At 48.8% G+C, this 72,089-nt stretch overlaps 1 protein-coding gene across 1 annotated transcript; it reads right to left on the reverse strand.

The window, feature by feature from the left end:
• Window positions 1-28,599: 28,599 nt before the first annotated feature.
• On the reverse strand, window positions 28,600-50,192 carry CRLF2 (cytokine receptor like factor 2). The gene is made up of 8 exons (XM_059158412.1): window positions 50,034-50,192; window positions 40,817-40,919; window positions 39,073-39,236; window positions 37,478-37,611; window positions 34,924-35,086; window positions 33,815-33,920; window positions 31,389-31,473; window positions 28,600-29,544 (listed from the first exon to the last, which is right to left on the reverse strand). Exons 1-8 carry the CDS (start codon window positions 50,113-50,115, stop codon window positions 29,269-29,271), a joined length of 1,113 nt encoding a protein of 370 aa, XP_059014395.1. The 5' UTR covers window positions 50,116-50,192; the 3' UTR covers window positions 28,600-29,268.
• Between the last annotated feature and the right edge of the window lie 21,897 nt (window positions 50,193-72,089).

The following is a 72,089-nucleotide window of genomic DNA, read 5'->3' on the forward strand; positions in this document are numbered from 1 at the left end:
CGTGTCCCCTCACACACAAATTCTCATTGCTGAGATGTGCTCAAACCAAACTAGACCATCGCCCCATCGGCGTGTTGGCATTTGAGACTCAACACTTGGGGGGGGGGGGGATGTTGTGTGTTGTAGGATGTTGAGTGGGATCCCTAGGCCCCACCTGTCACATGCCAGAAGGATGTTCCTACCTCCACGGGAGACAACAAAAGCTGTCTGCAGACACGTGTGCAGTGTTCCCTGAAGGTAGAGTCATCCCAAGGGTCGAACCACGGTCTATGCAGGTAGGTAGGTAGATAGATAATAGGGGCCTAGATAGATAGATAGATAGATAGATAGATAGATGATAGATAGATATAGATAGATATGACAGATGATGATGATGATAGAGAGATACGATGGATGGATGGATGTGTGGATGGATGGATGGATGGACGGACAGGCGGGTGGATGGATGGATGGATGGATGGATGTGTGCATGGATGTGTGGATGGATGGATGGATGGATGGATGAATGAATGGACGGACGGATGGATGGATGGATGGATGGACAGACAAACAGTTTCTCACACTAGACCACGTTGTCTCAGCCTCAGTAGTACTGACATCTGGGACTGGACCCCCCTCTGATGTGCGGAGTCCTGGGCACTGCAGGGTACTGGGCAGCATCTCTGGGGCTCCACCCACCACACTCAGGTAGGTTCATCTCCTCACCAGTCACAAGAGCCAAGAACATGCCCAGATTTTGCCAAGTGTCCCCTGGAAGCTTGATCGCCCCCAGCTGAGAACCCCGATTTCAGAGGCTTCTCTGGTGTGGGAGCAGAAGGCTAGACCCACGCTGATTTCTCCCGGGTCCTGCAAACACGTTGAGCCAGGAGGCCATACTTTGCCACCATGAATGCCCTACAGCCTGCACTGCCCTGGAGCGGGGTCCAGCAGCTCTGTCTCCCGCTCCTGGGTCCAAGATGAGGTTTCAGCACGGAGAGAACACCACCACGTGGCTGGCCTCTCACCACAGTGGGACAGACTCCACTTCTGCTTCCCGACCACCACCATAATCCTTGTCTCCCCAGCCCGGTCCCTACACCCGGGGCAGAGGGGTTGAATTCCCCACTTAACAGACGGCCCATCTAGGGTGATTTGTGAGCACGTCCAGTCTGACCGAAGCCTCGGGAAAGAAAGCTTCCTTTTTACTCAGATTCTCCAACCTTTGCTTTTTTTTTTCCTTTTTCTTTTTCTTTCTTTTTTTTTTTTTTTTTTTTTTAAGCTCACCACAGAACACTTCCTTTATTTTATCTCCCCAACAATCATCTATTTAGCACACGCTGACCCTGGCTTCCCACCTCGGTGGTCAAGTCATGAATTATGACGCTTGGCCCGCGGCTGCAGGCCGGTCCTGGCTGGTCATGTTCTGGGCGCAGAGACTGGCAACAGTGCGGACTTGTCCTGGAGGCCTGGGGCAGGGCGGGGGGGCCCCCTCCAAGGGTTTTTGTGGCTTCGAGGAAGCGGGAGAGAGGACAGGCAGCCTCCCCAGTTGCCGTGCATGACTAGGTTCTCTTTCTATCCCCCCCCCCCCCCCCGGGAGGGCGACGCCACGCTCTGCATGGACACGAATTGACCCCGGCCCCCTCCCTACCCTGTGCCTTGTCCTTTCCTGGGTACAGGGCTTGGAGCTCCAGGGGCCGGGACAGGAGCGTCCTGACTTCTTGACATGCTTTCTGTCTGCAGATCTTCCCCAATCACAACGGCCAAACGCTTGCACACCAAGGATCCATTCATGGGACGTCGGCCTGAGCCCTGCCAGCATCCATCACCCCACTCCACAGTCCAGGTGAGCCTTTGCTGGCCTGACAGCACCTTGGATGTGCTCTGTGTCCCCCCCCCCCATCTCTGTTCCCTCCTGCTGTTCCCGGCGCAGGAGGACTGTCCATCCTGCAAACTGAGGGCGAGCTCTGCAGGCGGTGCCCGCGAGACAGGACCTGAGCGGGCACACCGTGCGAGTCCTTGGGGACAGAGTGCACTGCATTTGGCGGTGGGAAGGGGATCGGCGTGCGCCCTGGACACCGGACGTCTTTCGTCCAAAGGCATAAGGGACGGGGCCGGAAGGACAGGAACGGAGCGGCCGGTGAGTTCAGATCGCCGGTGCGCGGGGCTCGTGAACCCACGAGGCGGGAGGCGCTGGTCCAGGGCAGAGCTGGCGCTGCAAGGGCGCACGGCGGGCAGCCGGCGGCCACGGGCAGAGCCCCTCCGGCTCGTGCGCCCCTCCCGCAGTCGTGCGTCCGCGTGCGCGTGCACACAGTGACACGGGACCCGTCGCGCTCGCACTCTCCCGCGCCTGCCCGCGCACGGGCTTCCTCCGTGTTCCCAGCGCGCGGGAAGGGTCCCGTGCACGCAGCACCGCCGGGCCTCTGCCCCTGGAGCCGCGTCGGACGGTTTCAGGCGGACTGACCCGGAGACCCCGCGCGAGGCCATGGAAGGGGAGACCGACGTGGTCACAGCGAAGAGATTCATCCGCGGGAAACTCGCGTCTACACCGACCCGCATGCCTCCTGCGCAGGAAACCTGCACCCCTGCCCACGACTTTCTCCGCATATTTTGGACACATTTTAGTTTTTTAAAAGATTTTATTTATTTGGGAAAGCGCGCGCGCGCACGAGCGCAAGCAGGGGGAGCAGTAGAGGGAGAAGCAGATTCCCTGGGGGAGCCAGATACGGGACTCGAACCCAAGACTCTGGCATCATGACCTGAGCCGAGGGCAGCCGCCCCGGACGTGGTTAAATTACATTTTCAAACTTAGCATATTTAAACTGAATCAACCACCGACCTTCCCCTGCACATTCTCCTTCCTGGATCTATTTCTTCGTCATAAAATAATAATAATAATAATAACAACATTTTTTAAAGAGTTTTAAAATAGTTTAATGGAAAGACTTTTATAAAAAGTTTTTAAAGGACGCCTGAGGGGCTCAGTGGGTGACGCATCTGCCTGCCTTCAGCTCGGGTCATGATCCCGGGGTCCTGGGATCGAGCCCCGCCTCGCGCTCCCTGCTCCGCGGGGAACCCGCTTCTCCCTCTGCCTGCTGTTCCCCCTGCCTGTGCTCACTCGCTCTCTCTCTATCTCAAAGAAAGAAACAAAATCTTTATTTAAAAAAAAAAAGTTTTAAAGTAAAGAAAAGTGGAAAAATTAAAAAAAAAAAAAAAAGTGTTGAACGGGCGCAGAGCTTCCGTGGAAGGCGATGGAGAGAGAGGTCCGCGCTCAGGCTGGGTAGATGCTGGTTGCAGAGCGATGTGGGGCCAGCTGATGCCACAGGGCCCTGCGCTTTCCAGGCGCTAAATTTTACGCTATAAATATTTTACCAGAGTTTTTTTTTTTTTTTTTTAAGAAAAAAGTAAAGAGAGAAAATTGAGAGCGGAATGCACTCCCCGCGTTCTTTTCTTTCTCGAGGACTTCCCGGGTCATAGCGCTCACCGTACAAAGAACAACCCCTACATTAATGTTGCCCTCGGGACGCAATAAAATCCTACTTACGAATAATACAAACCATCCCTCTTCCCGTGCGAACTTGGGCCCTTTGAAGAAAGCCGGCGGCCGCGCTCAGGCCGGGCATTGTCTGAGTGGGAAAGCCGGACGCGCGTCGGCGGGCTGGAGGCGTCCGGCTTCCCCTGGTTCCGCTTTGCACAAAGCCCTATTATCTAAAGGAAAGTGGTCCCCACGCAGGCAGTGGGATGGCCGTGACCCGAGCACCTGCCCGCCCCCGGCTCCTCCCGCGGCCCCGCACACCTGCTGCCCACATGGTCTCACGCCCACCCAGACGGAGCGTCTGCACGTGCTCAGGACACGGGCGAGTGACGCCCACCACTGAAGAGAGAGAAGAACACGGACCAAACAATGTCCGCACATCAGCGTCCCCAAAATGCATCCATGGGGACCTGGAAACCATCACCAGCTGCGTCCTGCAAAGACACGGTTTGGGCGTTCCGGAAATCACAGACCTGCAAAGTCCGCCTCTGGAGTGTGACCCCTGATGGGTGTCGCTGGCATTGGCTAAATTACGCACAGGCCGTAGTTTCAGAATGGGAACCACGGCGGGTGCCACTGCGCCCTGACTGCGCAGGTCAAGGGCCTGCCCTCGAGCACTAGGGGGGTGTCCAGCCAACAACGAGGAGGTTTGGGGTGACAACAGCGCGCACACAGACACGGGGTGCCTTAGGGTTTTACATGATATTTGAGGATGGGTTTGGGGAGACTTGACCCCATAGGCGAATTTCCTGTGTCCTGGAAAGTTCTGCTGGGTCACGATGTCGTGGTTTCCGATGGGGGCGTCTTTGCAGTATCTGATCTTGCATTGGATTCAGTGCATGGAGGAAGATGCCACTGATGGCCCCGCAGCAGCAGGAGCGGGGACGCACGCTCTGGGGAAAGCCTCTTGGCTGTTCCTCTCGTCTCCGAGCCCATGGTCGTCCCCATAAAAGGGGCCTGTTTCCATCACGCTTGCAAAATGATGCATGCAACATGCGTCCCCCAGGGCCAGGGGGACCCTCGGCTGGGGGAGGTCTTCCAGGCCCGCACACGTGGGGGTCTGCCCACCCCCCTGCTGCTGGGCCCGAGGGGTGCTTCTGCCTCCGACTTGTCCCTGCAGAAAGGCTTGGGGGACAGAGGGAGAGTTCCAGGAGCGCACAGGCATAGGTCCATCTGCATAGAAGCAGGTGACGGCCGTGCTCTGGGCCATCAGCAGGGTTGGGGTGCGGGAATGGGGCGCTGTCACCCCCAACTGCATCCTCTTCTGTCAAGAGGGGTGCAAAGCCTGGTTAACCCACCAGCTAGAGCCAACCCCGGCGAGGGACCTTAAAACCTTCGGGGCATCTCCCAGCTCCCTCCTGTCACTTTCTCTCCAGGTACAGACCCCTCCCTCCCAACCACCACCCACCTATGCCCATATTGGGACGTGGCTCGTCCAACCTGGGACCCACATGCCATCAGCTACCAGGAAAGGGACGCCCCGAAGGGGGCTCTGCCACAAGGAAGAGACGTGTGTCCATGTGGGATGGATGGGCTACCACGTGGCACTCTCTCTGTGGTTCCTGTTCACGGTCTGAGCTGTGTTTCCTGCTGGTGTCCCCGGAATCCGGCGGTGCTCTGAGAAGCCGCGGACACCTGCTGCCACCCAGTGGCGTGCGGGGAGCATGGCCCTGGTGGCCGGCGTTCAAGGAGCCTGCTGTGCTCCGTGTCCCGCGGCTGGAATCAACCGTGAAGCTCACAGGAGAACCAAAGGCGTCGCCCCCGGGTTCCAAGTGCACCCCAAGCCCCCGCTCAGGTTATGTGTTCCTTGAGGCTCCCTTGGCGTCTGCACCTTCTGCAAAGCACCGGGGACTGCTTCCCGTGTCTTGTAGGCATTCACAGTGCAGCGTTGCTGCCCAGATAACAGCGAAGGGCTCCTGCCTCTCCTTCCAGGCAGCCTTCCGGGACCAACAGGCCTGGGGACCGTGAGTGGAAGTTCCCTAAGCATGCATGTTGAAGACGGGCTCCTCGTCTGTGCAGAGACAAGCTGTGTCCCCAGTCCTGGCCCCCGTTTCGGGCGTCACCGATCTGGCCAGCCTTACCTGCAGACTTAACACCTTGCAGGGAGCAGGGAGCCAGCCCAGCCGTTCCGACGGCCATGGGGGAACGCATGCCCCGGGTGGGATGCATCCGTGTGTGTGTGAGTGCGTGATGTCTGTCCCAGGACCGACGGGATCGCGGCACCAAACAACCCCCTGTTAGCATCCCGCCCCATTTCAGGGAGGAAGCCAGGAGATGCTTCTACCTGCAAAGCTACGCTGGTGTCTGGCTCAGGGACATTTTGGGTTTTCTCCTCTGCCCAGGGGTGTTTTCCAAGACCTGTGTTTGCCCGGTAGGGAAGCCTGCATCCAGGCACTTCTGAGGGCGTCTCTGGGATCCTGCAGGAAGGAGGTAAATTGTAAGTACATTGTATTCTGTGTGCACGCCGTGTCGCATAAATGCTCACGGGAAACATGAGGCTCGCTTTGCTTCTGTGACCGGACACAGAGTGATCTCGGGCTGGATGCAGCTGCCTGCCCCCCGGGACTGCCCCTCCAAGGGCAGAGAGGTGGCCGTGCAGGTGCGATGCACCTTGTTTCCAGATTTCGGCCCCGAAGGAAACGCTTTGCTCCTTTGGGGTTCGCCATGAAGGGACGCCTTCCGTCTCTCCTTCCTGTTTTCACGGGATCCAGACAGAGGTTCCCCGTTCCTCAAGGCCCGTGAGGCCATCTTGTGGAAGGCTGAGAGACCTTCGAATTCCCCTGCTTGCAGAATTACTGGTTAGGGTTAGGGCTGTTGCATGAAACTGTCTTTGCAGGCCGTTGTCCAGAAAAGTGCACTTTTTTTTTTTTTTTCAGAAAAAGCCAGATTTTAAAGGGAGAGAGGCAAGCTGGATGGGTACTCAGGAGCTCGAGCAAAAAATAAAGATATAAAAATCAGTCTCGGCCATTAATAGTTGTTTTTTTTTTTTTTTTTTTTCCTGGTCAGGGGACCAGCTTTGTCTGCTGGAGCCTTCTTTAGGGGACGCAAATGCAGACCTACGTGTATGCAAAGTATGTACTTTGCTGAAATGAAGCAGGCTAGAAGAAAAGGGGGAATCGGTGCTCAGAGAGTGGACACAGTCCCCAAGCCATGACTCTGTATGCACAGGGGAACGGAGACGCAGCTCTAGCTCCTGCTGTGCACTCCAAACGCAGCCACCAAAACTCTGAGCACCTTCCTCTGAACCTGCTGCCCACACCGAGGCCACAACCGACACCCACCCTCCCCCAGTATGAGCAAGCAAAACCCTCTCCATCTACCATGCTTACGGCCCCATGCCATGCCCATTGTGCAGAAATTACCCACCCCTGACTTTGCGAAAGACATTGTTCGAATCTGCAGACAAGGAAACAGGACTGTGGAAATAGTAGCATAAAATGTATCTAACCTTAGGTATCCAGGGACAAAGGAATAGCAGGATACAATGTATCCATCCTTAGAACCCTCCTGGAAACAAATAGTGGGATACAAATGTATCAAATCCTATGCAGAGAAACAGGAATGGATGCTAAAATTAAATATATCTCATTCTATGCAGTTAAGTAGAAACTGAAGACCGGAAGACGATGCGCCTTAATCTTACGCATAGAGGTAGAAATAAATAGTAGGACTAAAAGTATTTCATCCTAGGCACGTAAGTAGAAACACCCGTCTATCTAATGTTTTATATTTATTTGCCTAATAAATACTGCAAGTGAGCCAGCTCAGACTTCCCTTTCTTGCACGAAGGGGTCTTGTGTATAAATGATCGAGCTTTGACGTTGACGCTTACACCTTCATTATCCCCAGAATCCGTCTTACTAACAAAATAGGCTTCGTGACTCTTTATCATTTCCGATCTCGGCAGCCCGATTTGGGAGACCCACACACCTATCCCACCTCCAGGAGGTTGGGGACACCGTGTCTGAGAGGCCGTGAAGGCGACCAGGGTCTGCGTGGGGAAGGCGTGTGTCCGGAGGGAAAGATTTTGGTTCACACGTTTCCTCCTCAAGCTTGGGGGTGAGGGGGTCCTGCCTGCTGCTATCCACAGCACCTGTTTCCACGGGCTTGTTGCACAAGCTCAGAGGAGGCCATAGGCTGGGGTGGGACCACGGGGAGCTGCTCCTCTTCTGGGAAGGTGAGGGGGTTGTGAATGCACGGGGGTGCCTGGGCGGAGAGATACAGGTGCATAGCACAGATGTCTGTCCTTTCACGGACAGACTTAAGTCACAAGGGTCACTGTGCCCCCAGGCACAAAATAGGAGCACAGGACTCGGGAAAATGCACCCCCTTCCCCTAGAAGGAACTTACATCTGAAAGCAAAGACAGCTCCAGGCTTTGCAAGGAGGGAGACACGGTGTACAGACTGCTCGACTCCCGGGAACATCCAAACAAGCTTCCAACCATCTGGAGCGTGCACCCAGGGGACCGCAAGCCGCCCTGACATGCTCAGAATCTGGCAATGCACAAAGCAAACGTGGCCAACTGTTGGGGACAGAGAAGACTCGCCCCTGCCCATGTGGCAACCCGCCCCAGGGCCAGAGGGCTAAGAAAACAAAGACCGTTCATGCAGGCGCCTTCAGGGTCAGGGGTCTAGGAGGAGGGTTGGTGCAGAGCCCCACATCTGAGCCCAGGACAGAGAGACGGCCCCTCCCCTCTGAGGGGTGAGGGCTGGGGGCGGGGAGCGGGGTCAGGAAATGGGAGAATAAATTAGAAAAGGGCCCGGCTCAGGAAGGCCCAGCACAGCTGCACCTGATGGAGACTCACGTGCCCAGCTGCTGTCCCCAGAACTTGGCCAGTGGGGGCGAGACCTGGGGGTCTGACACAGGTGTGGTGTCACATGGACTGTGTTGAAATTCCACCAGGCACCCACGAGCATGGGCTGTGCTATCGGATGCTCTCTGCACCCCTCCCCCTGCGCCATGCACCGGGAGAGAGGACGTCCCCCAGGTGTGGAGCGTGCCGGTGCTGGGACGCACTGCCTCACTTCCACGGGGACACATCTGTCCCTGGGGAGGGCCAGCACGTCCGTGAGGGTGACAGTGTCCAGAATGAGCTGCCGCTGCCGTCTTTATTAATTAGTATGTATATATTGTTATTAATATGTATACAACGGTAATATAGCTACTAATCAGTGCCTAAAACGGACTATTGTACTGATAGGGAAGGGGTCCAGAGTGAGCCATGGTGATGGCGTACAAATTATTCTGAGCTGAAGCATCGAAGTTTCTCAACGTCCTCACCTGTCTGGGAGCAGGCCTCCCCCCAGCAACACAAGTGCCCTAAACCCAGTCCTGGGAGAAGCCCTAAGCTCCTCTGGGAGATCAGGGGTCAGCACCACATCCAGACATTGTTATACAAATATCATATCTCCTATTTATCGTCCAAAGGACCCAGTCATCTTTCAGCAAAGATTGGTCCTTTCTCTCCCCCTTCTAAAGAGTCATTTGTTCTGGTAGATGCCCCCTGTCCCTCCTCATTCCATATTAACATGGTATATAACCCCCAAATTCTGTATCTATTCTAAATCTGACTCCTTGAGAGTCAGATTTCTCTGGAAACTCCTGTGCATATGTGTGTAAGTAAATCGGTTTTATTTTCTTAATGATCTGGTTTTATCAGTTTAATTTACATGCCCCAAGGACAGAACCTAAAAAGTTAATGGAGAACTTTTAGTATCTGGCAATAGTACCAGAGGGAAATTTGATCAGGCTTTTGTCCGTTTAATTTTCATGTCCAAAGGACAGAGCCTAAGAGGGTAGAGGAAAACTTCTTCCTACCTGCACTATTAATAGAGGGGAAAATAATCTGGCTTTTGTCCATTTAATTTGCATGCCCCAAGGACAGAGCCTAAGAGGGTAGAAGAAAAGTTTTTCCTACCTGGCAATACTCATAGGGGGGGAAATAATCTGGCTTTTATCAGTTTAATTTGCACGCCCCAAGGACAGAACCTAATATTAATGGAAGGAAAGATAATACAGAGCAGCGGCATCCAACCTCGCCACCCCCTGTTCATCTTTGCTCTTATCTTTTCCCTCTTCCTCCCTGAATGTCTGCCTCCCCAGGCACAAAGGAAGGCCAAGGTTGGAGCTTTCTTGAAGTCGCTCTCCTAGTGACCCTGGCATTAGGTCCAAGGCGACTGGGTCTCCCACCCCCTGCATGCATGGAGGAAGGGGTCCTGGGTTCCTGGTGCCCAGCCGCCATGTGGGAGGGGCATCCCAGAAGTGAGAATCCGAGTGGTCCCACTGGGTTCATTGGAACTCCATGCCCACCCCCTCCTGGGTCCTTGGCATTTCTCTCCTAAGAGACGTGTGAGTGAGTGTGTGGATGCCTGAGAGTTTGTGATGGTGGCGTATAGGTAAGCGGGTGAAATCTGATGGCCTGCCTGGAGGAAAGTGGTGTGGACACTGGAGGGCACAGGGAACAAACCCTGGCACTCGTGGCCACTCCTAGGCAGGTAAAGACCTTATGCCCATAGGAGGCCATCCCTGTGATGGGAGCATTGAGCCCACACTGACCTCCGTGGGCTGCAGCATTGACAGGAAGGCTCCGTGGCAGGAGACATGAACACAAGCCATCACTCAGTCCACGAACTCAGCACTCCCTTCCCATCACCCGAGAGAGCACCCAAATCCATCCCTAAATCTTCAGGCCGTACCTGCCACAGGACTTTGGCCACTGTCGCATGGCATCAGGGCAGAGAAGTTCCCTAGTTTGACTTCCATGCCATGCTATTCCGCCTACATGATTGCTTCCCATGAGGCTGTGTACTTCAGGTCTGTGTGAGTCGGGCTAACGTGAGTTGAGCCTTCAGGAATTGGCCTTGGGAATTGGGATGAAATCAGATTGCTGTGTCCGTAGGGTTTGAGGGAGCAGCCCCCCTATGGGGGTGGATCCTGATTCAGAAACCCACCCTTCAGGCCCCACACAGCCATCTGGTATTACAACCGGTAACAAGTGTCACAAGAGTGAAAAGGGGTAATAGACAAAAATAACAGAATAACTGGTCTGAATTGTTCTTAAGGAAAATGTCGGTATGAGGACATGGCCTCCCGAACCTGGCTCGGATCCCTTCCCCTTGTGGGGTCCAGAGACAGACACACACGGTCGACGATCACAAGGTCTCCTTGGAGAAAGCTGGAGAGTCTTCTCTCTCTCTTTCTCCTTTCTCTGTCTCTCTAAAAAATAACTAAAAGAAAAAAAAAAAAAAAGGAGTCATATTTGTAGAATCACCATGGAGTGGTGACTGCCATGGGTGTGGAGGAGACATTCATCCATGAAATAAAGTTTCAGTTCCACGAGGTGGGTAATTTCCAAACATCTGCAGAGCAACCAGGCACCTTCACAGTTTCTGAAGAGGGTAGGTCTCCTGTTGGGTGTTATCCCCACCCAACCCCCATCCCACACCAAATAAGTTTTGAAATGAACAGAAGAAAATGAGGAAAATGTCAGGGTCTCAAAAAGCAAACAGAAAAGCAGGATTCTGGTAGAACAAAGGAGAAGAAAGGGCTCAGCCGATGCGACATGTAGCCCTGGAGGGGTTCCTACCCATGGAGGCAAAAATGTCAGAAACCACGTAATTGGGACAATTGGTAACATTTCAAGAAGGCCTGTGGTGTTCCATCAACGTTGAATTTCCCCATTTGGAAATTTTGATTGATCGTGTTTTTGGAAAACCTTGATCTTAGCACAAGCAGCCATGGATGTGTTCGCTGAAAAGGCTTGTGATGGGTACCATTTACCTTGAAAGATTTGGTGACTTTTCACAAATTTTCTTTTTTTTTCTTTTTTTTTTTTTTTTTTTTTTTTTTTTGCCTTTTCCTTCCTGCTTAACTGTGATACAATCGACAGGGTACTCTGTGTGAGTTTAAGATGTAGGACCTGAAAAGCTGGTGTGTTTGTATGGTGCACAACGGGGACCACAGTGAGGTTGCCCAACACATTCATCACTTCCCATAATTACCTGCCTTTTTTTTTTTTTTAATTTGGTGCTGAGAATGTTTCAGATCTAGTGTCTTGACAGCTTTGAGGCCCACAGCCCAGCTTTTCTGACCATGATCCCCATGCCCAGACTTGTTCATCCTACTCCAGGAAGCGTGTGGCTCTGACCCACGTCTCTGCATTTCTATATCTCCAGTGCCTAGAGACCACATGTCTGCTCTCTGCTTCTGTGAGTTTGATGATTTTAGATGCCACCTAAAAGTGAGCTCATGCAGAGTTGGACTTACCTTGCAGAGTGTAATACCCTCTAGTTCCATCCACAGCCTTGCAGAAGGCAAGGTTTTGGTTCTTTTGATGGCTGCATAGTATTCCATTGTGTATATGGACCACCTCTTCTTTATCCATTCATCTGTTGATGGACATCTAGGTTCTTTCCATAGTTTGGCACTGTGACCATTGCTGCTAGAAACATTGGGGTACACATGGCCCTTCTTCTCACTACATCTGTATCTTTGGGGTAAATACCCAGGAGTGCAATAGCAGGGTAATAGGGAAGCTCTATTTTTAATTTCTTGAGGAATCTCCACACTGTTCTCCAAAGAGGCTGCACCAACTTGCATTCCCACCAACAATGGAAGAGGGTTCCCCTTTCTCCACATCTCCTCCAACACACGTTGTTTCCTGTCTTGTTAATTTTGTCCATTCTAACTGGTGTAAGGTGGTATCTCAATGTGCTTTTCATTTGAATCTCCCTGATGGCTAGTGACGATGAACATTTTTTCATGTGTCTGATAGCCATTTGTATGTCTTCATTGGAGAAGTGTCTGTTCATGTCTTCTGCCCATTTTTCAACTGGGTTATTTGTATTTTTGGTATTCAGTTGTATAAGTTCTTTATATATTTTGGCTACTAACCCCAGATCAGATATATGATTTGCAAATATTTCTCCCTTTCTGTAAATAAAACTTTTTATTAAATTATCCCTCTTTTTTTGACACTTCCTAACCCCCCACCCACCATGTGTAGAACATGTTTATGTAATATATATAAAGCTGTGGCATATAGTTAAAAAGGGTAAACTGTTTTTGCTTCTCGGTGATTTCCCCTTTTGAGCGCTGAAAGGTATTATACACACAGAGACACACTAATATGGCAAAATACACACTGTTTGGTAAATCTGAGTAACGTCTGTGAGTTCTTATTATTCTTGCAACTTTTCTGAAAGTAAATTATCTCAAATCACCTCAAAATAAAAGGTATTTCTTAAGCACACCGCCTGCTTTATTTTTCAGATTTTGTCTCTAACAGTGGACTCAGGATTCCTGCAAATTTGACTTTTGAACAATCCCAAATCACCTCCAATGATATGGGGCAAAGGGTGGGGAGGGGCCCACAATGATCTTTTCATTTTTTAAAAATTTTATTTATTTAAGTAATGTGTACGCCCAAGTGGGGCTCGCCCTCATGACCCCAAGATGAAGAGTGGGATGCTGTCCAGACTGAGCCAACGAGGCACCCCTCACAGCGATATTTTTAAATGACAAGGGTGCCCTGCCGAGGAATGTCACCCTTGATCTGCGCCCGAGGGTCTCTGCATGGGGACCTTCCACTCTTGCTTGTTCCCCCAGGGAAATCAGAAATCAGAAGCACCCTCCACCTCCACATCCATGAGGGACCCCGGGGCCATGCCCTGACCTGTCCTAAAACCGGGTCTCCCCAGGGCTGCATTCATGCCTTCAACCTTTGAAGCAGAGGCTGAGCATGCTGTGTTTACCCCAGTGGAGATTTTTCCTGTGGTTGTTTGTGCATGTCTTCACATCAGAAGGTATGATCTGAACCCACCTCCACCTGCCCACTCACAGCTGTGACCCCTGGGCTAACACGGCTCCATCCAGGGGAAGACCTCCGGGACTGAAAACAGGGGCCTTTTGCCTTGGTGATTGTCTTCAGTACCGGTAAGGATTCGAGGGTTCACGTTCTCATTCTGGCATAAAAGAATTTACCACGCTGGACCATGAGGGAGTTTGGAGACGAGCCCCTGGCCCCAGAAGGTGGGTGTTGGTCATACTGATAATTTTGAGCAGCAGGTTCCTGAAGCTAGCAGGTGCAGGAGAGACTTTGTCTCTGAACGTACCTGCCTCCCGTTCCCCAAAAAAGGGAACCGATTGTCAGCAACGCCCTGGTGGGGCATCGTCCGCTGGGAGGGTCTCAGCAGAGGACACGGACATGGATCCCACAGCCAGACAGACTCCGTCACATACCATCACACCCCCTGTCTGTTCTTCCAAGCACACTAGTCCTTGTCTGTAAAATGCCCTGTTCTTCCCCAAAACACCCACATGCCCTCCACTTCCCCTATTAAAAGGCTGCTAAATCCTCAAATTTCTCTGCTTTTTTTAGGGAAGTTGTAATAGTAACCTCACATAAATGTGTTCACCCTTTGTCCTATAAACATGCCCCTTTTTCTGTTTATGGCCAGGACCAATTGTGGAATCCAGTAGGATGGAAGAAAAGTCTGTCTTCCCCTATAACCATACTCAGGTCCATCCAGTAAATCTCAATACATCCAAAAAGTCTACAATCCAATAATGTGTCTTTTCCGAATGCAATCAAGTTACCCCAGAAACCACTAAGAAACAGAAAACCAGGAATCCCCCACATGTGTGGACATTTGAAAGCACACATTTAAATTCGGAGGATAAAGAAATCACAATGGAGGGGAAAAAAAAGTGTTTTAACTGCCTCTGAATTCGAGGACAAGGGCGGTTCTCTTTCGGACGCTGTGGGTTGCAGGAAGTAAAGAAGACAAAAAAAAAAAAAAAGGCCAATAAAGTTTGTTTTTCCAGAAAAGTGGCAAAATTGGCAACCTTCCTGCTGAGCTGACTGGAGACCAAAAAAGAAGAAGAAAAGAGAGAGATGTAAGGAACAAGTGGGTGATATAAGAAACATAAAAGGAACAAGAACTAGAAAGTTGGGAGCAGTAGACGAAAAGCGGAATGATAATTAATGAGCTGATCGATCCTTGTCTATCTAGACGATTCCAAAATAATATTAAAGAAACCCGGGGCACCTGGGTGGCTCAGTGTTAAGCCTCTGCCTTCGTCTCAGGTCATGATCTCAGGGTCCTGGGATCGAGTCCCCCCATCGGGCTCTCTGCTTGGCGGGGAGCCTGCTTCCTCCTCTCTCTCTCGCTGCCTGACTCTCTGCACAGTTGTGATCTCTGTCAAATAAATAAATAAAATCTTAAAAAAAAAAGAAAGAAAGAAAGAAAGAATAAATAAAAGGAAATCTGGAGGACTGAGGGAGCATATCCCACAAGAACCAAATACAGAATCAATATACAAAGTATCCATTATCCTACCCACTGGCCAGAAAGGAACAGAAAAGAAACAAGGAGAGGTAAAATGTAACAGAAAAGATCGCACTTAGGAGAGCATCAAATGAAGGACCTGGGAAAACACTCCCGAGGGCAGACGGGAAGGACCTTCCACCGGGGACACTTCAAAACCCAGAGGGAGCGTCCCAGATGCAGGGGAATGAAGACGGTCAGCGTTTTAAAGACCCATCGGACGCTGCTGAGAATTCCAGCGGCATCTGACCAGCCGGGAATGCAAACCTCTGATGTCGGGAAATGCAGGGGGACACACTCTGGACTGGGGCCCCAGAGGCTGATGAGAGCCAGGGACAGTTGCCTGCGTTGGGCACATTTTGACAGGAGGGGGCGCAGGGGTGACCAGGAGACACGTGGCCTTTGGAGAAAGCATCCTGCACCCCTGCCTCCCACCCCACCTGGATTGGGGGAGGGTCTCCCTGGGAGGGATTTTAAGCTTCAGGGTGGAGGAGAAAAAAACTGCAGTTCCTGCAGGAATTTGCCCCAAATCTCTCATGATGTTTTTGTTACCTTCCTCAAGTAGTTCTTGGTCCCACGGTGAACAGAGGCACCAGAGCATCCCGCTGCTCTTATATTAATAAAATAATTTTATGTAGTTTTTAATGTTAACCCATCATTTTGTCCCTGGCAGAAATATGGTTCCTTATGTGGACGATGATCCACATAGTTTTAACACATCGGTCATAAATAGATCGATTTTTCATGCTATGCGAGCATTTCGTTACTGGCGGAACTATCTCTTTATGTGGGGAATGATTTGCACTGTTTTAGCACCTCTCCCATATATATATATATATGTACTTTTTTTCATGTGTACGGTCCCATATATATTTCCAATGTGATGCAATCATTTTGTTATTAGCAAAATTATCTTTTTTTTTAATTTGGGGGACAATTTAATATTTTAGTCCAACTGTCCCATATATATGGAATATATATATAATATATTATAATATATAATAATAAAATAATATAATATATATTATATAATATATAATATATATAATATATGTAACTTTATATATATAAATATATTTATATAAAACATAAATATATATTATATATTTAATATTTATTTAATATTATATATTTAATATATTTATTATTTATTTGTTTGTTATATATTTATTTATCATTTATTATATATTTATTAATTATATATATTTATTTATTACAAATAAATATATAATAAATACATTTATTATATTTATTTATATTTATTAATATAATTTAAATATATATTTTATATATAATGTTTATATATAAAATTTTATTTTTTATATTTTATATATAAAATACATATATATATCCTATATATATACAGGACAGTTGGACTACTAAACTTAAATTTTAACTATTTAAACTATTAAATTTTATATATATATATATTTTTTTAATACTATCTGATTATTTTGTTACAGGGAGATTATCTTTTTTTTTTTTTAATTTGGGGGAGACAGCTTGGCATAATTTTAGCGCAACTGTCCCATATATCTTCTCTATGTTATCTTTTGGTGATGGGCAGAATTATCTTTTTTGTGTTTGGGGACGATTTGGCCTAGTTTTAGCGTAACTGAGCCATACATATGTCTTAATGCTATTGGATCACCTTGCTGTGGGTGTTTCTTTATTTGGGGGCTGGTTTCACATAGTTTTGGCACAGCTGTCCCATGGGCCTTGGAGAGGAAGGAGCTTATGTGGTGTGGCATCCTAAGTCCCCTCTGTCCCCTCCGGATGGGAAGTCAGGCCGCCCTGCCCCCTCCTGGGACACCAAGGGTCATGTGGCCCCACTTCCTGCAGAGGAGAGAAAACAACATTCCCCAGAAAGGTTTCTGTCTGTGGCTTTTCAAAGAAACCCCAAATACATTTCCCCCACCCCTCCAGAATTCATGGCTTCACTTTTGTCCCCCTTCCTCTGCCCTTTGTGCCCCGGAGCTGGTGTCAAGATTATTTTGAGCTGAAGGCAGAGGCACAAAGAAGCCTTCTTGGGGGAGCTTGCCTCCGTCAGCTCCTGGGAAGCCGAATTCCATAAATTCCTCTTCTGTCTGGCTCTCCGCCCAGGCCTGCAGAAATCAGTAAGACCCACCCAAATCCCTTGTCCAGGCCACTTTACGGCCTAACAGGAGATGCGGAGACGACTCATGGGTGTCTAGACCAACATCACTGCAATGTCTCTTACCTGATCTTTAATCTCAGAAAACCCACTGAGGGGTCCCAAAAGTCATTTGTGTTCCTATAAGGGCTTTTTCTCTCCAGTCCCACTCTGCCACCTATTAGGAGGGTAGAGACACCCCTGATTCTAGCCACCCAGTCAGCCACCCGTGATGGGGACCCCAACACACCGCCCCCAAAATGTGGAATTATTTTGAGCTTAAAGGATGTTGAGAACCAGGAGAAGCAGGAGATGCTCTAGGAATGGGGCACCCCTTTCCAAAGAAAATTCACATTTATAAACAAAATGTCCCCTTGTAGAGCTCTCCCTGCCCCCCACCTAGAAGAGGAGCCCCTCTTTACAACCCTTATCGATAGAGGAGGTGAGGACTTGAATCTGCGCAACAAAGACTACGAAACACCCTTGGTCACTGTCCTGTCCTGGTCACTTTCCCATAACTGGCTTTCCTAGCATAGGAGTCCAAAATCCCTCTGCCTCCGATTACCCTGAAAAGGTATATAAGCCCCTTCTAACCACCCCTTGGAGTTACTCATCCCTGGAGACTCTCGTGGGCAAGTGTGATGTAACGTTAATAAACGTCTACTTGGGTTTCCTCTTATTGATACACCTGTAGCCAGTGTCATTGAAAGGACCCCACCCAGAGAGGCCAAGGTGGGAAGAGAATGCTTTTGCCCTCCGTATACTCATCACTGAACTCTTGTGTGTGTGCACACTGAATGCCTAAATCAACTCTTTTTTTTTCTTTCCTCTTGGAAATGTATACTCTCGGTTTAATTGACAGCCCCCCAGGACAGAATCTAAAAGTGTGTGGGACATGTTTTTCCTCTGCTGCAATTCAAACCTCAGTGCTATCGTTGCATAGAGATTCCTCTTGAGAACTTCTGGAAACATGGGCTGCTCCTGGAGACTCGGTTTTGGAGCAGTGTCCCAAACACTCCTTCGGGTCCATGAGCCGAACTGTCTTGGGGTATGAAGAATGTGACTCAGGCAGAAGGATGCTCTGTGATGGGGTTTTGTGGAAACCAGAGCTGCTCGTGACAGCATTACCAGTGGGGAGACTGGATTTGGGGAGGGGGGAGTGAGGTTAACGTAGCCCATCTTCCTCTCTTCTTTCCTCACCAGGATCCAGTGGCTGTGAAGCCTGGGGACGGCTCTGCATGTGGACCTGAAAGCTTTCTCCATATGGCTTGGGTTGGTGCTGGCCTCACACAGTCATTAGTTACCAGGGCTCTTCTGTCTCCCTTTGAAGATCAGGGTCCCACATCGAAGGGGCAGGCTGGGTCCAGGCTCAGACCAGGGCTCTTGTGTTCTTGCATCAGAGAGCTAGGATGCAAGAGGGGATCTCGGGGACACCGTTGTCATTTAAAGCATTCTGCAAAAGTGCTGACTTGATTTTCTAGGGCAATCATAGCAAAGGACCCCAAACTGGGGGAGCTTATAACAACAGGGCTTTGTGCTCCCCCAGCTCTGGAGACCAGAGACTGAGATCCAGGTGGGGCAGGGACACACTCTTTCCAGAGGCTCCAAGGAGGGTCCTTCCTGCCTCTTCCAGCTTCTGGGGTTCCAGGTGTCCCTGGGCTGGTGGTCGTGTCCCTCCCATGTCTGCTTCTGTCCTCACATGGCTTCTCCTCTGTGTCTGTGTCTCCTCTTCTGTCTCTTACAAGGACCCTGTCCTTGGATTTAGGGCCACCCTGGTCCAGAATGAGCTCATCTCAGATCCTTCCCTTTATCTGCAAAGACCTTATTTCCAGACAATGTCCTGTTCTGAGGTTCTGCATGGACATTATTTTGGGGGGACACCATGAACCCACCCCCATCACCGAATTACCTACCATTCTCATTGTCCTGAAGCAAAGCTAAGCTCAGGAGGTAGCTTTGTCTAGTTGAAACCTCCATCTCTGTGAAGCATGGGACACTTGGTTCCAATCCCCAACTACAAGACCTAAAACCACTATTGGAGATGCCTTCACAAGAACCACACAGTACTTACAAAAGTGCCTGAGATACGAGCAAAAAACCAAAAATGACAGCGCTTCAGAGTAGGTGGGAAATCCCCCCACACGCACGGTGGAGAGAAGAGAATTTTCCAACACTCCCATTCCTATCTGTGGTTGTAGGGAGGCTGGGTCCTTCTCAAAAAGGCATTCAAAGCAGGAATTTGGAAGAACACAACCAATGTTCTGCAAACAAAGGGACCTATTGCTGGACAAAATTGGGCGTTCGAATTGGACGTCTTGAACCAGAATAGGCAGCCAGTGGATGGATGCTGTATCAAAGCTGTAAGTTCCAATCTGGGAGGCAGGCACTCGTGGGTCAGAACGGAAAGATCTGGAAGCACGAGGGAACACAAAACTGAGAAGAAGTCAGAAGTCTGTCACGGAGGGGACAGGATGCTGTCTGAAAGCTCGTTCTGTCCAATGAATTAGGCATTTGGGAAAAATCTATTTTCGCTGTCCCCCCACACCCAGGAAGGAAATCACAGATACACTGAAGATGTAAATGCCTGATGGTCTCATAGCTACATACATCACTGTGAGAAAGCACTGAACGTTCCAGAAAGCTCTAGGGTAGCTCATTCTTTCTAGATTTGCACCCCGTGGACAAGAAAACCATGGTGAGAAACTGAGACCCTCGTATCCCTGTTGAGAGGGACTTTATCTCCAAAGCCAATGATCGGCATGGATAATGTTATGTCACCCAAATCAGATCATTATATTCTATAAACGCTGTCATTTCAAACAGCTGCAAAACTCATATAGTAAACAAATACATGTGAGTAGGTATGTGTGCATATCTATAAGTATGCAATAAATATTTGAAAAAATAAATATTTGAAAAAAAAATATGAAATGCTTCACAAATGCAATATACCCTAAAACCAGAAAGACACGATGTTTTCCATCTTTGGGGGTCCCCCATTTTTTTTCACAGAGAACCCACAGTCACAGTTAGGGGGCTCTGTACAGAGCTGGGACATGAGAGGGTCAATCATACCCAAATTCTGGGAAGTGATTTGGGTATAAAATTGGAGAGAGTCCAAAATAAAAAACAATAATAATAATAAATACAGTTATTGAGATGACTACTTCCATTGATTTTTTGATTGATGATTGATGGATTGATTGACATAAGGTCTACACCCAACAGAGGGCTCATACTTATGACCCCAAGATCAAGAATCCAGTGCTTCATACACGTGCTAACCAGACGGCCCTTGAAACAACATGTTGACAGAAGACGTGTTGCAAAGCATTTTAGGGTCCAGCAATTAGAAGAAGGGGTGGTAAGAAATCCCAAGTTTGTCCCAAGGAAAGAGGATTTCCTTCATTTTAATACATGTCTCAGCAAACAAATCACATGGGTGGAACAAAGGTGAACTCGTTCTAAAACACAGACGTGTCTGAGGCACCCAGATTTGCAGTTTTTGGAGAAGAGGTGTAAGGTGTGTGATGTCTGTAACCATTGGTCTGGCTCCTGGACGTGCCTGGCACCACCATCTGGGAAGCTCAGAGTCTACTCCATAAAGTCAGAGCGATCTGTCCAGGTGACATCTGTAGGGTAGGCTTCTCCGCCTTGTACCTGTCAGGGAACTCCTGCTTCCAGAGAGCATCGTCTGGAGTGCAGGGCTGGCCGTGTGACCCATGCCGGCCAATCACAGCAACCCAGGGTTTGTGGCACAGTTGGGTCCTGAGGGCTGACCAGGAGCAGGGCTCCTCGGGGACAACTGGAAGCAGCTTCTGCACTGTGGTAACAGAGGCACCAGGAAGAAGGGTCACGAAGCATGTGTAGATCCTCTGCTGAGAAAATGCACGTTTTTGCAAAAGGACAGAAAAGAGTATCTATGAAACACGGTCAGGTCGGCTGTGTGGACGGTGGAGAGGCTGAGGGAGGCCCTGAAGGAACTTCCAGTCAAAGCCAAGTGGAGCCTCTCAGAGACATGAAGAGACAATGTCTGAAGATGAAGAAATGATGAAGAGATTTGCAACGTGGCTTCTGAACGCGGATGGAAGGAAAAATGACGCAGAGATTTTTGAAGAAGAAAAAAGAAAAAAAAGCAGAGGCAGGGGGAGATGGTATGTGCCCTGGGGAATATTAATAAATAAAATTCAAGTGAGAGGTGCTGGGCAGGCTTGGTCTGAGAAGAGTGGTACTGTCGGTCTCAGGGTCGTGAGTTCAAGCCCTACGTGGGGCATAGAGATCAGAAAGAAAGAATAAAAAAAGAGAAGTAAATAGACTTTAAAAAAAAAAAAAGTGATTTTAAGCATGAAGCATTGGGGGCAAGAATCAAGCAAAGTCAAATATGTCCATGCATAAGTGGGGACGGGGGAAGGATGGATATTTTAGTGGATGGTGGACAGTTGGCTGTTCCATCAAGAAATAAAAAAAAAGTCAGTCGAATCTTCACGATGATCATGATTTTGGCCCCTAGGACCGTCTCCCCTTGGTGCCACCCCCGTGTGTAGGTTCTGACAGCCGTCAGCCAGACTATGGATATAATTACCTACTTACCGGCTGCGAGATTGGGAGATGAATGTACGTGATGGGGTCTGTCACGTGAGCCCTGCCAAGGTGGGAAGAAGGAAAGGGAGAGGCAGTCACAGCACGAGAAGCAGGTGAATCCTGCCAGGACCCGGAAGGAGCTGCAGCGTGGACTCTGGGCAGAAACGCAGCCCCGCAGACACCTCTGATGAAGATTTAGGATACGCGTGAGGTTCAGTGGGTTGGAATCCAGAGCTGATGACCAAGGAAGAATTCTTGAGACATCTTTGGTGCAAAATGGTGGTTTATTAAAGTGCAGGGACAGGACCCAGGGGGGCAGAAGGGGCTGCTGCCCCCAGGTCATGAGGAATGACTGGTTATAGACTATGGGGCTAGGGGAGGTAATGAAAAGGGACATTTCAAAAGAACTTTCCTATGCAGAAGAGGCCCTACAAGATACCAGAGGACTTGCCATTGCCAGGTTAAGATTTGCTTTTCCTTTCAGTAAGGCATGAACAGTAAGATAGTTGGGAAGCTCATGGAGGAATGTCACACTCCTGCTGTCACCGTCCTTATCAATGAGCTTCGGGTTTAGAAGAAATTCAACTTGATTTACATTTCATTTCCTCTGCTTCAGCTTCCCTCAATTTTAGGGAACTGAGTTATGGGTCTTTGGAAGTTGGACTATGGATAAGAAACCTTCTTCCTTGTAGAACACTAGGACATTTGTAGACACTCAGGTCTTGTAGGATTGTGGTGTCTATTGTTTTCCTTTTGTTTTTCCTTTAGGACAGCCAGCAGCACCTGAGGAATGTCCCATATATCCCACAGGAGCCAGGTTGTAGGGTACCGGCTTCTGGTGTGTCCTCAGCGTGGCTTCTGCTCCGTCATCACCGTCATTCAAGTGATTAGACCCCGAGCTGAAAACCCAACGTTTGCTCCAACAAGACCCAAGAAGTGCATTCTGCAAAGGGAAGGAATCCAGGTTGGAACCAGCGTCTCCCCCGATCTGGGGAACTGGGATCCTCAACAGCCCTCTAGAGAAGGTGAGTGAGTTCGTAAAAAATATTGTCTTTGACGTGAACAAGTGGAGGATGGTCGGGGCCGGTCGTCATGGGTCCATGCCATTCACGTTTCACGTCTGTAGGAATCCAGAGAAATCTGGGACCGCACAGAACTCCTCAGCCGCGGGCCACCCCGTGCGAGACACGCAATCTCCAGACACCGTGTCCATGACCCTTTCCCTGCAAACGGTGTCGGAGCAAAGGCACGCTCGCACATGATGCAGACCTTGAAAAGTCCTCCACATTTGCGGACGCATTTCCCAAATCCCCTGTTTCCAGCGTGACCGGCGGGGACCACCCAGACATGAAATCCAGGCTGGGAGCCAGAGGAAAATGGAAAATTCCCTCTTTACGGCTTCCTTTATCTCACCAGCCGTGCCGTGCCAGACGCAGCGAGGAGAGAGACCGGGCTGCTCGGCAAATCACAAAACGGGAACTCGGCGGCTCGTTCCTTATTAAAATTAAACAGTTCGCAAGAGGACGCCCGCGACGGTCTGGGGTTTTTAGAACGGGTTGATCTGGATTTTGGTGCTAAGGACTTCGTAAAGGAGTGATTTTGAGTTACGGCTTGGAGGGTCCCAGGCCATGAAGCTCAGCACCTCTTAAATTCGTGTTTTCTTGGCAGGCGTACGGGGAAGGACAATGAAGAGCCTTTAAATAGTCATCTGAGGGGATTTTTTTTTTTTTAATTGGAGACAATGTGAGAGTGTAGAAAGCAGTAATGCGTACAAAACACTGGCATTTTTACGACGTATTTTTCCAACCGAACCGGAGGCCCCCCGCGATGCCTGGCAAACGTCTGGGCTTTCTTTTCATTTTTATTTTTTTCCTATTAGAATCCTAATTGCCTCTCCCGTGTAACATCCGCGTCCGTCGAAGGCATCTGCGAGTCCTGGTCTCCAGGGTGACAAGATTCACCGATCCTGGCCTCCCAATATGGACCGAGACTTTGGTTAAAATGAGGGCTGCTGTGTCCGGAGGGATTTTTCTAAACTTCTGCTTTTATGGCTGAATTTTGAATGCACAGAAATGCTGAACAAGCATCATTCCAGCAAGCCGTGTGTATTCTGAACCTGCTTTCTGTGGATTCCGGGCGTAAGCTAATGGACGGGTTTGACGGGGATAATGGGAGTCGTATTTCTCAAGGCGGGAGAAAGATTTGCGCAGATGGGAAGACAGAGAGAGGAACAGACTCGGAGGTGCTGCACTGGGCTTGGGGTATAGTCAGGATGTGACTCCCCCAAGGGCAACCGTAGCCAAGCAACATAAACCAGGTGGCCCACGGCCACCAAAATGTATCCCCACCCCTACCCCCCAGCTCTGTAGACCAGACGTCAGAGATCCAGGTGGGGCAGGACCTCTGAGGTCCAGGCAGGGCAGGGCAGGGATGCTGAGATCCAGGCGTGACAGGGTCATGCTCCTTCCTGAAGCTGCAGGAGGAACTTCCTCTGTCTTCCAACTTCTGGAGCTCCAGGCCTCCCTGGGCTGTGGCCACGCCCCTCCCATCTCTGCCTCTGACCGCATGTGGCTTCTCCTCTGCATCTGTGTCTCCTGTTCTGTCTCTTACGAGGACACCCGTCATTGCATTCAGCACCACCTTGATCCAGCATGAGCTCCTCTGAGATCCTTCTCTTACATTTGCAAAGATCCCATTTCTAAAGAAGGTCGCATTCTCAGGGATGAGTAGACATGAGTTTGGGGCCGGGCGGGAATCCATTCAACCCATGACATGTTCCCCTTGAGTCAGAACCTATAAATACACACTTGGCAGATAAGGGGTGGACGTTCTCCGCAATTCAATAACAAGAGTTCATTCATGAGTCTTTCCGAAACCCTGAGGGGTTGTGCCTCGAATCTCTCATCATGAGGGTTTTTAAGAAGTATTTTTGGGGTCAGTAATGGGTTGACATACCATGTGTATGTGTATGTGTCTTCCCCACAGAAAAGCAGATGTAGGGTGCCCTCACGGTTTCCTGGTGTGAGTCTAGGGATTCATGTCCTTGGGGTTGGCCGTGGCCAATGGTGAGCCGGCATCATTGTTGGGAGAGGTGACATCAGGGACCTTTGCTGGTTTCCCTGCTGTGAGCTGGTGGCACCCACAGTGGGTATCCATGGGGTGTCATGGACCAAAATGAAGGCACATGGGACACAATGGAGAGAGGATGTTTTCTCATCTCTCAGTGGGGCACAGAACCCAGCTGAGAGACATGGGCAGGAGGCCACTGGTTCCCCATGCGTGATGCAGGAGCTCTACGTCAGCCCCAGGTGAGTCCTGTGCCTGCAATTGGGATGGAAGGGTAGACACGGGGGCAGATGTTCCCACAGAACAGCGGCCACAGCAAGAACCAGATGCAACCATAGGCACGTCTGTGGAGACCAGGATGGGCCGATGCAGAAGACCCAGATTCCTGCCCACAGGTCCAGGATGCTCCCCAACCCCAGCCAGCCATCTCTGCCACCTCCTCCAGGAAGACCCACAGGATGAGCTCAAAGGTGCTCAAAAAAACCCAGAGGAGATGATGATTCTATCGTCTTGTATTCATGTCCTCAATGGAAGGAGCTGTCATCAAGGTAAGTTAGGAGCACGGGCCGTTTTATCCATTCATCTGCCAGCGGGTACGTGTGGGGCTACTGTGTCTTGGCTGCTGTGAATTGGGGGGTCAGGAGCACGGGGTGGGGGGCAGGTGTCTTCTTGAATTAGGGATTTTGTGTCCTCCACATAGACGCCTGGCACGGTACCGTGTATTTTCTTACTATTTCACACGACAGCATTATCTTCGGCAGGTTCTGTCCATTATGGTCACCAACGTGCAGATAACGTGTCCCAGGGTTCCTGGAGCCCCATCGTCCAAATGGAACAGATGTTCCTCCATCTAAATCCAAAGCCGGGGACAGAAGATAAGGGGGTGGTGCTGGGCGTGGTCATTAAAACAAAGCAGACACCAGAAGCAAAACATTCGGGGGCCAAAACCATACACTGAAAACCCAGCACCCTGACCATACGCATCCCGGGATCTCAGCGCACGCTGTTTCCAAGCCCCCAGCTCGGGAGGCGGGATCCACAGGACGATCCTGGAGCCGATGTGTCTCCGGGGTCACCAGCTGCTCCTCCGATCAAACCTACCTGTGCGAAACTTCCCGGCAACCCCGGTGCTTACCCGGGTGGCGGGACTAGTTTCCGGAGAACGTCGTTCGGCTCCCCAATTTAAAGCCTCTCCTGATGCAGAGAGAAAGAGACAGAGACACAGCCCGGAGGCACCTGCAGAATGAAAACCCCCCGGGTGGGACGCACACCAGCCTTCCGGAGCCTTCCGTGCCCTCTGGCGCGTGACAGCCCTTCCTCTTGATGCCATGGTGCGTAAGGAGAAGAGAAAGACTGGCTTTTTGCAGGCTTTTCGAAGCTTTGCAATGCTACGTTCTGCCGGGAGGATCTGGGTCGGTAATTTTAAAGTCAGTAAGAAAACCCGGAGCTTTCCGTCTCCCAAAGTCTGGCAAACTTTTGCTGCCATGCCGAGCTACAACAGAGACTATGTTGCAGGAAGATGTCGCACATGGTCTATTCCGGTCTGTGTGTGATACATAGTAGCGTGCACGGGATACAAAACGCACAGTATGAACTCGGAGGCATCGCTGGGACCTAGAGGAAACATTCTCCCTTCTAAGCCCGAATGTGTCGGTCTGAACACGGATTTTCTCCTGGAAACTCTACCAGGATCCCATGTGCACACATGCACGTCTTGCATTTCATCCCTATAGACGCTGCGGGAGAGGCCGTGTGGGTTTTCACGCCAGAGAGGAAGGCTCAGAGAGGTTCAGTACTGCCTCAGGTCCCATGGCACAGCCTGGGGGTCTGGACAGCAAACCCCAGGGCTGCTCACGTTCCTGGAGGGTCTGGTCCTTCTCAAGGTGGGTGGACAGAGGGGCAGCCCTGCCCAGACAGCAGCGTCTCTCTTTCTGCCATCAACTTGTCTGTGGGGACGTCCCCTTTCCCTTTCAAGGGGCCGGGGGGGATACGGGGTGCACAGGCTTGCAGCTGGGGTGGGAGGCCATCCTCAGCCTTCAACCGTCGTCCGAGCCGTGGGTCACGAGAACCCCCGTGTGGGGGTAGGGACAGCTCAGGGAGGGCGTGGGCCCCCAGACTTGGGAACGTGGATGCAGACAAAGGGAACAGACAGCATCTGTGACTCGTGGTTTCTTGAGAACATCGCCCTTTTGCGTTACGGGCTCTCGGGTCGCAGGCGAGACCCAGGGTCAGGCCTGCCCCCCACATCCCAAACAAAATAAGGGCACAGAGAGCCGCGAGGTGAGCAAGAATGCATGGTGTGTGCAGACCTGAGGCCTTGGGAGGCAGGTCCCTCTTCTGAATGCATGTCTTCAGGACCCAGTGATGGTTTATAAATTCTGGGTTTGGGGAGGTGTTCTATGGGGTAGGGTGGTCTGCACAGAAGGGAGGGCAGCCCAGGGTCTGTGCACGGGACCCCCAGCAGCCAAGCTGACCTGGGCAGTTAGTATGGTGGTGTGTGCATGAAGCGGGAACACTCACAGTAAAGGTCCCAACGCCCCAAGGCCAGGTCTCCCCACGACGCCAGGCTCTGTGGCCCCAATGTACACCTTTTGGCGGAAAACATCCATTCCCTGAAACCAGAGCACACCAAAGGGCAGGACACAGGGTCCTCTGGGGCATTGTCCCATGCAGGGCACTGGGCACCAGACAGAGGTCCCTGGAAAGCTCCAGGCCCCCGAAGGACATACTATTCGGGGCTCAGTGCCAGTCCTGCACGCTCCCCAAACACAGACCCACCTTTGTGCATTGCGCTGTGAGTGCGGGTGTCTCAGGGCCACCATCTGAACACCCGTAAACCAGGGCTTGGACCATAAAAACTGATGCCCTCACAGCTCTGGGGCACCCCAGAGGACCCTTCCTCAGCTCCCCAGGGCCCCTTTGCAGACACTGTCTGAGCCACCCGTTTGGGGTAACTTGTTCCTGGGGTCACAGGTAACCCATGCAGGGCATTGACAGAGACGGGGCTCGCACTCTACAGGTTGTCTCCCCCACTGACTCCAGCAGCCTCCAATGAACTCGTGCTCAACGAGGCCAGATGTGTGGGCTTCTAGGTTCATCTCTATGTTTCCCACTTCTACCAAGAATGCTCCTTGGTTTATTTAAGGAGAATGCCTGACTCTCCATATCTGGCCACATGGACACCTGGCCACCAGGATGGTGGTCTGCTTACCTAGAGGTCTGCTCACCCCAAGATCTGCTCACTTGGACATCTGCTCACCTGGATGCTTGCTGACCTGGAGATCTGCTCACCTGGAGATCTGCTCACCTGGACATCTGCTCACTTGGACATCTGTTCACTTGGAGATCTGCTCACTTTGACATCTACTCACCCGGAGTAGACCAGCCCTAAATGGGAGCTGTTGTGGATTGAATGACATCTCCCCAAAATCCATATGTTGAGGCCCTCATCAAGGACCTCAGAAGGTGGCTGTATTTGGAGACTGGATCTTCAAACAGGTATGAGGTCACTCGGAGGGGCCCTGATCCCGTAGGACTGGGGTCCTTACAAGAAGAGGAGATAAAGACACAGACAGGCAGAGACCACCACGTGAGGACACGGGAGATTAAGGGGTCTACACCCAAGGAGAGAAGCCTCAGGAGGAACCTGCCTCAGCCCCTCCTGGATCTCAGCCTCCCAGCCTCCAGACGGAGAGATGAATTCCTATTGTTGAAGTCGCCCCCGTGTGGGGCGTTTCTTACGGTCGCCCTAATACAGGAGGGGAAGTCCTGACGGGCCCCTGGCTCCAAACGGCAAACGTGCTTCCATCCTCCACGCTCCATCAGGGCCAGCGGGAAGAAGCACCATCTGGAAAAACCTAGGAACATCCTGTACTTGAAGTCCAAGGGGATAAAACTGGTGGTGATCTCCACCGTCTACACAAACACCCACAACCTACTGAAGTCAGTAAAACTCAAGCCAGTTTGTTCTTTGGTCTCTTTATTTCCACTCACAAAAGGAGATGGGCACCCAAGGGCAAGATGCTTTGGGTGACTGCACACGGCATCGTAATGTTGGCTGTCTCTGGAGTAAAGGCCACGAGGGCGGGTGCCGAGAAACACAGAGTCTCGTGAAGCTAATGCCCCAGGGGTTGAAAAGTGGGTGTCTCTCCATCTCAGAGCAAGAACTGGGTGGCTGGTTGCCATCGGCAAGGCAGGTCTCCTTTCTCACCCAGGAGCAGGGAGCTCTGCTTCTGGGTCCTTGTGCTGCAGGACGGAAGAGCAGAGAAAATGCTCGGGAATGGAAATGTGAGGGTAGGACGTGGGTGAGATGCACGGATGAAGGTGGTTTCGGGGCACCCTGGTCATCTTTCCTCATGATTTATGGGAAAACATCAGGCACAAGGAGATGCGAGCTCAAAGCAGGAAACACTCCAATGCACGGGATCCCATCTATGGTGATTCTGCTTTTGAGCCCTGAAGTAGCATCATCTGTGCGATGAGAGATGACCCAGTGGGTGCAATGGCATTAGGGGTCTTCAGTAATCCTCTCCCAGACACTGGCCGTGTTTCTGTTCTCTTTACCATGGTGTTGAGTACCCTAGATGCTCCTCCTGGAGCCCATAACACAACACAGATCCCAATGCCGGCTTTTGAGTTTGCACACCCTCACAACATCACATATGAGTTGTCACTCATCACAAACGTAAAGCCCCCAAGAGAAATCTCCTCGCCACCTTGCAGGGGCTGGCAAGGGAGCTGGCTGGGGTCCCCGGAGGTCTCTTCCTCCTCTGTCTGTGGGCACAGGGGGCTGGTCGTCATGATGGGCATCTCGGCCTCACGCTTGACCACGTGGACAACTAGGGCCTCTTCTGGGACACACTCTTGCTCTGCACCCTCCATCTTATTCAAGTGGGCCACGTTCTGGGTGTCTTTTATCCACTCCTGTAGGGATGAAACATGGCTTCGTGAACCCAAGGGAAATGCCTCTCCTCTCATGCCCCCTGGCTACGCATCCCTGGGACCCAGGCAGCCTCCCTCTGGCAGGAGCGCCAATCCCAGGGAATAGAAAACACTGGCGTTCGTATCTGGTTATCTCTGAACTAAGCCCAGGGTGCTTTTTAGACCTGCTTTGTATCATCGGCCCCAAAAGCTGTTTGCAGAACCTCCGTGACCTTCTAAATGTGTCAGGGCAAGGAACACGCCTTCTGGTGTGGCTCTTCTCAAACCCGATTGTGTTTGCAAGTCGCCTGGAGTCTTGTGACCAGGGTTATCACTTAGCGGTGGGCTCTGGACACAGCAATTCTAACAAGCCCCACAGGGATGTCCTTGATGCTGGCGGGGTCACACCTGGGACAGGGGGCTCCGTGAGACTCTGTGCCAACAGGGGGAGTGTCCTTGCTCCTGCTTGGAGTTGGATGTCCCCTGGCCACCCCAGACGGCTTCTGTCTGTGAAACTCAACAACCATTACTATCAGCCTAGTCACTTCCCACATCACACCTGCCACCCAGAGGCCCAACCCTCCCTTTTCCTCTGCCTTGTCGCTTCTCCAGGCTTCATCAGACCTCATGAAAATGGCACAGGAGCCCCCAGGTCTAAGCACCCCTTTGGGGTTTTCCCTGCTCTTCCGTGAACCCTCCTGCACTCTCACGTGCATATGAAATCAACATTTTCTTCTGTTAATCTGATTTTTTTTTTCATCTGGTTAATTTGCAGGCCCTGATCACAGAACCTAAGAGGGTAGAGTGAAAAAAAATTTCACCCCGTTTTTTTTTTTTTTTTTAACTCCCTTACACCTAAGTAGTTTCGAAATCAATCATGCTCCTGGAGGAGGTAGGAGAGCACACACCCCTCCCCAAAATAAACATGTGCCCATCCTAACACCCAGAACTTGTAAATGTATATTTATACGGAAATAGCAACTTTGCAGATGTGACTAACAAAGGATCAGCGATGAGACCATCCTGGATCAGGGTGGCCCTAAATCCAAGGACGGTGTCCCCATAAGAGACAGAAGAGACACAGATGCAGAGAAGCCACAAGAGGACGGAGGCAGAGATGGGAAGGACATGGTCACCAGCCCAAGGACGCCTGGAGGCCCAGAAGCTGGAAGAGGCAGGAAGGACCCTCTTCTGAGCCTTAGGAGGGAGCATGATCCTGCCCCGCCTGGATCTCAGTGGTCCTGCCCCGCCTGGATCTCTGTGGTCCTGTCACCCCCCGCATCTCAGACTCTGGTCTCCAGGACAGGGAGATGATTAATTGCTGCTGTTTCAAGCCTCTGGTTGGAGGCAGCACCGGACAACTTCCGGTGCACTGTCCCTTAAAATCCACGGCACCGTCTGGTGAGCTCCGGGGTTGGGGAGCTGGTCCCATCTCCCTAATTCCCAACAACTCACAGGCCTCCACGAGCCCTTATCAAGGGAACGAAATAACGATTGAAAACCGTTGAAAAGCGGAAGTTTCTGGTCTGTTTTTGGCTCTGCGGGTTGGGGGGAGCACATTAAGAACACAACTTCCTGGTGAGATGAAAAGGCGACTGGGCTGGAAAATCCCGTGAGGGCACCGCTCTCTGGGGTGACTGAAAGAGAAGCCGCCCTTTGAAACCCTCTTGGGACCTTATCTGTCTGCCCAGGAGCAAACCAGGAAGAGGGGTGTCTCGGTTAGAAGAGGCTCACGGGCACCCAAGGAGGCAGCTGGAATTCATGTGGGCTTTCAACAGGGTACAGGGGGAGGTGTGAGAGTGTGACAAGGACATCCCGCAGGACAAGCACGGGAAGATGGCAGTTACCTGGAAGTTACCCTGGTGGGATTCAAAGAGCCCAGGGAAGCTGAATTTGGGATCAGGCACCATGGGCATGAGGAGCTTCTGAACTCTGAAATGGACACGGAGAGCTTGGTCAGGTGGGCCGGCATTGTGGAGCGGGGCTGTGGGCTTTCAAGGGGCCGAGCATGGGGACACAGTCCCCCCTCAGGGACGTGGCTCCTGGATAGGACTATGTCTTCCTTGTCAAGACATACGCTCCCCCCTTCAGCTCCCCAGGGTCCCTTCTCCCACCATGTCCCTGACACCGTCCGGCGAGAAACTGTGGGGTTACAGGGACGGACCCCCTTCCTGCACAATACTGATTCCCATCAGGCAGGGATTGCTCCTTCTCTTTCCATAAGGCAGTGGACTGAATGGTGTCCCCACAAAGTTCATCGATTGAAGCCCTATCCCTCCCTGCAACTTGTGTTTGGAGATCGGGCTTTTCGGGTGGTCATACTGAAGGTTCCCTGAGTCTTAAGGGAGGGGCCTGATGGTGATCAGGATAAGCCCCCTGGACCATTGGTTATTTGGGGCTGATGGCTGTTAAGATGTAGGACATATAGAAGGAGCTCTGTCTTCTTCCCCACCTGCCTAAAAACTAGGCATCCGTTTCCTATTTTGCAATGGAAATTTGTTTTTGTAAAGGTGCCGCCCTCTCATAACCAGGAAAAAAGAAAACAGATTGTACCACCGAGATATTTCCGCATAGACAGCCTTTCTCTGCCATTAGTTTTATCTAAACATTTCCTAGTCAGCTTCCCCGAATTTACCCGTAGAGCTTCAGGTCCCCTTTTTCTCTGCCTAACGACTTCTCCACCACCTTTGCCCTTTGTTAAACCAGCATATAAGCTCGCCAGACTAACGGCCACTTTGGGTTTTCACTTCTTGTCTGTGACTCCTCCCTGTATGTCAAACTATAACATCAATAAAGAAACATATGCTTTATTTAACTAAAATAAAATTAAGCCAGATGTAAAAGTTAAATGTAGACGAACCCTTTCTAAAAGAAACGAGCAATAAAATAAATTAAATATTTTTTAAAAAGAAAGAAATATATGCCATCTCCCCTGTTGATTTATCTTGGGTCACTTTAATTCACAGGCCCCCAGGGACAGAACTTGAGAGGTTCTACTATAATCTACTCTGCTCCAAATCTGATATGACTGGAGACTTTATAAAAAGAGAGCGCGATTACAGGGATGTGTGGACTCACAGGGAGAGGAGACAAAGCGAGAAGATGCTGTCTACACGCCAAGGAGAGGCCTCAGGGAAAATCCGCCCTGCCCATGCCTTGATCTCAGCGTCCCAGCTTCCAGAACTCGGAGAGGATTAATGCCTGTGATTTGAGCCTCCCCCATCTTTAGTCCTTTGTTACGGCCACCCTAGGACACGATACCAATATAGTTGACTTTTCACCCCTCACTGTGAATACAGGCTTCCCTTGAAGACAGGGCAAGTGCTAGTATTTTCCAGGAATCATGCCCGTCAGTGTCCCTTGGGGGTGATTATCAGCTCTGTATTTAGAACACCAGCAGACACCCTGATCTGATGGTTTTGTCTCCTCCGCAGCAGGGCACTGTTTGGTGGCATCTGTTGGAGAGGGTAAAAGCGAGGCGATGATGCTGGAAAGGTCACGGACAATCTGCAGGAATTAGGAGATGCACCCCCTTGCTGTATCGGGCTCCAAGGGGGCCCGTGGCCGTTGTCCCACTTCCCCTAGCACAGACCCAGCCTCAGGGCTCCAGGATGGTCCTTTGTCTTTCTCTACATGTGACCCCCAGTGTCGCTATGGAAACCTCATCCTAAGAAGTGAAGACGGAGCCCACTACCTTGGACATCGGTACCCTCACACGTCAGCCAGACGCCTTGGTACAACGCAAGTCGGTTTACATAAGGATGGAAATAGCGGTGGTTAAGTTGTGAAGACGGTCAGCAAAGAAAAGCTATTTAATCATTTTTGAGATGCTGTCCGCGGGCTCAGAGAATACTGTGTGGGTGTATCTGTCACTGGGTTTGAGAAGCAGACGAGGGTCTATGTGCAATTCTCACCCTCTCCACCCAACAAAAAAAGCTCAATAAGTCTCAATGACAATTAAAAACTGTTTTAAGCACTAGTCACTCTAACACTTTAGGTGGACACAGCTCCGTGGGTCTGTGTTGGAAACAAACTAACCCTCAGATAGGAGTTAACACTCATATATGGTCCTGTCTCTACGACACTATTTCTCAATGAATTCCCCAGGTATCTCTGCATTTTTGAGATTATTTCTGTCAACTTTCCTGTAAGACATTCTTGGCGACATGTGATTGTGGGGGACGTGATGTCCACCTCAATAACCCTATCAGATGATTCTCTTTCTCTTTTCCACTTCATGGGCAAACAGCAACCAAAGCCCTCTCTCCCTTACCTCCGTACTTTCCATAAAGACAGAAGAAGAAGGAACACGGTCAGCAAAGCAACCATGCTGGAAATTAAAACAAATTTTGGGACAAGCTTTTTCTGCTGGCACGAATCTAAAGGAAAAAAGAATGAGTGTTGTCAGATTTCAGGATGATAGTAAATTGGTCTCCAACATCCCATTTTCCTTCCTTTATAAATGGCGATGTCTACAAATCTTGATTTCAGTGGGAAGTATCCTGGGAAGAGAGATGGTCTGTCTCAACAGGCACACCTCAGGCAGTCACTGCAGGAGGTGGGTAGAGTCGACGCACAGTTGTCAGGTACCTGTGTTACCAGCAGTGTCTGAGGCTACTGAGGCTTGGTTTTGGCTATCCTTTGTCTTCTGTATCTATCGATGTATCTATCTATCAATCATCTATCCATCCGTCCATTTATCTATCCATGCATATCCATTCAACCATATCTAACTATTCATCCATCCCTCCTCCATTTATCCATCCATCATTCTATCCATCCAACCATCCACCCATCCATCCACCCATCCAACCATCCATCCATCCATCCATCCATCCATATCTAACTATTCATCCATCCATCCATCCATCCAACCATCCATCCATCCACCCATATCTAACTATTCATCCATCCAACCATCCATCCATCTATCCATCCATCCATCCATCCATCCATCATCTGTCTATCTTTCCATCTATCACCTAGCCACCTATCCATCTACTCACCCACCCACCATATCTATTTATCTATCTATGTATGTATCTATCTATCCATCCATCAACTCATTTATATCTATGGACTGTGCATTTATTTACCTATCTGTCATGATTTATTCATCTATGTCAACAATATTCTATTTGTATATCTATAATATATGCTTGCATCACCCTAACAACATTCATAAATAGTACTTATTATTATTGATGCTCTTAATAAAAATAAAAATGAAAATGAGCCCAATAGGGTAGACAGCCTGGAGAGAGAAACAATTGGTTTCAAATTGATCTCTGAAGTAGGAGGTGAGGTCATTCATTTTTAGGTGCCCCTAAGCCTCTCTCCCCTAAAAGACAAGGTAGAGCACTGCTGTGTGACAAGCCTTACCTCTCAGCTCCCCGCTCTGCTGGTGTGTCACTTCTGACCAGTCACTTGGGTATGTGTCAGGGCCATAGCTGGACTCCATCGTTTTCACTCTGGCCCGGAAGAAATAACATTTCTCAGCATCCAAGCCATCTGTCGTAACATTGCAGGTTTCTTCCTCCTTGGACTGCAGAGAAAAAGCAAACACGGTGATCGATGACTTGACCTAAACCCTTTAACCTTGTACTAGAGAGTCACGTAAGATTCCTACTTTTCAGCATTCCCACTCTTGTTGCACTTTCTCTATCAGCCTAGCAAAAACAAATGCAGTGACAATTTCTAGATGCCCCTCCAAGAAGAAACAATCCCTTGTAAAAGACACGACTACATATGTTTTTAAGAATTACTTGGTGAGGGGCACCTGGGTGGCTCAGAGGGTTAAAGCCTCTTCCTTCGGCTCAGGTCATGATCCCAGGATCCTGGGATCAAGCCCTGCCTTGGGCTCTCTGCTCAGTGAGGAGCCTGCTTCCTCCTCTCTCTCTCTCTCTGCCTGCCTCTCTGCCTACTTGTGATCTCTGTCTGTGAAATAAATAAATAAAATCTTAAAACAAAACAAAAGAACAAAAACAGAATTATTTGCTGAAAACTTACTCCTTCCAAAAAAAGTAACTTTTTGGAAAGAATACAAAATTTACTCATGTTTATTTTGGAAACTTTAGAAAACATACACACATACAAACACACAACAACAACAACAACAAAAAAAACATAAAACCTCCTTCATTCTAGCTCCATGATATAACTGGTGGCTCTTACATATTTTGTCATATTGATGTTCCTAGTGTATGGCATAGAGGAAACCTCCAATGCTTTGTCATTATTTTAGATAATCCTTCAATAGACGCCTCTGAGTATAAAACCTCATGCACATTTCCAATCCTTTCCCTGGGATTAATTTCTAAAAAAGTGCTCAACAGATCAGAACCAGGAGAAGTTTTTAACATTTATTAATGCTCAACATCCTTGCCCAGTATCACATTTTGTTATTAGCATAATCTTTAGGTGGAATCTGGTACCCACCTATTGCTTTAATCTGTATTTCTTTGATGAGTTTCATCAAATCTCATCTCCATGATTGCATTTTACTAGACCGGCAATAGGTCAGTTTTTTTCTCTTTTCTGATAGGTCCCCTCCTGTTTTAACTGCCTTACACTGGTATTCTCACTTTTATCCTTATCGCTACATTTATTGTACCATTTCTAGATTTTGGCGTGTGTTGCATGGGCAATACATCCGCTTAGGGTTTGCCTCCTCCTACAGAGGGTTCAACTTTATGAGAGTAGAGATTCCCGTCTGTTGACAGGTCCCATTGTTGTCTCCACATATGTGCCTGGTCCAACCGTGAACATAATAATAATGAGGAAGAGTAGTGAGTGAGTAGTACGTGTGCGCCTAGTGGTAAGACTACCCGTAGTAAGAGTGAATTTACTCAATGTTTTTCATGTGTTATCATTTCCATCCACAAGTTGCCCTTGCTAGGTGCGACTATTATGTCCTCAGTGCTTGGGGCATAGTAGATACTCAATAAGTATATCTTGAATGAATGTTGAAGAAAATCCCTCCCAACACCTGTAACTATGGCAGGTATCGACTGTCCTGGGCTGAGAAGTTCAGTTACACTCACCTACCCTTTACTTCCTGGATGGTGCTAGGAGATATGGTCCTTCTGGTTGACCTCCTTATCCAAGTCTGCAGAGCTCGATGGACACAAGTGTACTTGCAGAATGGTGGAGTCCCTGAATTCTGAGACGGGCAGGGAGCTCATAGTCCAGGTAGCTTAATTACTCTTGTCATGTTAGACCCTTATCTCTAGGAGACACCCTTCAAGCCAACTTCAGAGTTTGGACACCTCCAGGAATGGGCATCTCACTGTACATGATTTGGGTGATTCCGTCTGCTCTCTGCAGAATTTGCCCATTAGTTCCAATTCTGCTATTGCAAGGAATTTAATGCCTTGTTTATACAGTGGTCATTTCATTATTGGAAGACAATTGTGAGCCTCTGGGTCATATGATCTTCACATAATTTTAATGTATTCCATAGATTATGCCCATAGACACAGAACCAGAAAGGTTCTCGTATGTTCAAAAAGCATACAAAGAAGGCTAGATGGCACAGTGTGATGATGATGAATTTCATTTGTCACCTTGGCCAGGTTTGGTGCCCAGTTAATTAGATGTCAGCCTACATATTCCCCTATAGGTGTTTTCTAGAAATGATCAATGTTTTTAATCAGCCAAATTTAGGTTACTCTATAATGTCGGTGAGCCTTACTCACCCCGTCGAAGGCCTTGAGAGGACAGACTGGAGCTTCCTAGAGAAGTCTCAAGACTCTATTGGAAACCTGTCTGGGTTTCCAGCCTACCGGTGTGAGACTTACCTGTCCCTATAATCTCATAAGCAATTCTTTAACATAAATGTCAACATCTGTCTCTGTGTCTCTCCATGTTTCTCTCAGCTACCACTTGGGGATTCTTACTCACACTTGCCCTGAGGAAAAGATGCCACCCCACTCACCTGCCACTCAGTGTCGAACATACTCTTGTACTGGATTTCGTAGAGGAGACGCTTGTAGGGGAGATCAGAACAGGTCACTGTGATGGCTTCCTGATGCCACTGGAAGTTCAAGTCTTTCGGGGATCTGGGTTTCACTAAGACACAGAGACAACAAAATGATCACCACTTCGACAGAGATCCCACGTCTCTAAAATTATTGTTGTAAGTTTTCTTAGACTTGTGCTCTTCTGCCTACATGAATCCTTCCCTTAATACTTTATAAGATTGGCATTGGGGGGTCATTTGTCCTCATTACATCTGTAGCATTGGTTTGAACCAGAGCTCCAAGGACCTATATGTATGTTGTAAGAGGAACTCTTTGAAGTTGTGTGAAAAACTCCTATGTATGTTTTAGGGGATGAGTAGTATCCCCCTAAAGAAAGATGTATGTTGAAGTCCTAGCCCCTATATCTCAGAATAGAACTGCATTTGGGATAAATTTAGGTATAATTATTAATGAAAAGATAGGTTTTATTGGAGTAGGGTGTGTTCTGCTCCTATTTAACTGGTGTCCTCATAAGAGGGAAACAGAGGCACACAGCAGGAAAAGGGTATATGGAGGTAGAGGTATAAATGGGGCTAATGGCTCTACAAGTTGAGGAACACCAAGAGTTGCCAGCAGCCACAGAAACAAAGAGAGAGGCATGGACCGGATTATCTCCCAGAGTCTCCAGAAGGAACCAGCACTGGCCACACCTTGATTTCAGATGCCTGGGATCTTCTTAATTGTGGGAGGACAAATTTCTCTTGTCTTAAGCCACCCATTTTGTAGTAATTCATTGCAGTAGCCTCAGCAAACTAAAATGAGGACAGAACATGGACAATGCCATATGGGACTCCTTTCTAGAAAATGAATGCTTTTGTGAGTTAAATGGTGTCCACCAGCAAGTATGCCCAAGTCCTAACCTCTGGTACTGTGAAAGCAGCTTTATTAGGAAACAAGATCTGTGCAGAAATCATCAAGATAGAATGAGGTCATCCTGGATTAGGGTTGCCCTAAATCCAAGAGCGAGTGTCCTTAGACAGAAGAGGAGAGACACAGACACAGGAGAGAAGCCACATGAAGGTGGAGGCAGAGCTAGGAGGAACATGGCCACAAGCTCAGGGATGCCTGGAGCCCCAGAAGCTGAAACAGGCAGAAAGGACCCTCCCCTAACCCCTGAAAGGAACACAGCCTTGCCCCTCCTGGATCTCAGCAGCCCTGCCCTGCCTGGATCTCCAACTATGGTCTCCAGAGCTGGGAGATGATTAATTTATGTTGTTTCAAACCATCCGGTTTATAGTCATTTCATGTGACACTCTTTTGTAACCCCAGATAGACAGCCAACCCTGAACACTCCTAAGAAAAACCAGTGGGGTGGTATGGAGGGCAAGATGTCCTTTCTCTCTCTCTCTCTCTCTCTCTCTCTCTCTCTCTCTCTCTCTGTTGGAGGGCAGTGTGTCATACCACATCTTTTCCCAATGCATGTATCAAGATGGATTTTCTAGAAGGCCAGTCTCTTCTAAGTTGGAGTAGGAAAGGAGCCCTGGGCAATGAGTTTGTTTTTGGTACTTACAGTAAGCACTGATCCATTGGCACTTGGTGAGAAGGCTATGTGTTGCATTCCAGATGGAAAAGCACAGAATTTCATCTTTTTTTGCCTCCAGGAGGCATCCAGCAGTGCGACTTTGTTGAAGAATATAGTTGGAGCATTGGCTATTTGTCTCATCACTGCTTAACCTGCGGTTAAAAAAAAGGGACCCATTCAGCCATAGAGGGTCTTTGAAAATAATATCTTCACACATCTACAGGCCACTCCTTTGCTCCACATCTCTGCAACAGACTCAGATTGGGGACCCCTTTCCCTAGCTTCAAGGACCCTTTCTTACAAACACAGTAAGAAGTGCCCAAACAGAAATCATCCACTCTCTCAAAAGGTTAACCTTCTAGAATCTCCCCTTAGATGGGTTAAATGGTGGCTTTCCAAAAGGCATGTTCATGTTTTAATCCCTGGATTCTGTGCATGTGAGCTTATCTGGAAATATAGTCTTCACAGGTGTGATTAAAAGAAAGATATCAAGATAGGATCATCTTGCATTAAAGTGGGTCCTAAATCCAATGACACCATCCCTATAAGAGATGCAAGATGAGACACGGTCTCAGAGAAGAAGCCACATGAAGTTAGAGACAGAGATGGGACGTGGCCACAAGTCCAGGGATGCCTGGAGACCAGAAGCTGGAGGAGGCAGGAAGGACCGTCTCGGGAGCCTCTGGAAGGAGCACAGCCCTGCCCCGCCTGGATCTCAGTGGCCCTGCCCCGCCTGGATCTCAGTGGCCCTGTCCCGCCTGGATCTTACACTTCTGGTGCCAAGAACTGGAAGAGGATGAATTTCTGTTGTCCTAACCTGCTCAGCTTGTGCTACTTTGTTACGGCCACCCCTGAAAACTAATAACGAATACGGCTTGACTTGCAGAGTCATCATGCCCTTGATTTGAACAGGCACTTTAATAAGGAAGTACCAAGATTAGAGATCTCCCTGGGGCTTCGTACAATATGAAGAAAAAAACACGGTTCCCAGTTAAGACCAGTTCAGGCTCTGTCTTTAAGTCCTCGAATCTAAGCAATGACTCGATGAAGAACTGTGTCCTCTATAATGAGGAAACCGATGATCAAGTGACTTACCTGTGCGATCGCCTAGGAAATCCAGCATTTTCTTTTTAAAGCTTATTTTCCCCTTCGATTCACCTTAAACTGTCTTGCATACACTTTCCCATTTGTGTCATACGCTATCAAACTGCAAAGAATCAATCACACATCACACATCTCCCATTCACAGAATTAGGACTAAATTATTTAGAGAATCCTTTCCTCCCACATTTATACCCATGTCTTTGAGCATGGAAGACCAAAAAAGCCCATGACAGGGAGATACGTTTTCGGAAGGTGGTGGCTGGTGAGCTGGCGTGAGAGTGTCAGATGGTTAACGTTTGCCATGGCTGCATAGAACGTTTCAAGGGAACAGGGCTCCCTTTGAAGGTATCTGTTGAGACATCGCAAATGGTCCTGGATGAACAAACACCTTCTGGGTGTCCTGGTAAGAATCTAGGTAGTTTTGAGTGTGACTCGGTCATCACTTGGTTAGGAGGCTTGGGAAATCTGTGGTTGCTGTTGTGGTGAGGGTTCGAGTCTAAACAGAACACACACATTCACACTTGAACGTTCTGATCCCTCACACCTTCATGACCTGGCGCTGGCTGCGGTCTTAGAGGAAGAAATATTTGCACGCAGAGCAGGATGTTCCCTTCCTAGGGGTACTTACTTGTAGAGGAACGTCAAATTTGTCCCAGAGAACTTGCTGGCATTCCACGTGACCTGCACGGTTTCAAAATTAAAGTTGATAATCTGAAGTTGCAATGCTCCTTCTGGGTGAAAAGACAAACAGAGGATCTTTTGAGGCCATGCTGAAAACAGATGGATATCTGTCAAAGGACACCAGCACTTTTGTCGTACAAATGAAAGAATGCTTTAAAGGGACAGAGAAAATCAAGATTTTCACAAATAAGCCAGGCATTAATTATGTCACTAAGAGCCTCAGGATATATAAATGTTGCTCAGGACAGAGGCATGAGCCAGCAGCAAGATTACAGCCACTTTTCTTCTTGTGTTTGCAAGAGATTATGACCTTTAATTAGTATGATGGGCAGCTACTGAGTATCGACTGTGTGTCTGATGACATCATCTTTTGGGGGCACGCAGGGGGGTATTACACACTGTCTCCCAGCCACCCAACTCGCTGTCTCACTCAGAACACCAAACATGACAACTTGAGAAAAAGCTCGCCGACAAATGAGTCCTTTGGTCTTGGCTTTTCAAGTGAAAGTCTTGGGTACTTTTGATTTTCACGGATGTTAGTCATTGTGAAAGTCGTGAATGGGTGTATTCTAGGATAGAGCAAACATGCTGTGATAGTGCGGGTAGCAAGAGGCAAGTCTCCAACTGTCAGAGGAGGGAGTAACAATTTGGGGAATATGGAAGGCTAGAATGAACTCAGTGGTATTGAGTTAGAAGTGGAAGTATTTAGGACAGGTAGATAGATGATAGATATGGATGGATAGATAGATAAAAGATGATGGATGGATAGGTAGGTAAGTAGATAGATAATGAAAGGGTGGATGAATGAATGATGGATGGATGGATAGATGATGATGATGATAGATTGATAGATATAGGGGTGGATGGATGAATTGATAGATGGATGGATAGGCTAGATAAATAGATATAGGTTTGATGATAGATAAGTAGGTAGGTAGATAGATAATGGATGGATGGATGGATGGATGGATGGATCAACAAACACATTTCTAACACCAGCAGGTTGTGGGGGACAGGAAGGTGAACAGATACATGTCCACAAATGCCAAGAAGGAGGGTCTGGAAGCCCCTAGATCAGGAACTCATACTCCACATTCAGTGCTGGGTTCAGCTCCCCCACCCATCAAGCAGGAGGCAAAGACAGGTCCTTGCCCTAGCTCTGTTGGCTCAACCCCACTGTGAGGTCTCCAGGCTGGATGGTTTGGCCTGCTGAACATTCAGGAGGCCACATTCCACTCCGTGGTCTGGAGTTAACCATGCTCTCTCGTCATGGCCTCTCGGCAATCCCAATCCAATCTTGTATTTCCCTTACCTGTTTCTCAAGACCTCCAACCGATGTTCTTATGCAATTGGCCAATGACTATCCACACGGTGGAAATGAACAAAGCCCACCCAAATGAAAACAAGCAGAAGACAATTTTTTCGAAGCTTTCAGGATCAGAGAGTCGAGCACCATCCCTTGCATTTGGCAGAGACTTAAAAGGCAGAGGGAGGAGGGAGAGAGCCTCATAGCCAGGCAGGGGTGGAGGTGGGGCATGAACGCTCAAGTCTGTCCTGATGGAGGCTGTTGGCACAGGGGTAGCTGCAGATGGTTCACTAGAAGCAGAGTGTCTGGTGGGATTGGTTTCATGAGCATAATTGGGTTTTTTGTGCTTGGTTCAGAGTTGGAAGCTGGGATGAAAATTAGGGAAGTTGTCAGATATTAACTCAAGGGGCTGGTTTCCCGGGCAGGCTGCCCCAGGTTGTGAATCAGAGCTCTGTTTTCCTAGACTGTTTGGCCATTGTCCATCTGCATATTTTGTCTCTCGGTTTCGTGCATTTTGGCAATCTGACCGCCATTCACGGAGACCCCAACGAGTCCTCTCTGTGCTGTTGTCAGCTATGTTATCTACACTCTTCGTTTTCCAATGTCGTTGACGCCCCCGATGTCACCCACGGTGCCCAGTCCTGTGCTCAACGTGTAGAAAAATGCTCAGGAAAGATGTGCTGAATTGGCAACAAATACAGACGTTGAATTCTGTGAAAAATCCCATCATAAACTCTGGGATTTTTATCCCAGGGGATGGGATGTCTGGTTGACTCAGTCGATTGACCATCCAGCTTTGGGTTGTGATCTTGGGGTCATGAGGTTGAGCCCTCTCTCAGGCTCCATACTCAGCTTGGAGCCTGCTTCTCCCTCTCCCTCTGTTCCTCTCCTCTCTCTCTCTCAAATAAATAAATCAAATCTTAAAAAAAAATTAAAAACCACACACACAACATTATGGGACTCTGGATCTATCCTGACTTCTGAAAATCAAAGGTAGAAGGAAGGATATACATGTTCTTTGAGTTTTTAAGGAAGAGTTTCTCACGCCCGCGGTGTACAGAATACTTCTGTTTTGTGCTGACCATTGTTCCTGACGTAACCGATCACACAGTAGATGATCTCAAACTTGATGCACTGGTTCCAGAAGTAGAAGAGATGTTGGGAAAGACCTCCTAGCTTCTGGAAATCCCTGGCCTTCAGAAGAGGAACTAGTGCCCATTTCTTATGGTGAACACCTTCGAAGGCTCTGAAAGGGAGGGGAGTGTACAGCTCAGTCCTCGACAAACATTACAACAGATCTTTGGACCGCTGTCTGTGGAAGATGTGTAATGGATAAACAAAACACCCCAGGGCATCAGCAGGAAAGGAGAAGTGTTCTTGTGGTTCATTACCTCCCCCATATGGTGAGCCAGTTGCTGGGAGAGTTTGCAACTTGATCCGACTTGAAAAGGGGAAAGAAAAGAAAGTCATCGTGTGTCTGTGGCTTCTTTGCTAACTGTCCAGAATCGATTCCGACATGCCCTTGGAGTCTAGGTGAGGGACGTGACTGGGGTTCTCGCCACCGGGGTGTGGGCAAGACTTCTCTGAGAAGGAGAAGGAAAGCGTGGAAGGCGTTCTGCTGATCCTACAAAATGCTTTCATCATACAAAACGGTGCTCTTGAAGCAGACTCTTCAGTGGGGCATGAAAGCAGGTCTGAGATCCGCAAGCCATCTGTAAGGGCTTCAGTGTGCTTTGCAAAACAGAAAGGGAACTTCTGCTTCCACACTGGGTCCTCACCCCTGCCCTGCCCTGCCCTGTACTCTGTCAGGGCAAATTGAGTTTAAAAATAAAACATGTAGGGCACCTGGGTGGCTCAGCAGGTCAAGCATGTGCCTTTGGCTCAGATCATGATCTCAGGGTCCTGAGATGGAGCCCCAGCTCAAGCTCCACACTCAGAGCAGAGTCTGCTTGAGAGTCTCTCTCCCTCCCTGCTGCCCCTCCAGCTTGTGCTCTCTCGGTCTCTATAATAAATTAATTAATCAATCAATTAAATAAAAAGGAAGACATGCTTCCCTTCCCTTTCTTGGAGAACTTTAGGAAACTTGTAAGATCTTTCTCCATCTCTTTGACATACATGCACATCCTTTTACAAGTTCGTAAGCTTTCCCCCAGGTTTAGGGCCCAGGATTATCTTTTCTCAGACACCTGGAAAATTACTCTTGGAAATGCAAATACCAAGGAACGTGATGTTCCGTTTCTGTGGGAGGGTTAAGTCTGGCGCCAAGTTATAAAACAACATCTTGTTGTAAAGATAGGAGTTTACTCTCCCATGGGATAAAACCAACTAGCTAACACAGATGGTCGCTCCAATTACCGGGTGAAATTACGGAGAACTTTGTGGGACAAACAGTGCTGAGGGGGTCTCATACTCGAGAACCAGCAATTGTTTATTCCCAGAGATTGTGTATCATGCATGGTGCCCACCAGCTCTAAAAAAAAAAGGGTTTCTGTGTTTGCTGAATTCTTGTCTTTATAGATCTTTTTTGCGAATTGTGTGTGGTGTGTATTGCCTCTGGTTAAATCTTTATTTAATAATAAGGGGAGGCTTTTCTCTTTCTTCCACCTTTGTGGACGAGGCTCCTGGGTTGGCAAGCAATTTTGTTTCTTGCTAAATTTCCCCAGCAGGGTCAGGAGCATCCCCCAGTCTCCAGGAACTAGCTATGCTCCTGGGCCATGGGTCTATCTGTTATTAGCAATCCTGGTGGCACTGTTTCCATTGAGCAATGCCTTCTCATTCTGGTGATCCCAGGGTCCCCATTTTTGAATGTCAGCTTCCCAACAAAAAAGAACGTGGGGACACCAAAACTGTGCTATTTCTCCCCTGTAATTGTTGCTCAGAAAGTACATGTTGATTTTACCAGATATGATGAACTGATTTGGACACGTCGAGAGGCAAAGGCACAAAACTGCAAATTTACCTGAGGACCTATAATGCAGGCAGGCCCCGTGATAGAATCTGTCTGTACAGAGACAGAAGGAGGCAAAGAAAGATCCTTGGGACACTGATTGCCGGACTTCATCAATAGTTCACTTGTATCGAAAATTTACACTCTTGTGGAGAACCCCTCACGCACTAGATGATGGAGCCAGGGGAGGAGAAGGTCATGAGAGAGAGAGAGAGTTTTATGGGGATGGAGTTTCAGTTGATGAGAAGTTCTAGATGAGAAAGTTCTAGAAAATGAGAAAGTTCTAGAAATGGGTGGTAGGGATGGCTGGACAACAAATGTACTTAATGTCACTGACCTGTGCACTTAAGAAAGATTAAGAAGGAATATTCTATATATAGTTTATGATGATTTTTTAAAAAGAATAAGCTACTTAATTTTGTAAAAAAAATTGTATCTATGATCATTTTTTGAAAAAGAATAAGCAACCCAATTTTGTAAAAAATTGTATGTACCACCATTTAAAAAAAAAAAGAATAAGCAACTTAATTTTATTTTAAAAAATGTATCTACCATCATTTTTTAAAAAAGAATAAGCAACTTAACTTTGAAAAACATTGTATCTGACCCCATAATTTCATGATATTTCCTAAGTCATTGCTCATGCTCCAGACTTGGGAGCGTCTACCCCAAAGAACGGCTGTAATGAATTTCGCTGCCTTGTTTTGACGCCAATCGGGCAGATGCTCTAGTCTGGGGCTATCGGGGCCAAGTTGTTTCTTCTTCTTCTTTTTTAAGATTTATTTATTTTGAAGACGGAAAACGTGAGCACGTGCAGAGGAGAAGCAGCGGGAGAGAGAATCTTGAAGAAGACTGAGAGCCCGACCCGGGACTGGATCTCAAGACCCTGAGATCATGGTCTGAGCCACCCTGTGAGTGGGCTGGTCGACGGGGTGAGCCATCCAGGTGCCCCCCCCCGGGCCAAATTCTCAAAGCCGTGTCTTCGGACAAAGTCGCTGTGGTCCATGGCTAAGAGGGCATATCATTCAGCCATTAGAAGGAATAAAGGACCTACTTGCCCTACGATGCGGCTGAAGTATGAACCCACGAGGCTGACGGACAGACACCGCAGAAAAAAGTGGTCAGATACCGTGGGGACACCGTGAATATGGGATGTCCGGAAGAGGGAAATCCACGGACACGGAAAGCAGGTTAGCGGTTGTCAAGGGGCTGGGGACCGGATCGGGAAGGGGGCTGTATGGGTTCTTGGGTCGAGAGTTTCCATTTGGGATGATGGAAACGTTCTAAAACTCATTGCATGTGTTTATGAATTTCCTAAAACTCATTGAATTGTGCCCTTTAAATGGACAAATTATATCCCAATAGAGCTGCTTCCAAAAAACAGCAGCAACAAACCAACAAAAAGCCATGTCCTGTTTCACTTTCTTGCCCTGTCTCAGCTCCTGTGGACGTCTCGCTTGATGGAGACCTTTTCGACCAACACCGATGAGCAGGGTTTCCCCCCAACAAAGATCTTGCAATGGGAACCTGCCCCAACAGCTGCCCCATGTCAAGGACCCAGCCGATTTTCTGCAGATGTGCGTTGGATTCCAACACCCTCCCGGAGCTGCAGGGAAATCGGGAGCCCGATGGCCTCCTGCAGGTGCACCACTGAAACGCCAACAATTTCCTTCCTGGGTGTCAGTTCACTGCACACAGAGAGTTACGCAAAAGATGATTCAAGAACCCCACGCATTTGCTTCGAGGAGTTTGGAGGTTCCCAAGGGACTCTGCCCCAAAATCAGATTGGGTATTTCTGAGGTTAGTACGTGAGATCTGATCAAAGCCGTGGGTGGCATGGGAAGGGGGGCAGCCCAGAAGGCCTTTCAATCACCAGCCATTTTCCTGGGGCCTGCGTGCCTCAAGGGTCGAAAACACAAACAAGCAGGAAGACGGCACGGACCCAGGACATTAGTTAGATGGGAAAGTCTGAACCATTCTTATCTGTCCTAACGGCGAGGACACAGGACTCGAGAGGCGGCGAAGTGTCGTCCCCATATACAGGCAGGTCCCTGATGGGGTGGGAAGCCCCACATCTGCCCCTACCTGGGCCTTGTCTGCAGGAAGGAGGCAGGCCAAAACCACACCATTGCTCAGCCCTGGCTGACGCCGACGGGGTCCCCGCGATACCAGAGTGACATCCGGTTAAAGTGCGATCGTTCTGGTAAAGTGACCGCCATGAATGCTACGCTTTGGACTCTGACTCTGTTTCTCCCCCCTTCCTTCTTTATTTACTGGGCAACCGACACACAAAGGCAAAGGCAGCTGCACCGGGGTGTCCCCCTCCAGGCCCATCCCCACGTGGAAACCCTCCAGAATCCATCTCATGCCAGTCGGACATGTCCTTGTGGTCCACCCGACCCCGTGAGGGCTCCCCTTATTCCTCTGGATGTCCACGCCGGCTGTGACCCAGGCACCCACATCTCCATTATGCATGCACAGAGCCCTGATTATAGATCTCTCCCACCCGTGACGGGGGCCGCCGCTAATGGCTACCTGCTCATACATCAACCAAGACCCTATTTCCAAGTAAGGTCCACAGGGAGGTTCCAAGGGTTCTGAATTGAACCCAGCTGAACCCACAAAGGGAGGGCGTGTTACACACACAAGGGTATAGGGACAGTAATCGTTAGCATCTACGGTCCTACAATACACCAGGCAGGGAGAGGTGTGTTAATGGCGGTACCCAATATGTCTTGGGCCGTTTGTGTGCACAGAAGACTGGCCTTGGGACTCCCTGCAAGTCTCATGAAGCATCAGCAACATGGCAGGTGGGAATGAAAGCCAGGGTCCTCCCAACTCTTGGGTGCAGAGGCAGCGGGATGTCCGGTCTGGGTCCATCCTGTCTCTGAGGGAGGCAGGTGCCCAAGGAGACCTTCTACAGAGCTGCCATCACCGGCACGTTGGTGGCCCACCATGGCTTTCCCCATGGATGGTCACCTCAACGTCACCCACCTGCAAGGTGGTTCCTGGTCTACTCACACGGCACCGTCCCAACAACCACAAGCTCAGACGTGTCCCACACGACCACCTTCAGAACATCAGAAATCGTCAGATAAGCATCACCTTACACTCTCTTGCTCGCCTCCTGCCCTAACCCACACCCGAGTCTCTAGTCTCTGCTGCATGTGAGGGGAGCATTTGATCGTAATTAAAGACCCCTCACCCTTCCTAAATCTGCACATGAGGTCTGTGAGCTCACGGGTTCCTTCTGGCCGAAGGTGCGTCATCCCACAGGAAAGCGAAAATTGCCCCTGACAGAAATTCGACCTGAACCCCCCCCTCGTGAGTCTGTATGTCCGGTCATAGCCGCCCCCTTCCACATCTATGGGATCCTAACTCCTGCCATTGGCCGCTGTGACCCGGGGTTACTGGATGTCCCGTTCCATTCCTCAGCGGACTGTGGGTGCACAGGAGAAGTAGGAGGAGCTTTCCTAATGCTGTGCCCCTGTGGGACCCCAGTTCCCACTACTTAGTTTTCAAGGCTTTTATGCCTATAACATCTCGGGCGCGAAAAGGCAACTGCACTGAAAGAAAAGGAAGCAAACCCCAACCCTCGTTCACAAAGTGTTTTCTAACAAGTTACTAGAAAGCCATACCCGGCTAATTGAATTTAAATGAATAAAAATAAATAAAATAGAAATAAAATAATAGTTACAGAAAGGATCTGAGTGTGTTGGGCATCTCTGGGTACGGAGGGTCCCCACATGCACCTGCTCACGGATCAGAACCCAGAACTGGTCTAAACTGTGCTTTTCTTCGTGTAACTCCAAGACTGGGGTGTTAGTGAGGGAGACAGAGATGTCAGGAACCACTGAGAGACGTTTCAGGTTCACGGGAGGTGGGTGCAAAGTGTCATGGATCTGACATGACGTGGGGGGGCACGTGGCAGATCTGATCTGAGAATGTGACAAGGGACCAATGGGTGTCACACAGTTTAAGAATTAGGTTAGACCCCGTGCAGCTCCAGCCTTGGGAGACCCCTCACAAAGGCTCTTTGGGACTCCTTGCTGTGTCCGCTGGAACCCCGAGGCACCGTTATGAGACTATAGCAAACGGGGTTCACGGAGACTTGTAAACCTCCATGGGTGGTTTGCAGGGTTCCCTGCAAGTGAAGGGGATACTTCACAGATTCCAAGTCCCTAACCTGTCATCCCCGGGTCCCTGAGCCACCCTGACATTACAAAATCCAATCAGACCTCCTCGGGCACAAGACCTGCCCCACCATCCCCATCATAGCTGGATCTCTCCCACTTGCCTTCTCTCGGGGGACCCATGTTAGCAAAGCGTACCCCAGGAGCATGCACCCAGGAACAGGTCCCGAGAACGCACAGTGAGGTGGGAGCTGGGATCCCTTCAGGAGACACGGCCATGGGCTTCTAGGATGAACCCACAGATGGACGGCTCCAAAGCCCATGGCGGGTGCAGACACGCCCTCACCTTTCCCGGGGGTGACACAAGCTCATCCCCGACAGGTCTATAGTCAGTTAAACAAAATGCCTTTGAGCTCTTGGAAGAAACAACAGGGAAGCCACCCAGAATCTCAACGCAGCAGACCTCACACTCTTTCATTTACTTATTTATTTATTTCGTGCATTCGAACCGAATGCATTCCAACTGGGTCCGTCATGAGCCCTCTGCAAACAGGTGAGCAGGCCTATGGAGGCTTGGGAACATGCATGCTCCTTGTTACTGTTACAAAAAAAAAAAAAAAAAAAAAAGCAAAGGGAAACAAAAAAATACAACAGTCGCAAAAGAGAAAAACTGAAAGATGGGAAGGAAGGAAGGAAGGAAGAAAGGAAGGTTGGTTGGTTAAAATAAAGGACATTTTATTCACATAAGTGGCCACATGGCCACACAAGCATGGCTTACCCAGTGCTGAGTCTTCTGAAACCGTCACGTCGGCCAGGAGGAAGAGGGCTGCCAATGCCCAGGGCAGAAACACGGACCTCATACTTGTGGAGAGACACGAAAAAGATTGAGCCGAAGGTCTGTGCCTTCATGGTTATTGTAAAGAGGTTACCCTGTTCTTAAAGAGTGGAACAGGAATAAGGAAATGACAACGGGAAACAGAGTCAATCTTTACTTAAAATGATGACTCTTGTTTAAAAGAGAAAAAAAAAAATAACCACAACAGAAACCCAACATCACTCTTGCCCACGCGCAGCCCAGGAGGAGCTGGGCTGGAAAGCGTTGCGGCTGGTGGGGAGGCCTGTGGGGCGAGTGAGGTCCTGGAGGCGCTCTGTGGATGGTGGGCGTGGTGGGTCATCTGGCGGTGAAGACATTTCACCCATCCCGTCGGGGGTCCATCCAAGCTGGGGGCGAAGGTGTTGAGCCTGGTGTCCATGAGGTTCACGTTGGGGAATTTCCAGAATTCAAATGAAGAATCATCGTTGGCTGGACGTCAGTGAGGACACCAGTTGCTGCGTATTCCTCAAGAGCACAGAGCTAGGACTGACCATCTGCGTCCACCACTTCTGTCTTCAAATACACTCCTGGGAGTGGGTTCTCAGGGCTGCCAATGTAAAAAGAAAAAAAAAAAAATCAGAGAATGCCTGGCTGGCTCAGTCTGTGAATCATGTGACTCTTGGTCTTGGGGGCATGAGTTCAAGCCCCACATGTCAGGGTGGAGATTACTTAGAAATTTTTTTTCCTAATTCTTTTAATTTAAAATTTTTTTAATTCAAAAAATTTTTAAGTAATATTCACAGCGATTACTATTCTGGTAAAAACAGTCCATAGCTACAAAGCACTTTCACAGACATGCAATCTGTAAGCAAAAGGACATAAGCAAAAAAAAAAAAAAAAAAAAAAATCCAACAACACCACCAAAAAAACAGGAATATCTTCATTTTAGAGTGAAATCTGTGTTTCTGGGAAGCGGGGCATGAGCTGAGTGGCTTCCGATCACTTAAGTGCAGGCTGATTCAGGACTTCCTGACCCTTGACCAGCAACTCTTCCACCCCAAGCATCCTCAAGACCAGAAGTCCAAATGGGTCTCACTGACCAAACATCATGGTGATGGTAGCCCGGACATTCCTGCTGGGATTTCTAGAGGAGAATCAGGCTTCTTGCCTTCCCAGCTGCACAAAGCTGCCTGCATTCTTTGACTCCTAGACCTACATCCCTCCAACCTCTACGTCCGAGGTCACAGCTCCTTCTCTGACGTTGAATCTTCTGCCTCCCTCCTCTAAATGAGGGCCCTGTGCCCATCTAGGTAATCCACATGGGTCCTTGGCATCTCCAGATTCCTAATCACACCTGCAAAAGCACTTTCGACTTGTAAGGTAGCAGATGCCTAGATTTCCGGGATTTGGATGTGGACATCTTTGGGGAGGGTTGTTCTGTTTCCCACACAGGGATTAGGATGTAGAGACCCTAGTGTGAGAGCTGATAGGTGATAGATGGACAGATAGATACATGGTAGATGGTTGATTGATAGATAGGTATGTAAGTAGGTAGGTAGATAAGATGGACAGATGGATGGATGGATGGATGGATGGATGGATGGAGATGATGGATGATAGATCAATAGATACATACAAACATACATACATAGATAATGGATGCATGGATGATGATAGATGAATAGATTATAGATCAACCAATCAAAGGATGGATGGATGGATGGATAGATAAAGATAATGGATGATAGATGGATAGATACATACAAGCATGCATACCTAGATGCTGCTGCTGATGATGATAGATTGATAGATAGATTATCTGCAATGTAAAGTGTTGAGTAGAATGCCTAGTCTCCACCCACCTGATACTAATAGGACCCCCACCATATCATGACACCCAAATGTTCCCAGACCTGTGCCCCCCTGGAGGGCAAGTGTCATCTCTTAACTCCCCTCCATCACCCAACCTCCCTGCTGCCCTAGGGAAGTGGGATTTTCTAGCTCTTTTCCAAGGGGGTCTCACCCTCCTGAAACTTCATTTCAGGATGTTTACATACAAAAGGGAGAAATGCCAAAGTACACCTTTAAAAGAAATGGTGGGGCAGGCCAATTTGAGATGGCCAAGTGTAGCATTGGCTCTTCTGTGACTTGGGAAGTGTGATTTGGTGAGGTTAGAATTTTATGGAGGGGCACCTGGGTGGCTCAGTGAGTTAAGCCTCTGCCTTTGGCTCAGGACATGATCTCAGGGTCCTGGGATTGAGCCCCACATCAGGCTCCCTGCTCATCAGGGAGCCTGCTTCCCCTTCTCTCTCTCTCTCTCTCTCTTTCAAATAAATAAAATCTTTAAAAAAAAAAAAAAAAAAAAGAACTTTATGGAAAGAGAAACGTGTGGTTCCCAAAAATAGATTATCACAGCTAATGGGGTCTGACATAAAAAACAGTGTTTGTCCTTTGGATGCACCAAAGAAGAGTGAGTAGAAACGTGGAATATATCATGGTCTCCCATACTTCCTTGTAAACCGTGAGATAGTCCCCACCATATCTTATTGCTGAACGCACTGAAAATCATGGCCCCGAGAAGGCTGACAGGTAGAAAAAATAATACTTTTTCTACCTGTTGTACCATCTTGATAAACTACCATGGAATCTCTGACATTCACTGATCCTTCCCTTTCCCTTAGGAAGAAAATAATTAGGGGAATTCGGGAGAAAATGGGCAGCAAAGATTGTATTCTCTCTTGGACGTGGAAGCACATTTCGTGTGAGTTGTGAAGGCTATCGTTGTCTCTCATGGAGATGACACGTAACCATGCCTTCCACCACCTTTGTTCATCATCTCCACTCCAAACCGCAAACCGATATTGTGTTGTTCATATTTCACAATGCCAGACATGTGCGATGAGTCAGCAACCAGGGGGGGAAAAAACCAAAATGGATGAGATTGTAAGCCATTGGTTTGAATATAGCTGAAAACATCACTGCTTCTCTATGAAGAAGGCTTCTCTTATTTCTTTCATGTATTTGTTTTTACACACCTTGCCTGTTGGTGTTATTTTGCTTATCTATAGGGAATGAATCATGCTAAAATGTAATAGCCTAAATGAATACCGAGCTGTTGTTATGCGTCCTGATTCTGAGGGTTGACAGGACTCAACTGTTCTCCCTGGTGTTGGCTGGAGCTCTAGGCAACTCCAAGACTTGATAAGACAGAATGTTCTAGATGGCCCATTCATACCCCTGGCCGCTGAGCTATCAGCCAACAGCTTGAGTGGAACCTTCACCAACTGGAGAACTTGATAAGACAGAATGTTCTAGATGGCCCATTCATACCACTGACAGCTGAGCTATCAGTCAACAGCTTGCGTGGGACCTTCACCAACAGGAAGACTTGATAGGATGGAATGTTCTGGATGACACACCTGTCATTTCCACCACCTTTTGGCCAAAACAAGTGAGGGGTAAGCCCAGACCCAAGAGGAGAGAAACAGGACTCCACCTCTCTTTGAGAAATTGCTGTGAGGAATTCACACTCATTTTGATTGTTTTATGGTCATGATGTTTTTTGAAAAGTTTTAGTGTCATTTCCAAAAGGAACACTTAATTCTTACATCAACTCAAGATAAGGAGGGTTCGTGGCAATGGCAATTTGCTCCAGAAATGGTTAAGCCCCCGCTAACTTTTCATGTCAGGCTCGTTCTGTACTTAACTGTGTCAGAACATACGTGGTGAGATGATCTCTTATCTTAGCTCTGGCTGGCTTAATTTCCAAATCTGTCCAACACGCTAGATGTAATCATGAAAAGGCCTAGGTGCAGCTGAAATTTGTGAGCAACGCGGTTAAGCTATCAGATTCATCTCTGAGCAAAAACCTGCCCAAGTTTACTTAACATTACATAAGAGAAGCATTTCCCCACCCCTGCAGAGGGGACTGCACTAGGAGGGAGGCATCCAGGACAAGAGGGGTTTTATACTACAGGACCATGTGAAAATGTCCCTTCATTATTGCATTTGATTTGGTAGAGATTGGAAGATGAGCACGGGCACAGGATCCATTGCAGAACCTTCTACAATGGAGGGGGAGTTGGCTTCCGAGGATGCGTGCATGGACGTGGAGATGCACATGTCCTGACCTGGGAGAAGGGAGCCTTGTCCATGTGTGTTTATGTTACGCTTGTATCTGTTCCCTTCTATTCTCCTAGGACTGACCAGCACAGACCATAGCATGGAGTGTGGACTTGGGTCTGATGCTGACATCACAAGACAGAGAAAATGGAACTCCTTAACTGCATGGTTTTCTGGGCCACATAATTACAATATTGTGCCTTTGCTGAATAACATTCTCTAAAAAAACAGAGTCCTCAAAATAAAAATTGAACAAGAGCTCTTGCTCTTGTCCTCCATCCCAGTAACCTGCCTTCCCCTGCTCCGGCCACTCACGCCCAACCCAGCCCAGCCTTGCTTCTCACGGTAGTACCAGCATGGGCTCAAATTGCCGACCAACATCCTGGGCAATTGTGGGAGAATGAACCAGTTCCTCAGACCTTTCCTGGGTGAAGGAAGTACAGTTGTACTAAGGAAAACTTTTTCAACTGCGACGTGATAAAGTTGCATAAAGAAAATTATAAGTAAGACACTAGCTAAGTGGAGGCTTAAGTAAATAAAGGATGTGGTGATGTTTAACGTGGTAGGGCTCCATCGGTCGGGGTCTACACCTCCCAGAAACATGGTGTCTACCCTGTGCCCAATGCACAGAAAGAGTATAAACCTAAAATTGATAAAGGGGTTAAATGGATGCATGAATGAGTTAATGGATGGAGGGATGGAGGGATGGATGGATGGATAGATGGATGGATGGATGTTTGGATAGATGGATGGATGGATGGATGGATGGATGTTTGGATGGTTGGATGGATGGATGGATGATTGGATGGATGGATGTTTGGATGGATGGAAGGAAGGAAGTATGGGTGAATGGATGGGTGGATGGATGGATGTTTGGATGGATGGATGGATGGATGGATGTTTGGATGGATGGTTGAATGGATGGATTGATTGATGGATGGATGGATGGATGGATGTTTGGATGGATGGATGGTTGGATGGATGTTTGGATGGATGGATGGATGGATGGATGGATGATGGATGGATGGATGTTTGGATGGATGGATGGATGTTTGGATGGATGGAAGGAAGGAAGTATGGGTGAATGGATGGGTGGATGGACAATGGACACAGGGATAATGGGTGGATAGATGAATGGATAGATACATGGAAGGATGATGGATAAGTGAATGAGTAAATGAATTGATGGATCCATGGTTGGGTGGGTGGGTGAAATCATGAAAGAATCATCCACTCCTAGTTTGGGAAGATGCCTGAAAGATGTTAAAATAGGCTGAATTTCCCCCTCAAAAAAGATATTGAAATCCTAACCCCAAGTACCTATGACTATGACTTTAATCGGAAGTAGGGTCTTTTTAGAAAATTGAGTTAGATGAGAGAATTTGACTAGGTTCTATTCCAATATGACTTGTGTCCTCATGAAAAGGGGAAATTGGAAATGCAGACAGACATGTACAGAAGGAAGACCAGGAGAAGACAGAGGGAGAAAACGGCTGTCTGCAAGTGAAGGAACAACTGAGAATCCAGAACTAGATAGGAGCACATGCAAGAGATTTGCCCTCACAGCCCTCAGAAAGAACCCATCCTGTTAACATTCTGATGTTGGACCTCTGGCCTCAAGAACTGTGATGCAGGGACACCTGGGTAGCTCAGTCGGTGAAACATCTGCCCTCGGCTCAGGTCATGATCCCAAGGTCCTGGGATTGAGTCTTGCATCAGGCTCCTTGCTCAGCAGGGAGCCTGCTTCTCCCTCTCCCACTCTCTCTGCTTGTGTTCCCTCTCTTGCTGTGTCTCTTTCTGACAAATAAATGAATAAAATCTTAAAAAAAAAAAAAAAGAACTGTGATGCAGTAAATTTCTGTCCTTGTAAGCCACCCGGGTGCATACTTTGTTATGGCATTCCTGGAAAACTCACACAGGCATCATCCTAAGACTCCAATAGGCCAACAAAATTGTTCTGGGCAGAACAGTTCTTTCCATTTCTGAATGGGGGCAATGGACAGAAAACACACCTGCCTCTCCCCATTCTCAGACAGCGGGGGATGGAGGATGCCGCTTTCCAGGTTAAATAAGCCTCATTCTTTTATGAGCTCCCAGGTCGACCAGCAGCTTGATCTCCCGCTTGTCAATGTGCCCTCAGATTCAAGATGGCGGCCCACCTTCTGAGGACTTCCTCCATACGGCTGAACAGTCATACAACAAAGGGGTCGTCAGGACAAGGCCTGGTCTCAAGTGTCCTTGATGGTACTTCCTTGGTCCATGTTTTCCCAGGGCACCAAATACTCCTGGATTGACAGAACCATGCCAAAGTTGGGGCAAGGCCAGTGTGTAACATCCCCGGCCTTGCTGGCCCCACACTCCCTCTTTGTAGAACCTTTGTGTATTCCCAAAGAAATGGGTTGTTTATGGTACAACATAGGGTGAATGAGACAGCCTGAGGGGACCTGGACCCAGTCTGGTTTTTTGGGATGGGATTGCCCAATTTGTGAAGTATAGAGTCCTCTAGAAAATGGTAACTTTGCTATAGAAAGGAATGAAGCTCTAACACCTGGTACCATGTGGATGAACCCTGAAAACATCCCCAGGGAGAGCAGGCACACACAAAAACCCACATCATGTGTGATCCCCCTGATACGCAATGCCCAGAATAAACAAATCCGCACAGACAGGAACTGGATGAATGGGGTAGAAGTTGATAACCACTGGGTGCACCGGTGGGGTCATGGGTGGGAAGTGACAACTGATAAGGACAGGGTCCCCTCTTGGGAAGATGACATATTTATGGCCTGGTTGTAGCTGGACATCAGGAAAGCACTAAAGTCCACTGGATCACAATATACCTTAAAATAGTGCATGTTTGGGGGTACCTGGATGGCTTACTCAGTAGAGCATGCGCACTTGATCTCAGGGTCGTGAGTTTGAGCCCCACGTTGGGAATGGAGCCTATTTAAAATAAAAATTAAGAAATAAATTTATTAAATAAATTAAATAAATAAAGTCACACGGCACCTTTTTGTGTAATGAGAATTTCATGTCCATCATTAAAAATAATAATAATAATAATGTGGTACTCAAGTATGCCTACAAAAACATGCCCATAACCTAAGGAAACAGCTTGATTGACCTTTGCAGATGGAGAATACGGCTGACAAAACCCAGATCAAGTACCACCATCTGGCCAGCTCCCCAGTGCCTGGCTGCTTCCCCTATTTCATCCCAACACCCAGTTGGCCGGGCGCCAATCCCACAACCTTTTTCAAAAGGTCAAGTCCCAGACAAAACTGTGAAACCCCTCAACAGACATAGTTCAGAATCCTAATAAGGAAATACTTAGGTCGATGTTGTTCCTCGTTTCTTGGTCACATGCTCTCCAGAGAGAATCTGCTCCCTATGCTGTAACTCACAGGAAAAACTCCTACGGGTGATACGTAGACACTGTGGGCCCAAGTCCAGGAGATTCCTGAAGACCAGAAGAAGGGGTGGGGAGGGACCCTACAGAAGCAGCTTTTCAGAAAAATTATTATTTTTTTTAAGATTTTATTTATTAATTTGACAGAGAGAGATCACAAGTAGGCAGAGAGGCAGCCAGAGAGAGAGAGAGAGAGAGGGAAGCAGGCTCCCTGCTGAGCAGAGAGCCCGATGCGGGACTCGATCCCAGGACCCTGAGATCATGACCTGAGCCGAAGGCAGCGGCTTAACCCACTGAGCCACCCAGGCGCCCCCAGAAAAATTATTCTTAGAGTGGTTTTAGGTTTATGGAAAATTCAGATGGAAAGTACAGGGAGTTTCCATATATGCTCACACACACACTTCCCCCATTGTTAAGATGTTGCATTCATGTGCTACATTTGTTACAGTGGATGAACCAGTAAGGGATACATTATCATTCAAACATTGATGTTTATCAGTGAACTTCTAATGTGATGTGATTAATACATTGACACTTAATTATTAACTAGGCAGTTCATAGTAATATTAGGGTTCTCTCTGGCAGTGTCCATTCTATGGGTTTCAACAAATGTGCAATGACATGGATCCATCATTATAGTATCATACTATATGCCTTCACTGTATCATACTATATATATAGTATCATACTATATGTCTTCACTGCCCTAAAAATCCTCCGTGCTCCACTCACTCATCCTTCCCCCCACCAAACCCCTGGTGACCTCTGGTCTTTTTACTGTCTCCATGGTTTTGCCTTTTTCAGAATGTCCTAGAGTTGGAGTCATACAGGATGGACACTTTGGCTTGGCTTCTTTCATTTAGTGATGTGCATTGAAGGTTCCTCCATGTTTTTTCTTCGCTTGAAAGCTCTCTTCACTTTAGTGCAGAATAGGATTCCATTGTCTGGATGGGCCACCATTTGTTAATCCATCCACCTGCTGAAGGAGAGTATGGTTGCTTCCATGTTTTGGCAATCGTAAACAAAGCTGTTATAAACAGCCGTAGATAGGAGATAGATTGATGGATGGATGGATAGATAGATAGATAGATAGGATGGATACATGATGGATAGCTAGTTAGATAGATGATAGTTGGATACGTAGATATAAATGGATGGATGGATGGATGGATGGATGGATGAATGGATGGATGGATGATAAATTGGCATGCAGACAGATAGATAAATGCATGGATGGATGGATGAATGGATGGATGGATAGACAGATGATAGGTTAGATAGATAGATAGATAGATAGATAGATAGATAGATACATAGATAGATGAGTCTCTCATACTATGTTGGGACTTCTCAGTGTCAGCAGGGCCAATGTATTGGCCCTGATGTGGGGCATCCTGAGCACTGTAGGGTGCTGAGCAGCATCTCTTGTCTCCACACACCACATGCCAATAGTGCCCTACTGTTGTGAGAATGAAAAACATCCCCAGTCATTGCCAAGTGTCCCCTGATGTGAGGGGCAGAGGCTGACCTACCTGGGCACAGGACAGGACAGACAGTGAGGTCAGGGGCCAGTGGTTGGAGGATCATATTGATTATAGGTATGGTTGACATCTCCTACTGGTAGAGTTGAGGTGGATCACCCTCTATATGGTGGGTGGGCCTCATCCAGTAAGATGAAAGTCTCAGTTGCAAAAATAGAGGTGTCTAGATACAGAAATTAATGCTTCTTCAAGGCTGCAAAACAGAAATCCTGCCCGAGTTTCCAGCCTGTCAAGTTACCCTAGAGATTTCAGACTTGCCAGACCCACAACTTTATGAACCAATTTCTTTAAACACACACACACACATCTGTGTATTTACATGCATATATAAAATATATATAAATATGTATATACATGTATGTATACACACACAGTTGATTCTCTGAACTCTTGCTTTCCTCTTGACGTCTGAGTGACACAGATCAAACCACTTGGTTTGTATCTGCCTCAGTTTCCCCTCAGGTAACATCGGAGTTGACAGTCATGCCGACACCCCAGGAACGTTAGCACTCAGCTTCAAGCACATGGAGATGTCTCACGGAGTCCTAGCTGTTGATTTCTTTGTCCTTCCTCCTTCTAGAGAACTTCAGAGGCCATGGTGGGTGAAGCTGTCTTGAGTAGAGCATTTCAGACAATAAATAAAATCCTCGTCTCCTTAGATCAGAGACCATCATTAGCAAATGAATTTTCAATTTTCTGGGATTTGCTGCAGAAACAGAAGAAGACGAGAGAAACCGATGACCTCTTTTCTTGGGGGAGTTTTAGCTGTTTCACGTCTACTCGTTGGGGAAGGAAACCATCCACCACACAGAAGCGATTGGTTCAACAAATCCAGAGATGTCACAAAATCTAGGATGCTCACCCATGCTGGGGGGCACAAGCAGCTTAGGGAAAGCACCAGCTGACTGCCTAAGCATGTCTTACCTGTGGAGAGCATGCCCTCATGGGACGGAGAGATTGATGCCCAAAAGTACTCAACTGTAGGGGCTGGCCAAACTGACCCACTCATGCAGGAGAATCACAGGGATGCCCTCAGCAAAATACATGCAGGACCTTGTGGACATGACCCATGCAGCACCACCTAGATTGGGGACTGCACACCCCTCTTAGCATGTGGACAGGAAAGAGTTGACCTCCGATGAGACTTAAAATAGCCCATTGTGTCAAAGACATGTTCTCTTTTAAGATAAGCTCCAGCAACTGCACGCCTAGGTGTAGACCTCCCCAGAATTGAAACTGGAGAGTCCAAGAGATGTTTGAAGCCCATATTCACAGCAGCACTATCCACAGAACAACATAAATGTTCATTCATGAATTCATGGGTAAACAGAACATGGTCCCTGCACACAGTGGAATATGACACAGCTTTGAAGAAGGACCTTCTCCACTTGCTATAATGTGGATGGACCCAAGGACATGGTGCTGAGAGACATGAGCCAAACGCAGAAGGACAAATCCTATGTGATTCCACATATGGGGGGTCCCTAGAGGAGTCTCATCCACAGAGACAGAGACAGAGTAGATGGTGGGGCCTGGGACTGGGGATAGGGTTGGGGAGATAGCGTTTCATGGGGACAGAGCTTCAGTCTGGGAAGATGGAAGGTTCTGGAGACAATGATGGAGATGGTCACACAACAGTGCCACTGAGCTGTGCGCTTAAAAATGGTGAACGTGGTAAATTTTATGCTTCCTATTTTATCACAACTAAAAATGAATGACTTTTTAACATTACATTTTCTTCCTCTGAAATGGGAAGAGGGCTTTCTTTTGGGCAGAGGACCAAACGTTGGAAGAAAGGGACACCGACAATGGGAAGACCCACTACACCTTCTCAAAGTCGCTCCCTAGGAGACATGTGCATTCGCCAAAAAGGATACACATCATGGCCTCTAGGGACGGCCCTGGCAGTGACTTCACACAGTCCTCCTTTTAGTAATATTGGCCAAAATAAGACATTCCAACCCATTTTGCCATGATGTGTTTTCATGGCCACGTGTGCCCAACTTCTCCTTGTGTGTTTGGTGTGGACCTTTGGGATGAGTTTTGGGGGGAGATGGTCTAGGGATAGGTTTTCAGGGGAGCTGGACTGGGAACAGGTTGGGTGGGTTGTTTGTACCATGTGTCAAGGCCACATTGAGCTCAGCGGTCACTGGTCATGCAGACGGTGTGAGTGTCTCAGAGGGATGTCTGCACCCGTGATGGTCCTAAGTCTGGTGCACAATAGGAAGGTGGACCGGAGGCTCTGGGTAAAATGTGGGCTCCAGAACTTGGACCCCGTGGGCTGTGCCTTTCACCTACCCCCAGACGGTGCTGTTGCTGCTTCTCCAAGGACCACCCCCCCCCAACTTTGGAAAAGTGAGGGCTAGTAGGGCTCTGAGATGGACAGGGAAACAACCCGCCGAGCTTAAATTCCCTTCTTCCCGGATATTTGGAGTCCTCAGTGGTAATCTCTGATTTCCGTTTTGACAACAGCAGCTTACAGGAAATATGGTCTTGTTTTCCACGGTTGGTCGTCCCCTGGAGCACCCCTAATTCTGTGTCCGTGCCTTTATGAGAACTTTGCAGTGGAACGTGGAGTGTGCATGTCGAATGGAAATATCCGGTGACCCTGAGGGTCTCTGCCGGGAGTGAAGGAAATTGGGGCTGAGTTAGAGGTTTCTCGGCTCTGTGGGGAAGGAGATTTGGGGTGAGTCTGGGGTCTCCGGGGTGTCTGGGGTGAGTGATGGAAAATTGCGATGAGCCTGGGGTTCTTTGGGGTGAGTGATGGACATTCCGGGTAACTTAGAGGTTCTGGGCTCTGGGGATTGGGGATTTGGGATGAGTCTGGGGTCTCTGGGGTGAGTGGTGGAATTCAGGGGGTTTCTGGGTTCCCTGGGGTGCATGATGGAAATCCGGGGTGAGTCGAGGGGTTTCTGAAGTGGGCGGAGGGTACGGAGTAGTGGAAAGGCAGGGGAACCCGTCCTGCCTCCCCGAGAGCTGCCTCTTCGCCCCGGGGAAGATCAGAGTCGTGATTTGCAAGAAAGTGCAGAGGCAGCAAGCCGGCTTGCCAGGAAGCACGCGCCGCTAGAGATCTGTGCCCTGATAAGGAAATCTGCATTCGTGAGGGGGTCTCCCCGACCTGCCCCAGGGGAGCAGGAAGTGGGGGGAGGGGTGTAAAGCCCAGAACTTCTCCTCCTGGAGGGCGGCCGGAGGACCCGCCCCACAGCTCGGAGCTGGTCCCGCACCCCCACCACCTGCCTGTGTCCTCTGTCGGAAAGGACACATAGGGGGGCCGTGGCCACTTGGGGAGAGGGCTGGTCACGCCTGCGGGTCTTCTGCGGTCTCTCCCGCGAGCACACGTCGTTAAGAAACATCCGTTCCCTTCTTCCCTGCTCATCTGCGTCCTGCCTGGTTCATTCTCCAGCTAGAAAAACCTTGGACAGGACATTCTTTCTCTCCAGCAGACCTTTTTTTTTTGGGGGGGGGGGGGGATGCGGCGTGGGGAGCCAGCAGTGGGAATTTGGGGGTGATTCTGGGGTCTTCAGGGTGAGTGATGACCATTTGGGACGAACCTGTGTGTCTCTGGGGTGAGTTGTGGGAGGCTGGGGTGATCCTGGGGGTGTCCGGGGAATGGGGCGAATGCAGGACGCGTGGGGGTTCTTGGGGGTACGTGAGGACCATGTCAGGGTGAATGATGGGCATTTGGGGTGAGCCTGTCCTGAGGCCCCCCTGTGAAACCTTAGCTGAGGAGATCCCCCCTCCCCCCAGGACAGGGCTGGGGGACGGACGTGGACCTCAGCCCCGGAGGTCTTGCCGCGGTGGGAGCCGGGCGGTTTCCTCACAAACCAGGATCTGCTCGCACATCCCGATCCCTGTCCCCACCCGAGGTTTTTCTCGGGACCTGCAGCACCGCAGAGGCATGGGGCTTGGGGGTGATTTCCGCTGGGAGATAAGAATGCTCATCTCCGACATTTCCAAAAAGAACACTTGCAGAAGAAGGTCTGCACGTTCCAGGGGACAAGAAACACGATTTTATGGCCGAGAGCATCCCGCAGGGACCAGACCGGGAGCAGGTGCATGTCAGGAAGGACGAGAGGTCCAGGAGGTGTGCTCGGGCTCTAAGTGTGCACGGAACTTGTCCCCGGGTCTTGGGATGGGGTGGAGTAATAAAGGCCCCAGCCTCTTCCAGGAGGGCTCAGGCTGAAGGTCAGACCCCCCCAGGACATCAGGGTCCCACCGTTTCTGGGCTCACTTCCCAGGACAAACCCTGGGCATTGCCAGCGTCCTGAGACACCTTCCCCGTCCGGCGTGACCCCTGCTGTCCCCATGATAGTTCGGGTTCAGTGAGCCGGACGCATCCCAGGTCTCCAAATCCCGGAAGGCTGGTTCCATTCCTGGCCTTCCTGATGGGGCACCTGTGCTGTCCTTTGACAAGGATGGGTCCTGAGTCCCAGGACCTCTCAGCTGCTGCAGGCAGAATGCCCCTTCCCCTGGGACCACAGCCCTGTTTGGGGCTGGACTGACCAGAGGTGGAGAGAGCTACTGACCCCTAGTGACCGAAAGTTCCCAATGGACGCAAGGCCCTGACATGGAGGTGGACGGCCCAGGTCGCTGCCCCCTGGTTGAGGAGCTCTGTGCATGGACAGATCCTCCTGACTCTTATCCACAACCTGACGGCAAAGGGTCTAGAACTCAGGACATGCCCAGGCAGCAGTTGCAGAAAAACCCAGGATGCTCTGGTGGCCGGGAGCCGGGCCCTAACGGCCCTCAACAATGTCCCCCGGGGAGTTGAATTCTGTCCCCCAAATGGTGCGTTGGAATTTGAACCCGTGATACTTAGAAATGTGCTCTTATTTGCAGATGTTATGGAGTTAGGATGACATCAGATGTGTCCCTAAATCCAAGGACAGGGGTCCTCGTAAGGGACAGAAGTGGAGACACAGACAGAGAAGAGAAGCCACGTGAGGACGGCGGCCACTAGCCCAGGGATGTCTGGAGCCCCAGAAGCTGGAAGAGGCAGGAAAGACCCTCCCCGGAGGCCCCAGGAGGGAGCTCAGTCCTGCCTCGCCTGGATCTCAGACTCAGGTCCCCAGAGCTGGGGGTGGAAGCATTCCTGCGGGTTTATTTGTCTGGGGTGATTGTCCTTACCTAAAAAGTGCCCAAATCCCCCAAAGTGCAGAGTCTCCGTCTCAGCTTCCAGATGCCTCTTGTCCGTGAGCACAAACTATGGCCATGAGGTGGCAGCAGAGTCCCTTGGAAAGAAGACAAGTGTGTCCCGGTGGCCTTTTTTTTGCCTTAAATGTGTCTGTTTAGGTAAAGGAAGAAACGGACCAGCTCCGGCCCGTGTTTGACCCGCGGAGCACTTCAGACAAGAGTCTCGGGAAGAGTTTCTGACTGAGCAGGACGACTCCGGGGACGGTTCTCATCTGCTAGAACCCGAACCCCAAAACTTTTTCGGGGGAGGGATGGGGGTGTCCAATTTCTCCCCCACAAACGCAGGGATCCAGCATTCAGTCCGTTGAACCTTTCCAGATTGGTGTCTTTCCAGCGTTTACCGCCTCCGGGGGCAAAGAGCACCGCAAGTGTGGAAGGAAGCTCTCGGGGGGACAGAAACGGTGCGAGAGACCCAAAACGCTGCTCCCCCAAACGAGGGGAAACGTTCCAACCATGCAGGGCACCAAAAAGAGAGTTTGGAGGTCGGTCACACTGGGGTCTGAGCCGCCCACCTCTGAGTAGAGGGATGCAGGGGGAACCTCAGGAGGGGGTTTCGGGATCGGGGGTATTGGGGTTCTCTGTGGAGTCCCGGAGGCAGCCTGGCCGGGATCCCGGTCTTAGGAGCCCGGTCCCACCGGATGGAGGGCCCCCTGATGACCGTGCTCTTCACTCGTGACAAAAGACCCTCTTTCCATATAGGGTCACAGTCCTAGGGACCAGGGCGTAGGATTTCAGCAGGAATTTCGGCGGGGTTATTACTCTACCCACACAGGGGAACGTTGGCCAGCGCATCCGTGAGGCCGCGTCCAGCGGCTGAAGGAGCCTAGAGCTTCTCCCCGTCTCCTGCCCAACAACTGTGTCCTCCGAAGTGGAAAAGCCGCTGGCTGCCCGCCTTTCTCCCGCCGAGCGGGACCGCCAGGCTGTCTTGGTCCTCGATGGGAACTTTTGGTCCCTAGGGGGCAGTAGCTGCCTCTGAAAGTCTGGGGCAGGTCGGCTCTGTTCACCAGGAAAATGAACGCTTAAATCGGAGGCGGTCGGGGGAAGAAGGCGTGACTGTGGCAGGTCTGTCCCTGCAGCCGGGCGACCCTGCCCTGTGGAGGGGGCCTGGAGGCCTGCAGGTGAGCAGGTGCCGGAGTTGGTTGCAAGCCAGGACAAGCCAAGGGAGCAGATGGACGAGCATAGGATGACCACCAGCGGGTGGACGCACGGGGGGCACCGTCCCAGCGGGGTCCCCAGGAGGGTCACAAGGAGACCTGGGGTCTACTATGACCGGACAGGCTGAGCTGGGTCCCTGGGGCTGTCCCTCCTGGAGGGCCACCCTGAGAGTCCAGGGGATGACCCTAGCAGGCTGAGATGTGCTTTCCCATCTTGCAGGATATGGACAGTTAGAAGAAACCCTTGTCGTCTGGGACAGGCATTAACCTCCAGCTGGAAGGAATGACGTCCGCTTCTCCGCTGGGTGCTGCAGTGGACGGTGACCGCGTTTGGCTCCGTTTCAGGTTTCTCATGGCCCGGCTGGCTGGTCGGGGCCGCGAATGTGCACTCTACCTCCCGTCTCTCTTGGTTCCAATATGGCGGGCATCGCTGGGACCCGATTTCCCTGTGTCTGCGGATTCATTTCCTGGGTCTTCTCACGGGTGCTGAGACGTCTCCGTGCCTTCTCTAAAATGTGACAGAGGAAGAGCAGGGAGGGTCCCACAGGGGAAGGCTGAGGACCAGGAGAACTCATTCTTTCTCAGCTTGGTAGACCACTGGTCTGAGATCCAGGCGGGGCACGGCTGAGCTCCCTCCAGAAGCTCCACAGGAGAGTCGTTCCTGCCTCTTCCGGCCTCTGGAGCTCCCGGCGTCCGTGGGCTGGTGGCCGCACCCCTCCCATCTCTGCCTCCGTCCTCACGTGGCTTGTCCTCGGCATCTGGGTGTCTCCTTCTGTGTCCTACAAGGACACTTGCCGTTGGACTCATCTGATCTCAGATCCTACCTCCATCACATCTGCAAACACCTGTCTCCAAAGAAGGCCCCCTTCCGAGGCTCGCAGGTGGACCTGAATTTGGGGAGACGCTCTTCAACGCCCTGCAGAGACCCTGCTGTGTCTTCAACACACAGGACACCCCCAGCAACTGCCCTCCGTTGGCTCGGGGGCTGATGCTGAAACAGCCCGTCCACGGCTGCATCCACGGCTATGCGGAAGGTGTGTGTAAAAGCCTCTTGACACAGATCAGGTTCCAATCTGGTGGTTTTCGGGGGACAGACAGCAGGCGCTTCCCCCCGATTCTCGGTCTCGCGATGCTCCAGAGTACATGTTTTCCTTCTGCCTCCCGGTGTATCTTGGGCTCTGGAGGCTCTCCCAACGCACAGAAACTGGCCTCGGCTCACCTGCCTGTCAACGTGCCAAGTAGTTTGTTATTAAAGATTCACTGATGTGGGTTGAAGGCATGGCCTGGAAGCAGATGCCAGGGGCACCAAGGTCCCCCACGCTGCACCCGTTAGGGCTTTCTGTCTGCTCCCTCCCTGCCCTGTCTCCAGAAGCAGGGACCTGGGCTCTGTGGATACAGCGGCGGCGATGGGACTCCGCTCGGCAGGGTCCCTCAGGCCAGTGGGAAAAGGGATAGCTCAGGAAAGAATGGGGCTCTCCAGTGGTCAGTGCACCAGGGGCCACGTGTCTCTCCTCGGGCCCACGAAACACTTTGCAGCATCATTCCTCCCAGCTCAGCAGACGGAGCCACGGAAGAGGGAAGGAGGATTAAGGGGGGAGACCCTCAGGGTAGAGGTGCAGGAGATGAAATTGTTGGGAGCATCCAAGTCGGCGCACGAGCTCAGGTGATAACGCTTCCTGCCTGGAAGGGGCGGCATGGACGGACGGGCAGGGGGCTTAGGGCAGCCCAAGAGCGTAGGGCCTCCAGAGAGGACGAGGAGATCTTGCAGACTCCACACGGCTGACCCGCTGGAAACCACAGGAGCAGCGGAGGGTTTCAGAGGGTTCCTGGCAGCTTTGGGAGATTTCCTGCAAGACCGTGCGCCGCGGCGACTGCATCAGCTCGGCCAAAGGAGAGATGCAAAAGGGCAACCTGCCTGAGGACGTATCACCCGCGTCCACCCCCGGGGGGACTTCAGAAGAAGCCCGTGAGCCATGGACCGGGACTGAGAAGCACGAGCGAGCGTCTTCTTCTGAGGAACAAGCGTGTCAAAATCACACCCGGGGCAGGAACTGAGGCGCGGCCGCCCCAGATAAAGTCTTGTGAAACCTTGGAGCCCTGCCCTCATCGGACTTAACAAATTTCATGGCACAAAACGTAAAAAATAAATTAATAAATAAATAATAACAAAAGAGCCCATGCGAAACCATTTCATCCAGGCGGATTCAACGGGCTCCACGGTTCACTAGTCCCTCATGTTGCCGTCTGTATACACGGGACGATCGGAAACGGAGACTTCATGGGCAGCGACTCCTTGGACGACTGAACTGACCAAATTCGCCAAGATCTGAGCCTAATTATCCTTAAGTCTGCGTTTTAAATGTAAAATACAATATAATATATATTACATAAAACATGCATATATGTAATATTCAAAATACAGTATATTCAAGTATATATGATTGATTAAATCAATATATGAATATGTGATTATATATCGCTTAAAGGTATATATTTATATAATATACACATAATAATAAAAAATATACACATAATATATAATATATCATACATGTGATACATAAAATCTATGTTATATACAATGATTATTGATGTGTGTTTCCTATGGCATAAACATGTATGAATATACATGTATCCAATATATAAAATGAAATATGTATTACATATATGATACAAATATATACGAAATATGTGATATATGACATATAATACACAAAAGTGCATATGACATTTTAAATAAATATATTACTATATAATTCATCATATATTGCATAAAAGCAAGTTGAGCATAATATATAATACATATATAATACATATACACATATATTGCATATATGTTATAGATAAATTTATATATAAATATATAATTTATAAAATTATATATAAATGTAATATATATTACATAAAGTATATTTTATATAGTTTATATATTTATATATACTTTATATATATATATATATACCTTACATATATTTTGTATATAACAAAAATATGTGTAGAATATTAAATAAAACTGTTTCATAAAAGTATGTATTTTAGGGGCGCCTGGGTGGCTCAGTGGGTTAAGCTGCTGCCTTCGGCTCAGGTCATGATCTCAGGGTCCTGGGATCGAGCCCTGCGTCGGGCTCTCTGCTCAGCAAGGAGCCTGCTTCCCCCTCTCTCTCTGCCTGCCTCTCTGCCTACTTGTGATCTCTCTCTGTCAAATACATAAATAAAGTCTTTTTTAAAAAGTATGTATTTTATAATATAAATATATGTAATATACACAAAATATATGCTTTGCATTAAAGTATGTGTGTACTATACATAATATATATAAAGTATAATATATGTTACATAAAAGTATGATTATGTAATATAAATATATAATTTAAAATAAATATAAAAGTACTATATTTAATAATATATGATGTAATATAAATCATATATCATGTGATATATAATATATAATAATATAAATTATATAAATCATATATAATGTAATACATATACTATAGAATAATATAAATTATATAATCTAATATAAATTACATATAAATATATAAGAAGAGCAATGTATCTATTACATAAAAGTATACATTGTATAATATATATGAGCAATGTATATCAAATATAATATACGCATTATATAAAAGTATCTAGTATGTATAATGTAAGTGCATAATATAGTATATAAAATGCACAGTACACACTGGAATAATGTACACATTATATATGTTGCATGAATACATCGGTAATATTCGTAACCCATGATATAAGACACAAAAGTGTGTATGACAGCCGGGGTGTGTATTCATCAACTATCAGTTATAACGATGATATTTACTTGAAATATCTTTACTTGGTAATTATGATATTTTCTTGAAACCCATACTCAGTGGGACGTGAATCCCACCATGGGGCCCCCACCAATCTGATCTCATCTACCCTTATCCCCTCCCAAAGACCCCCTGTCTAGTGGCCCCCTTGGGGGGTCAGGCTTCTGGGGGACACATCCGTGTCCACCCTGGAAGTACTGAGCAAGGGGGTACATCTTCCTTTGGAAGAAAGGGGCCAAGGAGGGGCAGGCTCTGCTCTGTACAATCTGAAGAAGGAAACTGTCCCTGCGTCCAGCTTCCAGGGGTGGAGGTCCTCAGCTTGACATGGGGGATAAGGAATCCGTCCTGCACAAGCAGCAGCTGGAAATCCAGCCTGGCACTCTTGTTCCCCTGAAGATAACCCTGAACCCAGTGCTCTCTGACCCCGCAGACATGGGGCTGCGGCAGGCCTCTCCAGGAAGTGCGGAGGCCCCCTTGCTGGCTGGTTAGCTGGCAGTCAGGAAGTTGAGAAATCCTGCCTGAGGCTATTTGGAAACTGGTGTCTATCTGCTTCTATTTCTGGGAAAAGAGAGTTAACAAGTAGCCAGAACTCTATGCTCTGTAGAAAGCTTCCTGAGGTCCTGCTTCTGAGTAGCCGTCCACCTCACCTGGGACTTGCTCTGAAGAGTGACGAGGTCTGCCCCTCCCTTCTTATCTAGAAGCACACATTGGGAGGGAGGGGCCAAGTGACCATGGGGGAGGGGAAGGAAGCCGGCAGGGACCGCAGGGGCTAAAGATTTCAACAAGCATCTAGAGCCGGTCTCAGCCTCAGCAGCATGGACGTCTGGGGCTGGATGACGCTCTGAGGTGGGGCGTCCTGGGCACTGCAGGGTGTTGGGCAGTGTCCCTGGTCCCTGGTCTCCAACCCCAGTTGTCCGTGGCACCCTGTTCCCAGTTCAGACAACCAAAAATGTCCCAGACATTGTCCAATGTCCCCTAAGGGACAAAAATCACCCTCAGTTTAGAAACAGTGCCATAGACAGACAAATAGATGATCGCTTGTTAGATGGATGGATGGATGGATGGATGGATGGATAGATAGATAGAGTGACTGATTGATAGATACAATGATTGGATAGATGGATGGATGGATAGATAGATAGAGTGAGTGATTAATAGATTCGAAGGATGGATAGATGGATGGATGGATATGTAGATAGATGATAGATAGATAGATATAGGGATAGGTGAATGGATAGATATGATGGATGGATGGATGGATGGATGGATGGATACATACATACATACATACAATGGATGGATAAATAGATATGGTGGGTAGATGGCTAGATGGATGGATAGATAGAAAGTAGATGGATAGACAGGGTTGATAGATGATAGATAGAATGGATGGATGGTTGGATGGATGGATGGATGGATAGATAGATATGACTGATGCATGGCTAGATGAATGGATAGATAGATGATTGATAGATAGAAAGATATATAGTAGATAGAATGCATGGTTAAGTAGATATAGATGGATGGATAGACAGAAGGTAGATAGATAGATAGGATAGGTAGGTAGATAGATAGATATGGTGGATGGCTGGATGGCTGGCTGACTGGATGGATGGATGGATGGATGGATGGATGGTTGGGTAGATAATAGTTAGAATGGATGGATAGATAGATGGATGGATGAACAGACGGATGGACGGATGGGTGTGCTGGATGGATGGCTAGTTGGATGGTTGGTGGCTGGCTGGCTGGATGATGGATAGAGAGAAGGAAGGGGTGGGCGTACACATTTCCACAAGAAATACCCCGCAGCTGTGTCTGTTCAGGGAAAAGCACAATGCGTCATTGTTCTGCAGAGACCTTCCGTGGAGTAACTGTGTGCCTCCCACCAGACTGTGCAGGGATGGAGGCAGGAGATGACACAGGATTTGAGGGCGGAGCCCGTCATGCCCCAGGTCAGCCTTTGCTGTGTTTTGTAGGCTGCACGCCCAGGGATGGGCCCTACTTCCCTATTCAGCAGTTGATATCAGGGGCACTGCTATTTCCACTTATTTCAGCCAAAACCATCACAATGGCGACACCTCACTTTTTAATATTTGCACGGATATCCCCACTTTCAGGGATGCCACACCAAATACGGGTAAGGAGAGCTGCTCTTTCAAAAGAATTCAAGGTGCACTGAAAGGTGTTTCTACTTGTCTTATAGGCACTGGCATTTCCTAAATGTCCCTCCTGGCTCTCTTAAATGACCTTTTACTTGGCTTATGTATGGAGGCCCTGCCTGCCCCTATCAGGACTTCCTTGAAAAGGAACCTGCATCCTGTTTTCCTTCCAATGGGACACGCACAAGAACGCATGCATTTTTTCTCTTGAGGGAAAAAGGAAAGTTAACGTTTCCTTCTTTTTAACTTACATGTAAGTTTTCCAGTATGTAAAATGATGTGGCAAATACTGCCAACGTTACGCAAACACCCCTACTTGGACTTCCCAATAGTCGGCGAAGTGTCCTATTACAGCCATTAATTCACACATTCATTCATTCATGCTTCGTGTCTGTTCGCTCATTCGTCAAAGAGGTACCGGGTATCAGGTGACCACCCACGCTCCAGCTGCTGCAAGATGGTGCTGTGTATGAGCTGTGGGGGAAATGAGCTGCTGAAGGGTATTAGGACAGGGATGCGGTGGTGGATTCTGCCTGGTTGTGAATGTTGGCCTCGTTCAAAAGACCCAGGGGAGATAGAGAGGAGAAGGGAGTTGAGGGAAATTGGAAGGGGAGGTGAACC

The sequence above is a fragment of the Mustela lutreola genome, chromosome X (assembly GCF_030435805.1).
Source record: "Mustela lutreola isolate mMusLut2 chromosome X, mMusLut2.pri, whole genome shotgun sequence".
Classification (NCBI taxonomy): domain Eukaryota; kingdom Metazoa; phylum Chordata; class Mammalia; order Carnivora; family Mustelidae; genus Mustela; species Mustela lutreola.

Excerpts from the sequence above, each read along its gene's own strand:
- CRLF2 (XM_059158412.1), bottom strand. The coding sequence starts at position 50,115 with ATGAGGTCCGTGTTTCTGCCCTGGGCATTGGCAGCCCTCTTCCTCCTG. Across the intron at positions 39,237-40,816 it reads AATTTGACGTTCCTCTACAA|GTTAAGCAGTGATGAGACAA; the intron begins GTAAGTACCCCT and ends TTTTAACCGCAG. Across the intron at positions 33,921-34,923 it reads GCAGAGCGGGGAGCTGAGAG|ATTCGTGCCAGCAGAAAAAG; the intron begins GTAAGGCTTGTC and ends TTTTTCCTTTAG.